The sequence below is a fragment of the Calypte anna genome, chromosome 3, assembly GCF_003957555.1.
Source record: "Calypte anna isolate BGI_N300 chromosome 3, bCalAnn1_v1.p, whole genome shotgun sequence".
NCBI classification, from domain to species: domain Eukaryota; kingdom Metazoa; phylum Chordata; class Aves; order Apodiformes; family Trochilidae; genus Calypte; species Calypte anna.
Window position 1 is genome coordinate 62,831,365 of NC_044246.1, and position 60,948 is coordinate 62,892,312.

Below are 60,948 nucleotides of genomic sequence, written 5' to 3' on the forward strand. Positions count from 1 at the left end.
TCCTCCAGTATTTTTTTTCCCGTTTCTGTATTTCTAGACAGTTGGCCTAGCTGGATATGAAGGGATAATTTTCATTCCAGCAATGCTTTGGATCTTGCATTAAACTGTGCCTGGTGGCTGATGCATCCTTAAGACACTGAGTTTGACAAATTTTATGGTGAGACACACACTGGAGTGATGCCATAATCTCCATTTTCATCCCCCAAAGCCACTCCATTTTTTTTGGTGACACAGAGGGGAAGCAATTACACAGAAACACTGTTGGAGAGTTTTTGGTCTAACATTAGGTAAGGAGGCTTAGCCAGTGAACATCCACCAAAGAGCACCTAGCATCCTACTTTCTTGGTTAGAGGTGCTTCAGACCACAGCCATGTCACATCAGCATTTCCAACAGCAAAACACCCAGACAGACAGCAAGAGGAGCATCAACAGAGCTTGATCTCATGATATAAACCCAGAGATGCATATGGATTGAGAGAGGAAAGTGGAACAAGGGGCTGGGCTCAACCAGCCTCACAGGGACACCAGCAGAACTCAGACTGGTACCAGTGGCAGCGGGAGTTGGGCAGAGGGCACCTCACCACAGGGCAGCCCACCTCACCCTCCAGCATGGGGAGCTTGGTCCACCTGACCTCTTTTACAGGTGTGCAGGGAAACAGGGTAGCAATGAGCTGCGAGCACTCTCCTCCCAAGCATGTGTGCTCCAGATGTGCCATCAGTGAAAGCCAGCCAATAAGGAATATTATTTATAATAACAATAATAACAATATTAATAACATAAGAACATCTGGTAGTGGTTTTTTTCCATCTACCATTTGGCTGGAGGCAGAGCATCCGGGTGACATGACAATCAGTATTTCTGTTTCCAATTTAGCCCCAGCTCAGCTGCTGCAGTGACTCGGAGACAGGCACTTCCAGGGAGGCATCCACAGCTCCTGAGCTGGGCTGGCCCAGCCAGCAGCCCTCCTGCCACCTCACATGGCAGGAGCACTTACTGAGTCTGGGTTTCCTTTATCAGCTGTTTCAATAGAGACTGCAAGGCTCCTTTTTCCATCCCACCCTACGAGGAAGTTACCCAACTACAATGGCAGGCAGCTTCAGACAGAAAACAACAGCCAACTGGTTCGAAATCAAAGCAGAAGTGGCTCTATGATACATTTCACACTGCTGAAAGTATATTTGACTAAATACATACTTAAACCATTTCAGTTTTGGTTTAATTCTAAGGCTTTCAAATGTGTCCAGTAAATAGATGGTTTCCACCTGCCAAGTTTTCAGTTTTGACATGCAACAAACATCTAGCCTAAAAAATTAATACTGTGATTAAGAAACAGTCCTTTTCTTTCCATTTCTTTCCTCATTATCCTGTCAGAAATCTAAAAGCAAAATATGGAAGCTGCAGCTTCTAAAATGTATATAGACAATTGTAGCAGAAATCATTTTACCCAGCCTTCCCATCATAAATTCTCCCATTAGAGAAGCTGATTTCTTCAGGATCTAATACACAGAGGATGTATTCCTCAGTCATGCAACAGACTTTCACTTCAAAGCAGATACTGCATTGCACACAGGCTCTCATCTGCTATAAATTTATGCAGGCTGATGACAAACTTAAAATGTGCACTATTAAAACTCCATGTTCAAGAATATGTTTGTTCAAGTATTCAAACATTCTCCCTCAAGTCATTAAAGCCTGAATTTTATGTAGAGCAAATGAAGAGGCCCCCTTACACCTTTGGAGTAAGGGGGGCAGGCTTGTATCCTGGTCTGGTCATTGGAGTCAGCCAGCTCTACAAGTACCCTCAAGGAAAAACTAGTCCCCATCATTCATTATATTATCAAATTTGCATATGAAACAACAAAATTTGCTAGCAAACAAAAATATTTAGGCCTTTGACTCAGAACTTGTCCTTGTATTAAAACTGGTGGCTTTAGAGGTCATCTTAACTAAATCAATTCCAACTAATGCACTTTACACACCACTCTGACTAACAGGTTTGATTAAATCTAATTATGCCACTAGACTGACTAGTTTATGCAGCTCAATTTACAGGGAAATGCAAGACTGCTCCCATCACCTTCGGCTCTAGTGCAGCTATTCTTAAAATACATAAGGTGAAAAATTCAGTTGTGTAGCACTACCTGTAACTGGCAAAATCCATGAATTTGGGTTAATTCTACCTCCAGTCTTACTTTATTCCCCACATAGGCTCCCTGTTGTCACAAATATTATTAGCATATGAAACCTGCTGACTGCTAAGGTTTTGTGAATTCCTATAATTAAGGAATTTCCATACCCTTAAATCTGACATTTCTGAAGCAGATGCTCAGCTAATGTATTTTACAACACGCCCCTGATTGTTTCAATGTTAACTCAAAGTAGTTGAAAGCCTGGATCTCTGAAGATCTCTGGATCTCTGCGGGCCTGGATGGGAGTCTGGCCTGGATCTCTGGCTCACAATGCCACCCAAGTGGGGACCCCATGCCCACCTTTCTCCAGGATGCTGAGGCTGGCTCTGGGTGCAGTGACTATGGGACAGCACACAAACAGACTAGAAAATTGGCAGCTGAGCTGCCAGAGAGAAGGGGAAGAATCAGCGTGGAAATGAGCAGACCCGGGAAAAAGAAACTGGGAAGGAACAAAGAGAAAGCTGTAATCAGAAACAATCTGAAGCAATGCCCTTAAATATGTTATGCATAACAATGTCCTTGATGGCAGTCCAGGACTCTCAGCTTGGGCCAGGGAACTGTCAGTGAGAGAGGACTAAGTTGTTACATAGGTTCCTAATATTAATAGTGACGGTGCTCAGTAAATCTTACCTTGTGTGCTGTAAACAAGTTTTTATTCCTGTGGTTCAGGAAAAATCCTTCCAAATCCAGAATTTATCTCTCTCCCAGTCATACAGAACAGAAGGCCCGCTTTGCAGGCACAAACAGAACACTGCAACACTGAGCACCACACAGCTTGCATACATTTTTAAGCACAAATAGGTCTGATTCATTGTCCTCCTACAAGATGTTGAGCTCCTCAGTTCAATTTCTCCTTCCCTTCCCACATTATACCTCTCCAAGACAGTCTTTCCTCCATTCTTCAGGGCATTTCCTCACACACAAGCTTTACTGCTTTATGTGAACTAAAGCAGTATCTGTGACAGTCACCTGGAAGGGTGAGAAGTGCATTCCCATTTCTGACTGAAGGTTTGGTGCAGTGGGAGAGTGTGATCCAGATCCTCATGGTCTCCCAAGAGGTCTTGAAGCCTGGTGAGATAGACTTGCCTCTGCTGGTACTTCCTTGGAACATAACTAAATCCTCAAGCCCAAAGATGACAGCTTCTATGGTCCCTTACCACAAATCTATCTAATAATTTTCTTTTAAGTTGGGTTCAACAGCCCTTGCTCTCCCTGGCAATAGAAAAGGATTCAAACTGGGTATCCCACAGACTGAACACCCTAAGGCATAGGTGCTCTGACCCTCACTCCAGTGTTTCAATAGATTATTATGAGGAAATCCTGCATACTGAAAGAGTTTTCCAGTAAGATTTTGGGTTGGTTTTTTTTTTTCAAATGCAGGCATATAAGGCTGATGAAAGGTCCCCAGAGCAACGTGTGTTCTGGTGTCAATATCAGAAATCTACAGAGAGTATCAGTGTTACCCTTTCATATTTCTGCAGGCATGTCACCTGAATAAAAACCTTGATTTAGTGCTGAGCACCATAATATTATGGGCATGTTGTTGTTTAGGCCCGGCCAGTACCAACCAGGCCTCTGCTCACTCACCCCCAACCCACAGTGTGGAGCAGGGAGGAGAAAATCACCTGAAGATTCATTAATCCAAGGACAGGGACAGGGAGGTTTTCACTTCCCAGTTATGGTAATGGGCAAAACCAGACAGACTCAACTTGAGAAGAAAAAAAGTAATCAGGAGAAAGAGAAAACATGACCAGATCTTAATACCACCACCCAATCCCTCCCTTGTCCCCAGTCCCAGATTACTTCCCTGCTGCCTCCCCCTCAGGCCACAGGTGAGGGGCACAGGGGGTTTAGGGTCAGTTCCCCACATGGTGTTTCTGTGGCTCCTCACATTCTTCCTCAGCTCCAACGTGAGTTCCCTCTCCTGGGAGAGTCCTTCAGGAACCCCTGGGACATGAGTCCCTCCCAGAGGTGCAGTCCCTCAGGCACAGACTGCTCCCTCCTGAGCTGCACACAGAGTCACTGCTGCTGTGGGAGCAGTCACCTCCTCTGTCTGGCACAGGGTCCTACACGGCTGCAGATCCACATCTGCCCCACCGTGCTCCTTCAGGGACCCCCCCATCATGCAGGGTTGCAGGGGGACAGCTGCCATCTCACCACGGGCTGTGAGAAAATCTCTGCTCAGACACCTGCGTTCCCTCCTTCCTCATCCATCTTGGTGTCTCTGCTCTGGCATTGCTCTCACCTCCTCCTCTCCTCTGCCCCGCAGGTTTTGAGATTTTTTTTTTTGGTGGTTTGTTTGTTTTTGTTATTATTGCCTAGGATTTTTCGTCAGGTTTTTATTGGTTGGTGTGTTGGTTGGTTGGTTGGGGGTTTTTTGTTGTTTTTTCAGGATTTGTTTTGTTTTGTTTTTCAGGGAGTTTTGCTTCACAGTTGTTTTTGCAGCCACATGGATTCCTCTGTCCTCTCGAAGAGGATGCTGCTAGCAGCAAAGCCAGGTCAGTGCTGCTTTTAGCAAGCTGCGGGCTCATGCTAGGGGCAAGGAAGAGAAAATTCTTCTTGGATTCATAAAGAGAGAACCTTGGAGCAGTCAGTAGGCAGAAATTATGTCGTACTGATTGCTGTCAGCAGGCAACACAGCACAGGCCCTTCCAACCTCTTTATAAGAACTAACAAACGTCTAAGGCTGGAGAAGAGGAGAAACTGTCCAGCTCAGGGATTCAGGATGGACAGTCAATCTCTGCAGTGGGTAAATGAGCTGGTCCAGCTCCTACCACAAAATAGCAGAAGCTGGAGGGCTAAGTCCACTTAACTTTAACCAACTTTTGCTAATGTGGCACCTAAACCACATATTTTGGGGGATCAAGAAACAAGCATGCTACTGGCTGATGAACAAAATGAGCAGCAAAGTGACTGCATATGGGTAATAAAAATAATAGCCGTTGGGAAACATCAGGAATCATTTAAACGATGCAAGTGAAAGGACATACATCTGAGTATATTTTTCATAGGCAAACACATGAAAAGTGGTCCTCCAGCGAAGCTGGGCAACAGCCAGGGACTTAGATGTTGCAATGTTTTAATTTGCAGATTTCCTGTTGCCTAGCAGACTCCTCAGCCAGGAATTAGACAGTCAAGATACGATTCCCAGGGAGAATTAGGTGCCTTAGAATAGTATTCCTAGAAACCAGAATACTGAGCATGAAGTTATTTACACTGGCCTGGAAGAACACAGAAGAACAGCAGAGGACTGCAGTCAGAGACAGCAAAAATTGCTCTCTTTACTCAGTCTTGAATCCCCTACTGAAGGTAGGCTTTCATATCAAACCAACCTTTAGCAGCAAAAAGACACTTTGTTCTTTTCTTCGCTTCCCACTGCAGTCAAGATCTTGGGTAGCTAGGTGACTCTCCACAAAAGAGGGAAACCTGCTTCAAACCTCCAAGCTGCCTGATCTGCATCAAGGATTTGGTCCTGATGGCTGTAGACCACCTGTGAGCACCACCAGCAAATTGGGTTCACCTGCACCCTCTGCCTCACCCAGCAAAAATATTAAGTGCAACAGCTTCAACAGGAGAAACTAGGACAGGCTCACATTAAACGCCAGGCAAAGCAGTAAGCTGAATGCTGACAGGGGATGTCAGAGTTTGGCACTGACATTTTTATTCCAAATTAGCTAGAGAGCTCAAGCATGCAAAAATATGCAACTTCCCAAGTCAGCCTTCTTTATACTGAGTAAATTCATCCTGAAAAGCTTAATATATGGCTCTTTGCAAAAGCACAAGCCACTTGGAGAGTAACAATGAAGTCAATGAAGTCTGACCTACAGCTGTGATGTGGGGGGGAAGATGAGCTCCATTTGAGAGTTCCTGCAAGGACTTGAAGGTAAGTGGGGCTCTGAAAAGACCAGCTGCATCAAGACTGAAGCTGCAGTGAGCAAGACAACAGAAGCTTAGCTGGATAGCATGGCCTTTCAACTGCCCCTAGAAATCATAATTCAAGTACCCTGAGAAATCTGCCCATCATATACTAACACAACAATCCCATAGCTCCTGTAATGGGAAGATGCAGATGGAGACTGTAAAAGCTTAATGTGGAAGAGTTTCATGGCCAGCTCTTTGTCAGCATTTTCTCACCCCTACATTAGGCATGGAAAACTGATGGACAGACTCTTGTTCTCTTCCCTTGTGCCTGCTACCTTGGAAAAGCCAGTTCTGCTCTCCCTGAGGAAGTGGAGCACAGCTGTGTGGTGCTCTGACATTGGATGCGGTATCTGCTGAACCCTGCCAGCAAACGACCTCCTCCTCAGGCTTCCTTATTAAGTGTACAAGGGTAATATTGTGAAATCAGCTGAGAGCTACATTGAAAAAAACAGAGATCCCAAAGAATATTTGTGCTTTTTATCCAACCAGCACTAAAATGCTTCTTAGTGAGCAGGATCTATTTAAGTAATATTATAATACGGACAGCTGCAAATTGTTTGCAGGCAAATTCTCCACTGATTTCAGTCATTGTCAGATTTAGAATAATTATTAGAAGATCTAGCCTTAGGAAATAATTTCAAATTTTGTCTGAATTAGATATGTTTCAGATATGCATAATGGAGTTTTTGAAATTCAAGATAAATGTGCACTAAGACATTTTCAAAATTACGTTGACAATAGAGCACCACTCCCAGTTTTAAATTCACAGGATTTCTGTCTCTGTGGCTGCCAATGAAACTCTTTCTGTAGACAAGTAATTTTCCAGTAGTGTCTTATCTAGCTCCTTAAGACAGGCTTCCCTACTGGACAAGCCACTCCAGTTTAAAACCACTGCAAAGCAAACTGCAAACCTCTTTGCCCAGGACTGTAAACATACAAGCAAAAATGCTCCCAATAAATGAGAGAGCCTTTGAGATAATGACAACTCATGCCAGTAGCCATCTTGTTTTCTGCCACAAGGGTATTCTAGACTAAAAGAATTGAGAAAAGCAGAACTCAAACAGTGCTGGTGATGTAGATGTTTCATTTGACCAGTAATGAAGTACACTTCAGAAGAAACCATACTGAATCTGATCTGAGGGAAGAGAGTAAAAAAACCAGATAATTTTTCTGACCATATGAGACCATCTCCCACCTCTCAACAACATCCCAGACTACTCTTCTGTTGTGGTTAGGGTTACATAGAGTATTACTGGTGGCAAAACTTTGTCAAATAAACAGGATCTCTGCAGCAATTGGCTGGACAAAACAATAGCAAATAGACAATGAAAGCAATAATCCTGGACTGCCAGAGATGGCCACTGGATGATCTAATTGACCTTATGTATTTGAACCTTGTCATCTGTCATTGTCTACAGGCTGCAGAATGAAAAACGTGGAAGATGAAAGCAGGTTTAACAATAAAAAAAGAAAACACAAATGCAAATGCAGAACACAATACGATTGCTCAAGATGCAAATTATAACCAGATTTGGCAACAGATTATGAAATGATTACTATACTCAGAGTGCCAGACTCCAAATAGTAGGTTACTGTAATGCCTCCTTTTTAACCCCATTCAGTTACTTTGCCAGCAGTAAGCTTCCTTCAAGGGAGTTTATCTCCTCATGTTCAGGATGTAGCTAGGAATGCATGTTTAAAGTCCCAGTTACATTTCTAGATCTATGGCACATTAGAGGCAACAACCTGGACTTTATGTTACAACTGAGACACACTAAGTAGCTCATCTCACCCAAGACAGACGAATTCTGGATAAAACCTGTATCTGTGGAAGACAGAGTATCTGAAACATCACCTCCTAATACAGCTCTATAATCTCTGATTTCCTAGATTAGAAGATATGCCAACTGCACTTCTGCAATTAGTTAGGGGGAAAAAAAAACAACAACAACAACAACAACAACAACAACAAAAAGCCTTTGATTTCTACTTGGTGCACATCCTGCAGCCAGCCCCATTAGGCTAGCCACAGCATAAGGACAACAACATGCTAAGCAATTCTTCATACTCTTCTTAAAGATGAAAGGCTTCTTCATCCTTTCCCCATGCTCAGGCTTATCATCCCACCAAATAAAATACTGGAAAAGACACTGACCTTCCTCTCTAGAACTGCTCTCCTTCCTTCCTCTGGGAAACACTGGATTTGATTCCAAGCATTGGGATTGAAGGAGCAATCTCATTGCATTTCCACTTTGTCCAGCTGAAGCTCAAAAGCAGATGTTCCACAAGAAAAAAAAGGAAAGTATCTATGAGGGGCCATATCTCCACTCTTCCTCCTCTCTGCTACTCAGCTCAAGGTCCATAAAACACCAGGGTTTCTACATCAGGAGGTAGCTGGTAAAATGACTACACCTGGCTTCAAGCATACTCCCAGCTTCCAAGGGGGCTTGTTGGGAAGTGTCACTGCCTGCTGAAGGTAACTGGGGGAGCCACTCCCTCAGCAATCAGTTTTTATGGGTTGGCAGGACCTACAGGCAGATGTAAAGATTTTTCTTATCATCCCTTATAATTAAATCAATTACAAGATTAAGCTAAGATTTTGGAAAGTGATTAGCTCAATTGGCAAAAATTTTCTTACTAAAGACCCTCTTATCTGAGGGACGTGGATACAGAAAGGCTCATAGAGTTTTATAAGGCTATATCATTCTTCAATTAAGAAAGGTTGGTAAATAGTACCCTTATTCAAAATAGTCAAAGACATTACAAATGCCTCTGCTTTCTGCCATATGACTTTGACATCTAGGGTGAGAAGGGAGAAATATAACCTTAGAACAGACAGATCAACCTCTCCCAAAATCTTAGCTGCAATAAGAATGGAGCTGGAAGTGTATGTGTACCTTTATTTTGCAGCTTTACAAATTATACTCCTGCAAATAGAACAAATAATACATTTAGGTTCATTCTATTCCTTAGACTCTTTAACAAGAGCAATTTCTGTCCTCAGTCTCTAAAAAGAGGTTCCCAATCTCAGCATTACCCCAACAAACCTAATAAACAGTTACGGGTCTCCAATGAATGATTTCTTTGCAAATCAGATTGACACAGAACAATTTCTTTGGCCAAGAAAACCAAAAATTCAGCCAAAAAAAAGGACAAAAAATCCCCCACCTTTCCCCTCAATTTTCAGGCAAACACACAACTGTAATAATATTTGAGGATATTTTATCATCAAAATCAACTACTTCACTCTTAAACAACTTATGCTATTTAGCCAACCATCCAACTAAACTGCTGGTCTGTCCAAACAATTAGTCATATTTTAAACCAATTATAACAAGCAAGATTGTGGTTTCCATAATAAATAAAGTGATCCTTCTCAGTAGAAACCATACTTTGCATCTGTTTCTCCAATATATATGTTATTATATGTATATTGATGTAGTTAGTATTCAGATGACAACTGATGGAGAGCAGACAAGAAATCGAAGCTGGCATACATCCTACTTCATCCTGAGTTTCTCCTTCTGGGACAGGAGTCAGGAAAATGAAAGGTCTCAGTAAACTTCATTCTGTCATAAGTAATGAGTAGGAAAGAGGAAGGTGAACCCACAAAGAAACCAGAACAAGATGAGACCTTGGGATTTCAAATTCTCTTCCAATTCATACAAACAGAGACTATTTCCTTTGAGTTTCAATCCCAACCCCACCTTATTGCTTTGTTGCACATTTTAAGAAGAGGTCCCAACCATTTACTTGCTGAATAACCACAATATGTCAATGGAATTATCACCAGAACAACTAAGGTCAGCTGTGCCTAGCCCAAGAGATCAACTGCTTTATCCACCTGCAAAGGGGTGAGTAGTTTTACTGGCATCAAGCAGGCACTTTTGGAGCCAAGCACATGGCACATATTGATCTTTTCAAGCCCTGCACCTTGGGACAACAATGTCCTGCTTCAACAGAAAAGGTATAAGCAGCACAGATCAAAGCAGCTCAAGACCCCAGTGCTGGCTTCCCACCAGAGTGTGTAGAAGGGATATGTTTCTTACCCTGTAACACCCCAGCACAGATCCCTTTCTCCTCTTCTCCACCCATCTAGGCAGGTGCTCAGGGGGGATTCATCACCCATTCCAGGCTGCTGGTGTATCACCTCAAAGCTGGCTGCAGCAGGACCTGCTTTCTCACAAGAACCAGCTGAAACAAAGACTTGGGACCTTCACAAATGCAGCCTCCAGGGGTTTTTTTCTGGTTTGTGATTTTTTTGTTGTTAGGGGTTTTTTTTGTTTGTTTTTGTTGGGTTTTTTATTTTGGTTTGTTTTTTGGGGGGGGGGGGGGGGAGTGGGCTGGCAGGTTTTGTTGTGGGTTTTTTTGGGGCAGACATTTTTGTAAGAGGCAGCACCTGAACTAACTGAAATTTAAGTAATGATGTGGTGAAGGGAGAGGGGAGGAGAGAGGAGAAGGAAAGGATTGGAAAAGCTTAGTCATCAGTAATTCTTTACCTATAATAATTTCTAAATCTAGCTAAGCACCTAAGCATGTGCAAAACTGCACAGACTATGGCCTTCCTCTGGATCACTTCCGAGACATGAATTAGAGCAATCCAAATTTAAAACTATGCATATACAATTGTAATTAATGAGATAACAGATTTCATGAGAACCCATAATTTCTAGCTCAATGTAAGAACAATAATTTTGAAGGGGTCAGTTGCCCTTTCTTATCCAAAGGACTTGTGCCAATGTAAAATAACTAAGTGGGAGGAGAATAAAAGCATGTCACTGGAAACTGGACAATTTAAGTCTCTGGAGATATACATCTGGTTTTATAGTTCATTCTTTGATATTTTTCTTTAAAAGTCTGAAAAAGTACATGCAACTGAATACCAATTAAACTGTTACAGTGTCTGCAGGGCTTTTTTTTCCATTACAGGTTCAATAACCTAGATGAGACATTTTAGTTACTTCTACAGAGTCCAGATTTACAAAAACACACACACCACCACCCTTCACACACAAGTCTCTGAATGCTGAAAACCCTGGTTTATAAAATCACATACTGAGGTCATTTCTGAGGAAACTCAGAAGCATAAGTGCAGTTATGCATCTGACAGATCAGCCAGAAGAAAGGGATAATTTTGAAGAAAGGCACCCCTTTTGTCCCACTCAGAACAGTTATATTTTTGACAGTGAACCAAAGTGAAGTACATTCAGCCATCGTAGCTAAAAATGCATCCTACAGTTACAGCAGAGGTTATTGCAAAGTTAAACTCTTGTGCTCTGAGTCATAAATAAAGCAGCCTAAATAGAGGGACTGGGTGCTTAATGTTTGCCATTCAACAGATATTCTTTACTCCCTTTTTTCAGAACTTCAGTATTAACACAACAGATTAGTTGGACACTTTAAAAACTGCCCTATCCAAATTTCCACGTGCTCCAAATGTGCAAAGGCAACTGGTACCAAAACAGTCTTTGGGTACCAAGCTTACAGACTGACAACACCTTAAGCCAAGAAGCAGTTACATTTCCAGCTCTCTGCCCAGACTATAAAAAGGATGTCGTATTTCATGGTAAAAAGAGTACCATGGAAGATATTTGCCTGTACTTTTTAAATTAAAGTCTAATTGGCAGCTTTAGGGGAATGGACCATTAGGTGATTTTCCATCTCTAGAGTCTATTATTCCGATTTCACTTGGGAATAGCAGCCCAGTACCCATCTGTGGCAGTAAAGGTAGAAAGGTAGAGTTGAGGACAGCCATAAAAACACAGGCTGCTGGAACAGCCAGCACGATCAGTTGTCCATATCTGGTAGCCAGTAATCTGATATAGTCTAGCCTCTTACCTTTAAGACTGAAAATATCCATCATCAAAGAGTGGGAATTCATTTCTAGAAGAACAAACAGAAAACTTTGAAAATAATCTTCTAGGCATGTGCTGGAAGTAACTTACTAGCCTGTCCCCTCTCTTTGTGCTGATGTGTTGCATCCTGTGAAGAAGGCTAAGACAGACTCTCTGAAATGTTGTGATGTTTTTCTCTTCACCTTGTCACAGCTCTGCTGAGTGATGGAGGAGGATCTGAATGGTCTATTCTCTCTGGAGTGAGAGAATAGTGTCAACACGGCTCTAGATTTCAGATCCGGCAAAACGTGCCTGAAGGTGACATGGAAGAACAGTAAGTTTTAAATGACATCTCCATTCTCATGTGACTCCTGTGAAGGTCTGCCATTAATAAGATAGAGGTCTCTTAAAAAATAAATGTTATTCTTGTGTCTCTCATACTGACTATCTCAGCACAACACTCAGTTAAATAAAGCAGGCACTTGTTTCAGATGTGGTGTGATAAGCACCAGTTACCTATCAGTTTTAATGAAATTCTATGAGTCTGTTTTAGTCCCAGCATCATCAATGCTCACAGACCAGCAATGCTCTGTAGATGTATCAGTCTTTCTTGACATTAGCAATCACAAACATTCATTTTTTTCTTTGGAAACTCTAACACAGTTCAGTCTATCGTGGGAAAAATCTTTCAGACAAGCTTTGAAGATAACCAATAAAGGATTAATTCTTAGTTTCCTAGGTCTCAATATGTTCGCTGTAGTTTGGTATAAAATAAGAGAACCTTCCTTAAAAATGAAAAGACAGAGGGAATGAAATCAATTGTGCAGACTGCAACCTTTGAAGTTTCACTTGACAATCATATTAACTGTTCAGAAAAAAAAATTAAAAGTTGTTGACAAATCTGCTTTCATTGTTGCTCAATTTAAATAACCTGTATTTTATTCAAGAGAATCATAGAATCATAGAATTGGCTGGGTTGGAAGGGACCTCAGAGATCATCAAGTCCAACCCTTGATCCACTACCGCTGCAGTTACCAGACCATGGCACTGAGTGCCACATCCAGTCTCTTTTTAAATATCTCCAGGGATGGAGAATCCACTACTTCCCTGGGCAGCCCATTCCAATGCCTGATCACCCTCTCCGTAAAGAAATTCTTTCTAATATCTAACCTAAACCTCCCCCGGCACAACTTGAGACCATGCCCTCTTGTCTTGCTGAGAGTTGCCTGGGAAAAGAGACCAACCTCCCCCTGGCTCCAACCTCCTTTCAGGGAGTTGTAGAGAGCGATGAGGTCTCCCCTGAGCCTCCTCTTCTCCAGACTGAACAGCCCCAGCTCCCTCAGCCTCTCCTCATAGGATCTGTGATTGAGTCGCTTCACCGGTCTAGTTGCCCTCCTTTGGACCCGCTCCAGGACCTCAATCTCCTTCCTGAACTGAGGGGCCCAGAACCATACACAGTACTCGAGGTGTGGCCTCACCAGTGCTGAGTACAGGGGCAGATTCACTTCCCTGGACCTGCTGGCGACGCTGTTCCTGATACAGGCCAGGATGCCATTGGCCTTCTTGGCTACCTGGGCACACTGCTGGCTCATGTTCAGCTTCCTGTCAATCCAAGGTCCCTCTCTGTCTGGCTGCTCTCAGCCATTCTGCCCAGCCTGTAGCGCTGCATGGGGTTGTTGTGGCCAAAGTGCAGGACCCAGCACTTGGCCTTGTTGAACCTCATCCCGTTGGAATCGGCCCAGCTCTCTAGTCTGTCCAGGTCCCTCTGCAGAGCCCTCCTGCCTTCAAGTTGGTCCACACTTCCTCCCAGCTTGGTGTCATCTGCGAATTTGCTGATGATGGACTCAATCCCTTCGTCTAAGTTGTCGATAAAGATATTAAACAGAACTGGGCCCAACACTGATCCCTGGGGGACACCACTAGTGACGGGCCACCAACTGGATGCAGCCCCGTTCAGCACCACTCTCTGGGCCCGGCCCTCCAGCCAGTTCCTAACCCAGCACAGGGTGCTCCTGTCCAAGCTGTGGGCTGACAGCTTTTTCAGGAGGATGCTGTGGGAGACGGTGTCAAAGGCTTTGCTGAAGTCCAGGAAGACCACATTCACAGCCTTCCCCTCATCCACCAGGTGGGTCACCTGATCATAAAAGGAGATCAGGTTGGTCAGGCATGACCTGCCCTTCCTAAACCCGTGCTGGCTGGGTCTGATCCCTTGCCCATCCTGCAGGTGCTGTGTGTGATTACACTGAGGATGATTTGTTCCATAACCCTGCCAGGCACTGACATCAGGCTGACAGGCTTGTAGTTTCCTGGGTCCTCTTTCTGGCCCTTTTTGTGGATTGGCGTGATATTCGCCAACTTCCAGTCATCTGGGATGTCCCCAGTGAGCCAGGACTGTTGGTAGATGATAGAGAGAGGCTTGGCGAGCTCTTCTGCCAGCTCCCTCATCACCCTTGGGTGGATCCCATCTGGTCCCATAGACTTGTGGGGATCCAAGCAGTTCAATAGATCACTGATGTTTCTTTTTGGATTACAGGGGGGCTGTTTAGATTCTTGTCACCTTCTATAAGCTCCAGAAGCCAGTTGTCCTCAGGATAACCTGTCTTACTGTTGAAAACTGAGGCAAAGAAGGTGTTAAATACCTCAGCCTTTTCTTCATCTTTGACAGCTATATTCCTGCCCATGTCCAGTAAAGAATGGATGTTTTCCTTGCCCCTCCTTTTGCCACTGATGTATCTGTAGAAGGACTTTTTGTTATCCTTCACAGAGGTGGTGAGATTCAGTTCAAGTTGTGCCTTTGTCTCTCTGATTTTCTTTCTACACAGCCTAACTATATTCCTAAATTCCTCCTGAGTAGTTAGCCCTTTTTTCCATAATTGGTAGGCCCTCTTCTTAACCCTAATTTCTTTCAAAGTCTCCCTGTTCAGCCAGACCAGTTGTCTTCTCCACCAGCTTGCCTTTTGGCACACTGGGACAGCCGGCTCCTGTGCTTTCAAAACTTCCTCCTTGAAGTACGTCCATCCCTCCTGGACCCCTTTTTTTTCAAGGGCTGTTTCCCAGGGTATACTCTGGACTAGTCTTCTGAAAAGGCCAAAATCTGCCCTCCGGAAGTCCAATGTAAAGGTTTTATTGATGACCCTCCTTGTATCCCTGAGTATTGAAAACTTTATTATTTCATGATCGCTGAGTCCCAGACGTCCACCGACCACTACATCTCTCACCAGCCCCTCTCTGTTTGTGAAAAGAAGGTCAAGCGGGGCTCCATCCCTGGTAGGCTCATTTACCAGCTGGAGCAGGAAATTATCTTCTATACACTCTAGGAATCTCCTAGACTGCCTCCTCTCTGCTGTGTGGAGTTCCCAGCAGACATCCGGCAGGTTAAAGTCACCCACAAGAACAAGGGACGACGATTTTGAAACATCTGCCAACTGCTTGTAGAATAATTCATCACCCTAATCCTTCAGATTGGATGGTCTGTAACATACTCCCACCAGGATACCAGCCTTGTTGGCCTTCCCCCTGATTCTGATCCACAGGCACTCAACCTTATCATTACTGACTTCAGCTTCTACAGAGTCAAGAGACACTCTAACATACAGGGCTACCCCTCCACCTCTCCTACCCTGCCTGTCCCTTCTGAAGAGCCTGTAGCCCCTCATGGCAGCACTCCAGTCATGGGAGTCATCCCACCACGTTTCCATGATAGTGACTACATCATAGCTTTCCTGCTGCACGATGGCTTCCAGCTCCTCCTGTTTGTTGCCCATGCTGCGTGCATTGGTATACATGCACTTCAGCTGGGCTGCTGATTTGGCTCTTAACTTGGGCTATCCACCCTTGGGCTCCTTTCTGGAGAGCCTGGTTTCAACCCCTTCCCCCTTCAAACCTAGTTTAAAGCCCTCCTTATCAGTATTATTGTGGACACTTACTTTGTAGCTCACCATTAATTTCCCCACTATTTTAAATTGCCTCTCTTTCGTGTATTTTCAGTACACTCTTATGGTTCATTATCTCTTTCCAGTTAGAAAGCAAATGAATGTAAATGGTGCTCACAAGCATTAAAATATTTAATGCTACAACAGAACTCTACAAATTTACTAGCTTCACAGATGGATCCAGATTTAGTTTTACAGATCCAGAAAGTTTTTCTTCCCCAACCTCCTAGCACAGGCTAAAAAAAAAAAAATCCCAGTGGGCATCTGGCATTGTGAGTTGATTGTAACCACCTCCAGAAGAATAGATAGTGGAGTGGTTTGGACTTGGGGACTTGGGAGACATTAATTTTCCTACGCCACTATTACATCATGTGTGACCATGGGTAAGTCACTTTTCTGAGATGGGAACTATATCTACTTCAAATGGAGCTTGTGAAGACAAATGCATTTAAGAATACAGGAACTCAAATCACAGAACTGCAGAATCCCATAATGGTTTGGGTTGGAAGGGACCTTAAAGATCATCTGCCACTAGACCAGATTGCTCCAAGCCCCATCCAACCTGGCCTTGAACACTTCAAGAGAGTGAGTCATATCTTCCCAGAACAACCTGTGCCAGTGTCTCACCACCCTCAGAATAAAAAATTTCTTCCTGATATGTAACCTAAATCCACCCACTATCAGTTTGAAAAAAATTCCCTTCCACCTTGTCACTACCTGCCCTTATAAAAAGTCCCTCCACAGATTTCTTGTAGGCCCCCTTGAGATACTGGAAGGCCACTATAAGGCCTCTCTGGCTTCTCCAGGGTAAACAACCCCAACTCCTTCTCCTTTAGCATGTCCTCATAGGAGAGTGGTTCCATCCCTCTGTTCATCTCTGTGGCCCTCCACTCAAGCAGGTCCGTGTCTTTCAGAGTTGATTCTGGGGTCATCAGATGATATTTATATGTATATGTGTGTATATATATTTACATATATATATAAATATATAAAATAATTACGCAAGCTCTGTGGCTGGAAGCTTTGCAAGATAAGGAGTCGAAGGTTGCCATATATAATTTGTAGAAATAATGGCCACAAAACTATATAAAAGGAGCTTTCAACCTGCATTCCTGAAGGCAGATGTTCCACATGGGATGGTGTTCTCAGCCTCAGAAAGAAATGCCTACTTGCATTTCACACACAGAAACCCCTTCTGGCAGGATATTAAATCTGGAGTATCCACTGTAACCACAGCTGCTGCTCTGTCATATACCACTTCATCATCTTGGCATAGCTACGAAATACAGGGAACAAATACCCTCACAAGTACACACACTGCATCTCATTCCAAACACCTCCTCAAACCCTTCTGTGATCTGCTGTTTGCTGGGTCTCAAGTCTTGTTGACTTAACCTGCTGCACAACACCACTGCTCCCCTTTACCATTCAGGGGGGGATTAACTAGTCACTGATTTCCCACAGTGAGTTTATGTCCTGATACTCCAATCTTACCCACACAGAAAAGGGCTGTCTCCCAAATAGGACAAAGACCAAATCAGAAACACATTATGCTCCATAAGTGCCAGTTTCACACGACTGGAAATTATTATGAATCAAACCAAATCTCTCTCTCTGGGAGAGAGAATTTTAAGGGAAAGAGAAGTAATATTTCAGAGGTATTAAAAACAAAGCACTCAACACCTAAAGATCTACAGTCACACACAAAAAAGGAAGTTTTAGCTGTTGTGTCACAGACTTTGTCTGGGCTTTTCTACACCCTAAAAGCCTCCAGAACCTGAAGAGAGAACCTGCAAGTGCTTCTGGGCTGCAAATAATTTTGTGCCCAGCTGAGGTGTTAAATCCCATGGCTCCAATACTGATCTTCATGGTTTTTCTGAGGTAACTTTGGCACACTACATCCCTGGATGACAACAAGAAAAGAAACTATCAGCAGCCACAACATAGCTCTTAATTTAAAAGAAAATAACAACACAGCATAAGTAACAAGTGAGTAAATAACTCCCTCAAAGGTAACCCATCCTTCTCACTTTATCTTGTCTTTTCTCAAAGACTTGGTCAATCTGTTTAGAAAGGCAGGCAATGGTTTTTCTTCAGCTTTCCACAGTTTTTTTTTTATTCAGCAAAGCCCATTGTGACACAAAAGAGCATCAGCTGATTTCCTTCTGCCAGGAGGATCCTGGGTGATTCAGTGAGGAGCTGCCTTCCCCGCAGTCAGTCTGAGGTCAAGGAATGATGTGACAGTGACCACAGTTTCACAAACACAACGAGCAAATCCAACAGCTCACCTCCAATGAAAGCAAATTCACTCCCTTCCAGAGATCTTTTTGAGCAACTATTTTTCTGCTGGCTTAGCAAGTTGAACTGACACAAAAAAGACTCCAGTATGATCCAGTCAGTGTAAGAGAAGGCAACTTCGATGAGTACAGCGTGAGAAAAGCCAGGAGGAGGGGACAGGGATAAGGCACCAAACCCCTCTCCTTTCAGCAGCACTGCACTGTCACATTAGCTTCCCTACTTGTGAAACCACAGCCTGAGGACTTGCTGTGGAGCAATAATTCATCTACAGAACCTTTCATGAAATGCAATCTGGTACTCTACTCCCAAGCAGGATTTGTATCTCACCCATCAGGTCCCCAAAGCATCATACATATTAAGTAACGATCTAGTGAAAGGGGAAGTAAAATTAGCCGTACAAATATTTAGATAATCTATGAAAAAATAAGTGGGCAGCAACTCATTGAAATCATAAGCCAGAAAACTGATAAGGCAGCCAAAAGAACGGAGGGATATAAATTCTGTGACCACCAAAAGACACTAAGAAAGGAGATATTTTGATGCTCTGGAAGGGGAATTGGACTAGATGATCTTTCAAGGTCCCTTCCAACCCCTAACTTCCTGTGATTCGGTGTTTGCTCTCCTGTGTGTTTCTCAAATTCTTGTTTTTTGCTGTATGTAAAAAAATTACATTTTTCATTTTTGGATGGAAATGAAGAGACAGGAAGGACTATTTCATAAATATTCTTATTCAACATTATAGAAGCCACAGCTGACATGCATATATGAAATACAGGTGAATTAGCTGGCCTCACTGTAAATGTGAGTTTCAGTAAAACAAGATATTACCAACCAGATAATTCTTAAATGAGGAAGTCTGAGTCATCCATATCCAAGAGCTCTAGAAGAACAGACTGACAAGTGCTCTGGGTTTACTCCTCTCCACTGACTACAAGGAGGCTACCATGGCTGCTTTGGCTTTTTCAGGGAGTTCATTTCAATCCATTATTGCTGTAAGGATCACACAGGCCTTACTGTCAACAAAGAACTTCCTATATTGTCTTCTACTTAAACTGTCCTCTTCAAATGGCACGCATTATTACCACTGAATACAGTGGATATTGCTTATGCAAAAAGTAGTGTTTCTTGTGGCTTAAGTTATCAGCTTTTACATACTGACATTCCAAGATAAGACAAGTTGATGGAAAAGCAAAGAAACACATTAATATATTTTTTTAATCTCAAAAGCATGATTCAAGGCCTGCTTATTGTTGAAAACTGGAAAATGCTTAATCAATATATATTTTAAAAGAATTATGTCCAAATTTAAGCTTTGTTTTTGCACTAATACTATAAGCAGTTGAATGGTGACACAAGTTTTCAAGGGCACAATCAGGAGGAAATAACTTTATATAGACCCTGTAAGGAGAACACATTATCCTGAACAACACTTCCTGCTCATAAAAGGATAAGCAGAGAAAATCCACATGCTGTTATAGAATTCAAAATGCATTTGCAAAGGTGTCAGTCAGGAAAGATGATTTTGCTCACACACTGTGTTCATTTGGTATGGAAACATACAAGCTGATGGCTGAAAATACAACTAGGTGCTGCCTCTCCTGAGTGAAAGGCTGGAGTTCATCTGAGACATTTCGCTTTCCCCTTTCTGCCTCCTTGAGTCTATGTTCACCCTACCCCAAGGGACCCTGAGAAGGAAAGAAGACTTCAGACACTGCATTTCACCTGTTCCTTCCATCCAGCTGGGAGGGAAGTCAGGGGAGCCTGCCAAGCATCTGCTCACACCTGCTGAGCAGCCAAAGGCGAAAACCAGCAGCTAATGGTGACAAGGAGCACACCCGCTAAAAAAAAGCCCTCAGCCACGTGGAAATGAGTGGAAGGGGTAAGTGTCCCACAAGATATCAGAGGGACTGCCTGACATCCAGTGCCAGCCTGGAAACAGGAGATGCTGCTGTCTACAGCACCTCCCATACTGCCTTAGCCACCTCCTTCGCAATCTTCAGACTTACCAGGCATTTTAAGTGGTCGACCTAGGAAAGTTGCTGTTGCTGTTGGTAACAATTAACAGAATGTTACATAAATATAACCAGTAGTATTCCTTCTCCAGACAGGAGGTGCTCCAGGTGGGGCAACAAGGCACTCAGAGCACCTGCATCCCCACCAACAAGCACTGGCATCTGATTCACAGGCCCACAAGTAGTTTTTGGATGCCCTCATGAGCTACAAACTCTCACCTGGAATGGCTCCATCTGTGGAGGGGGCACCCTTGGGCAAGGTCATGGGAAGAGGCTGTAGTTCAGATCAGTGCTTTTTCTCCATCTCAGTGTGGTCACAAAGAACTGAGCACAAGGAACAAGCTCTTACTAAGCTTACAAGTTTCCAGAAGATTCTCCTGGCAAGAGGGAGGAGGGGAAGGAACATGGGCCAATTTAAAGAAATGAATTTAATTGTTTGTGGCAGTAGGAGAGCTTGCAGCTGCCGTCTCCAAGAGGCCTGGACAGTAAGAAAACACAGCATTAATGCTGCTAGAATTAAGCAAGTGAGGTGAGGACCCAGAAGGCAGGACTTTGGGACACTCAGTGGCTTCACATCCCTGAGGTGACTGAGAGTGCTGCACCCCCACCTTTGCCATTTTTTGCCATTTTAAACAGTCACTTCCCAGCATGGGCAGCTCACCCTGGAATGCACACTGGCTAACACGTGGTGTGGCTGGTGGGAGACACCAGCTCCCCACACACTCACCCTGCAATCAAACCCTTGCCCTGCAAAAGCCAAGATGCTGCTCCCCTCCTGCAAAGGGGAGCCCCAGAGAGCTCCTCAGGCATATGGGAGCTTCTGGTCACCAGCTCCATGCCCATGCCCATGCCCCAGCCCAGAGAGGGGAAGGACAGGGAAAGCACTAACAACCGTGTCATTACAAAATCATGCTTGCTTATTTTTTTTTTTCTTTTTGCCTCAGAAGATAAGAACAGTTGGAGAAGTATATGCTGTGGGGCCTCAGCAAATCGACTGCCAGGATTTGCTGTTTAAGGCTTTCATCCATCCAGTTTTAATCCAAATTAGTAGGAGCTTCAGAAAGGGATTCTGGCAGAGTGACAGCTGGAAAGATTTCCATCATTAATTCTGCCAAGCATATAAAAATACAATTAAAAAAGAGAAAAGGGGGTGAGATATAACAGTTCTTGGCACAAACATGTTTTGGTTTGCTTTTAGAGTAAAAACAAAAAAACTAAAGAAAATCTATATTTAATTACAAAATATTCCCCATCTTGGCCTTCTTTGACATCTTTACATAAGGCTACAAAAGCTATTCCATGGTTATTAGAAAATTAATTTCTCTCTGAAGTAGAAATTTTTCTTGCTTTATAAATAGTCAAGGCAGCTGGGGGTGAAAGGGAAGGTCCCACTTCCCTGGCCTCAGTGGCACAGGGCCTGTGCAGTTTTTTTGGCAGGTCATTCCCTGTAGCAAGCAGCAGCAGTTTATTGAGTTCAGGCAGCTTGTCGAGTCACACCAGGGAATAACAAAACAGGGAGCCAGAACAGCCACTCGTGGGTCTTGGGTGCTTGTGCATGTTCACCCAACTTGCACAAGCACATTAATGCAATAGTGTTCACACACACCTGCAACTGCAGGACTGGCAGAGGCATCACACTACAGAAGAAGCTGCTTGCCAGTAACCACTGCTGAAGAGCAACCCATGAGTGCACACACGTGTGTGACAGACCCAGTTGCAAGCCAGGGAGACTGAACCACAACATTTTACAAATTCCAACCTTGACGAGTATCTCATATCTAGTATCTTAATGAACTAGTCCTTTGTCTCCTGTAATGTAATAATTTTTTTCAGGGGGTGTTAAGGAATGAGGTTCAAAGCACAGGCATAGAAGTACTTTCTGACACATATACATTTTAAAGAGACAGTGGAAACTTCCCAAACCTTTCCTAAATTGCTAGGGGTTTGTTTAATAGCAAGACAAAAGGTTCTTTCCCAAACAGGAGCGTGCATTCAATGCTGCTGCTTACGATTCTGGTTATCCTTGGCTCTGCCAGCACTGATACTGCAAAAAACACATTGCACCTGCCTAGCACTTCTTATCTCTGGATCTCACTGCTTTATGCAAACAGCCTCGAAACAAAGCTGTAGGGCAGAACAATGTATAAAGGCCTGAACTGCAGCCAGAGAAGCATCAGTGCACCCACAGCACACATTCACACAAAGAACAGTACTGCAGCTCGTTGGAGATTTCCTGGGTATAAGGACCTATCCCTCCATTTGCATAGATCCAACTAATCCCAGGATTTTGTCCACACACACAAAAAGTTTTTTTCATTTCTAGCCAAAAATGACAGTATTTTTGAACCTTACCTTCTACTTATTAAGAACTTTCATAGCTAAATTTATTCTGTACTTAAATTATCAGCTTGTGTTTCTCCTAGTGCTGATAAAGGATCAGGAATTAGTCTTGCTCCAAAATACAATCATTGGTGTAATTCCCAGTCTTTAGTGGAAATCTCTTATCAGTCTTTAGTAAAGCAAAATCACTCTGGGCTGTAGAGCTGTGACACTGAACCTTCATCCTTGGTCATTACTTGGAGACACCCACCTTTAGGGACAGGCTCTTACAGAAGGAAATATTCTGCTTAATGGATATATATTTTGCCAATGGTATCCCCTTATGGAGATGAGATTCTTTAGTTATGTAGTTAATTACAATTAACTACTTATCCCATCACATACAGTAATACGACCTGTTGTTTTGCACTTTATTAGTGCAAAATATATTCGAAGGAATCAATGAAGAACAAGTTTTAAATTTAAAATTAGAATTTTATACCACAAGTGGCATTTTAATCAGAAAAAAATCTAAAATTAATTTGTAACGATAAGTTATTTTTGAGAGAATTAAAACAGTGATAATACTATGATGTTTTCACATCTTTATAAGATAAGATGCTTTTATTTTAACTATTTTTAGGTACAGCAACAGAAATTTTGGCTTAGAACATGAGATGATCATTGGCAATCCTCTTTTTTCTACATAGTGTTTTCCAACACCTGAAAACTGAATATAAAAAAAATCTGGGGGGAGTTTTAAATGAAGCAAAATGTACTCAAAATACTCCTTGTCAAACCTGATGTGCAAACCTGAGGCCAAAGCCTCCTGTACCTAGGTCCTCTGTGGGCTGTCAGCAATCTGTATTGTATCTCCTGGGCACCTCAATGACTGCAGTTACCTAAGATGACAATAATGGCAGTAAAGAGAGTAAGATCTCCATTCTTTTAATGAATTTTGCCTTTCAGCTGCCCACCTCATTTTAAAAAACCTTCAAGAACTAAAAAAGATCTTATTTGGCAAACTTACCCTCAAGTCCAATACCTTTATTACATCCAAATTGTCCTCTCTCTAGGGGCCTGCTAGCTAACAGAAAGATGACATCTCCTTTGAGTTGCGTCCTGCCCATCCATAGGCTCAGGAGAGCTGTCACTGATTGGAGGCACTGTACAAAATAACAGAAACCATAATAGAAAACCCTAATGAAAACAGTTATGGGGATACATACGTACATGGAAATTTTCACAGTCCAGTAAAAAAACATAAGAGAAATATACTTGAAAGGGTAGAATAGAGGCAGGTAAGGGGTATTTCAAAATTTTAAGTTTTGTGATCACCAAAACCAGAGACGTAAGAGAACAAGGTTAAAAAAAAACACATTTTCTTTTCAAATATCATTTTTTTTTCAAATATCATTCAATAAAAGAAAGGCAGAGAAGTACACCAGCCACTTCTTTCTTCTGGGTGCCCACAGCTTTTTTTTTTTCTAGAAGGGAACAGGTTTCCAGACTGATAAGACAGCCTTGTTTGACTCTGGACCTCAGCTTAAACTGCAGACAGAGTGTCACAGTTTTAACCAGAAACCAGGTGACAAGTGCTCTCTGTTATTCCCCCTACTATGATGTTCTTCTTTGGTGATGAATCAAGCAGCAGGAGCAACAACAAACAGACAGACCCCTCCCCAAGGGGCTAGGGCCAGGCTTCCTGAGGAGTCATATTCTGTGAAGGGGTGGAAAGAAGAGTTAGTAAAGAGAAACATGGTGGAGGTGAGCCAGCAGGGAACAACTTGGCCTTCTGGAGACTTCATCAGCTCCCTGTCAGCTAAGCTGACAGATGCTTGTTGTCCAAGAGGGAAACCTAGAACCACTGCTCCAGTCTTGCCCTCTTTCATAGGATATTTTTGTCTCTGGAAAATCTGTGCCCAGAGGACAGTGCAAAGTCACGGGGTCACCATCTCTGTGACATCCTTTGCTGGCTGGTGGCCCTGAGGCTGTGCAGTTGTCCTGGGGACAGTGGTAACAACTGCTAAGAAGAAATCTTAAAAAACAGCGAGAGAAGTGAAGATTCAGAATAATTAAAGTATTTCCTCCATATAATATCTCTACAGTTAATAATTATCAAAACAGCCTGAGAGCAGGCCCACACTTTATCTTAGCAGTGTTCTTCACTGTTTCTCAACAGGTGAGCCTTGACTGAGAACTCACTAAAAATATGACTGCCTTCTACCAACTGCTATGTGCATGGATTCCTATGACCCTCTTCCAAGTCTCAGCTCTGAGCTGAAGCACCAGTCTGATGGAAAGAGACACAAGATAATTGAGGAGTTCCGCCACAGTCTTCCAGCCCCATTGCACAGGTAGAGAGGAAGGGAGGATCCACCAGACTCCGAGTGCTGCTGTTGAAGTGCTCTTACCTAGTGAGCAGACATTGCTGCAGTGCATGGTAACAGCACAAAGTCCAGCAACAGGTACCGTGGAAACAAAACCCCTACTCTGCTAGAGGAGATTCAGTTAGAATTTGTCCCAATTGTCATTAACACTGGTTTCTTAGGTCGGTTTAAAGGGAAGACTGTCCTCTCCTTGAGCTGACACATCTGCTTGACTCATCAGTGGGATAATGAGAAACTACCAAGACTGAATTTTTCTGAGTTGGTCTCATAGCTTGAGCAGGAGTGGAAAGTTTGGGTGAGACCTTTATGTTCATTCTAAAAATGCTCTTTGTATGCTTTTATTTGGATCTTGTTTTCGAGAGAAGATCAAGTAGCAGCAGAACCACCATTCATTGTTGTAGAAGCCACAAAAAACATGTTAGTTTTTGTCTCCAGGTCTTGTTTCCATGTGGGCTCTTTGATGTTTAATGAGAGTTGAATTCAGACTACGACCTTTTCCCTGGAAGAGATCAACTAGATCTTCTTCTTCAATGATTCTGCCTGTTTCAATGAAATCTGTAGCTCCACGTTACCTGTAAGACCTTGCCAAACCTTCTCTCAAACTTGTTCAAACAGGCCACTAATTAAAAGCGGTATTACAGAGGCAGCAGGTACGGCACACAATTAATGCAGAGAAAAACTTATTCCTGATATTTTTCTGCTTCCTCTTCCCATAGATACATGGGAGGCTTGGCAGCTGGGGGCACCACCACCAGGCAAAAGGGCCCTGTGAAAAGAGGGCTCCTTCCCTTTGCTGCCTCAACAGATCACTCCCTACAGCAAGACACAGCCTCTTGCCCACACGACCTCGCAGCCGATTTCAGCTCCTCCCTCCATCCAGTTTGCTGCAGAGCGACACAGCCCTCCAAAAATAATGTTTGTTTTTCAAAATTGGAAAATGGCACAAACCACCCCAAAGGAGAGAATGACAACGGCATGAGTTCAGCGCGGGCTCGCGAACTGGACCCCTCCCTGCCAGGGACAGGAAACTGGAACCTCACAGAAAGAGACTGAATGGAACCAGATCGAAGGAAAGCGCCAGAAACCGCGGCCGCCGATGGCCAAATCCTGAGGAAAGGATAACTCAGTGGCCTGTCAGCCCGTTGCTAGAGCCAGTGTGAGACTGTGTCGTGGCTCTGCAGCTATAAATGCCTCTGCTTTGCAAGTCTGCAGGTACAGCAGGCTGCAGCATGCACATTAAGCAAGGAGAAACTAAAGTGACCAGAAATATTTCCAATTGATGCCTTTAAAGTTGGGGAACGGCAGAGCTTGAACATCTGATTTCAATTCTGAATTAATTTGGAGTAGTGGATGTTGATGAAGTACCCCAAATATACTTACAGTTTTGTTGCAAAATGGTATTCTTCAGTAATGATAGTGCTGTTATATATGAACTGCTAAACAGAGGCCACAACACCACTGCTGAATGGACTAAAAGTTGGACGAGACAGAGGAGAAATAAAGTAAATCATTCTCTTTGAAAAGACAGAGCCAGGTTTGCCACTACCTTACATCTTGTATAACCATTTAGATCATGTCTATGTAGGGTAACTTTTATGAAAATGAAGTTATACATGCATAATAAATCCATCAAGAAAAATTCCTTACCTATGAAGAACAGAAAGTAATTGTAATTTGTAAAGTAATAAAAGCTGAGTGCCAAATTCAATGCTAGAATTGAAGTCAGAAGTTACATGAAGACAGGTTTTCAGAAGCAGTAATTTTTTTGATGTAATATTTGAAAGTGATCGATTCAAATTCTGCTTTTGAAAAATTTTCTGAGCTTTGATCTTGGCTCCAAGTTTAGTCCAGAACAACTATTATATGGCTGATATAAAAAGTCTCAAAACAAAGTGATTTATAATGGAAACACAGAAAATAAATCACTATTTCAGAACTTCCTAACACACCACAGATTAGATCCAGAAGGTCAGACTAAGCTGTCATTAAGTACATGAGCTCTCCCTGCAGCAGCTGAGCACTGTGATGCACAGAAGTGCAAATTCAGCAAATGAACTCTATTAGATACACACAATGACTTGTGCCTGTCACTGGTTTTCTGGAGAGGTGCTTAAAGATTATCTACAATCTCCAAAGACTGTAACATGACCACAGTAACTCGCAGCGAGTTGAGCAGCAAGGCTTTCTCTGGCTGGAGCAAGTAGATCCAGTCACTAACGCCCTGCTGAAGAATATCTGACCACCAAAATGAGAAGAGCCATTAACATCCTGAATTAATGGGCTTAGTGGTTTTCAAATGAGGTATTTTCATGATGGACATGGTGTGGATTCAGCAAAGTTTGCCCTTTAACAAATACAGCTTCAATTTCAAAGATTTGACGAGGCTTAATACCATTAGGGAATCATTACTGATTTTATGCTGTTGTTGTTACTGCTTTAACTATCAGTTTCTGAACCAAAAATTGCAGACAGTTGGCTTGACCAAGAGTCAAGGTTTAGGAATGCAAAAGCAAATCCAAGGTACAGATGAGCTTCAGATGTGGACAGGCTTCACAGGGTTTAATAGGCTCTCCAGAGTTTGTCAGGTCACAGAGGCTTTTTTTTCTCGGGGTGTATATGTGCGCGTGCACGTTTGTTTCTTTTTGGGTTTTTTGTTTGTTTTAAACTCTGCTTGGCTTCAGCCAGAGCAAACAGAATTCACACAAGCAGTTATTGCAGGCAACAATTTAAAAAACACTCCCAACGTTTTCTGTTTTATTGTATACCATTTACAAAAAAGCAAAAAAAAACAAACAAAAAAACCCCCAACAAACTAAAATGATCTTCTTAATAAGCAATCCTTGATCACCACCACGTGTTTCTGTAACATCCAGATGTTTACAGTTTAAGAAGCCAAATAATACTACTACTTTTTTGTAAATGTTAATGGTGAAAGAACAATAATAATGGTTTCAGTCAATCATAATTAGTACTTGAAAGTACAAATATAAATTAAATAAGACACAAAAAACTTGTACAATAAAATTCACTATAAACAAAGCTAATTAAAAAGAACTGCTCTCAACCTGTGTTGTGGGTTTCATCTTGTTTTAAAATTAAAACCAGTATTTATTTTTCTGAAGCATCCAAATTAATGTTCATATCCAGATGTCCTTACAAAGAAACACGACCCTCATTCTTTCCTCATTTTTTAATCTGTTTATATTATATTTTACTTCTGATTGTCCTTTTCTTCCTTGGCAATACGCTTCGTCACACCACTGAAATACTTCTCACGGAATGAATTGTGTCCCCTGTATGGCAAATATTGCCCATCCGATAAATAGGAATCCTGATCTTGATCCTGCGTGGTATAAAAATGCAAGCATTAGGTTTTATGGTAGCATATTCAGCAGGTATTGTCCCTGGTTTTCCTCTAGACTTTTCCAGGCAGTTATAAGCAAGGCTTAAAAGTTGGTGGGGTTTTTTTTTTGGTTTGTTTTTCTTTGGGATTTGAGGTTTTTTGATTTTGACATGGTTTTTTTTTTTTTGGTTGGTTGGTTTGGGCTCTGGGTTTTTCTTTTGTTTTTTTGTTTTTACAAATCAATGGCAAACGTTTAAGTCATTAGATTGATTAAAAGAATTAAAGAAAAGGAAAACACAACAGAATGCTGAGGTTTCCATTAGAATTAACAAAATCATATATACATCCTACTGCAAAGAATTAACATTTGACAGAAATGAAAATCCATATGCAATGGAGTCTCATTTGATATTGATCAAACACAAACTTTATGTTGGTTTTGGCTGGGTTTTTTATGTACTAATTCAAATTTTCATTATTAAAGTCTGTCTAGCAAAATTATTCAAGTTGTCAGTACTAAACATTTGAAGTTTTAACAGTGCTGTATCACTGCAAATAACATCACCAGAATTCAACCCTCGCATGAATACATGAGAGCACAGATTCTATGCCACATGGATTATACAAAGGAAAACACAAACATTAGTTTCTGAAAAAAATATCTTCTGAATAATTCGTTCACTCAAAGGTTTATGGAAGTAGGGAATAAACAGAAGAGGAACAAAAATAACTAAGCTGAATTGCTACAGACACTGAAGCACTCTCAGAACATTTTTTTCCTTGTGCAGTATTCACCTACATCTGAAAGTTAAAGTTCATACAGTAGATCCCTATGCATAATATATAGCTTACATCGGCCAGGAACATAGTCTAGAAAATTGGTCCATTATTTATACACAAAGGTTTTGTTCATTGTGTACTGTAGCTGCAGATACTTATAAATTAATGTTATCAATACTCTAAGATAATCAAGACATCAAACTTTCATCTAAGTGCTAAAGAAAATTGATCACAACTTTAAAAACTTTTGACACTTATGGCTGAGGTGAGTTTTTTATGCTAATAGCAACATGGAACTGAGATAAACAACCTCACGCAGAACAAATGAACTCTGCTAAGAAGAAAAAAAAACAAACACAAGAGAACTAAACCACTACTCTTAAAATGTTTTCTTCTAAGTGCATCCTCATCACTGAAATTTTTTTCAGCAATGCAGGAACACAGATTGGTTCATTACTAAAGTTTCAGTTCAGGGTTGTACGGTCATATTTGAAAATGAGGTTCCTCTTGAATGCTTTAACATAAATAATAGGAACATAGAAGTAGATTTAACTCAGTATTTTTTATACATTATGAAAGTACTACAGTGCAAGGATGAACTGAACTGTAGTGGACAATCTTCCTCTTCAGCTACTTTGTAGCTGAAATTCAACACCTCTTCTTCCTTTGGATATCCTAATATCCGTTCTGAAGGACTGAAACAAAAGGTTTTTCAACACAGCAAGATGTTTGTGTGCATGTACAAGTGCCCTCTTCTGGGCACAATGAGAAGTGAAGCACTCACCTGCTATCATAGCAAACAACAGCAGCATGCCACTGGCCTAGATTAAGTTATTATTACTAAGTGTCATGTGGTTATCTAAAAAGTAAAGCGTGCAAACCACCACCAGCAAATTAGTTATATTTAATTAGTGCAAGGTTGGAAAATAGCAGGACAAAAATGGCTCAATAAACTCATTGCAGACACTGTACTATCTATTACTGCATTTTGGTCACCCGTGAGGCTGCCACTTCTAAGATACTTGCTGGCTGAAAATCAACACTCTTTTCACTTGTCTGTGGGGCAAAAAAATTATTACTGGCAGTCAAGAAACAAGGAAGATTTAAGACTTCTCACACTTTTCTCACAGCCAGTTTCTACCAACTTCCCCAGGTCTCTTATCTGATGAAAAGAGCACTTATTCTTCCCCTGGATTTGCAGGTCAGTTCCCCTTTCTTGGTGCTTGAGGACATGGTTTACTGGTGAGTCATCAGGAATAGGGTAATAGGGTTAGGATGAGGCTGGACTCCGTGATCTTTAAGGTCTTTTCCAGCCTGAGCAATTCTATGATTCCTTGACCTAAACATATATTACATTTGTATACCTTTGGGAGGTATTTTAATGATAATTTTACATAATCTGTTTGTTTTGAGAAACAGATGAGATACTTGACCCTGAAAGAGAATGATATATGGGTTAACAGCATTTTAACATAAAAATTAATCCCCACAACCTCCAAGAGGTCACACATCTGTACACCATTCATCCTGATTTCTTAATTAACAAAATGCTGATTCAGGGTGAAGGGAGGAAGGAAGAAAGGAACTGCCTCCCTCTACCCCCAAGCTGGTTAGGGTAAAGAGAGCATATATGTTAGAAAACAAACACAGCTGTAGAAGAGGCATCTGAATTCATGAAATGGAAACAGGTTTGGTGCATCACTCCACAGCAGAATCCACCTTGTAAATCCAGGCCTCAGCAAAAGTGGTGCAAATCACTGCTCACTTGACGAGCAGTCTAGCAGTCTGGCACAGATTTCTTGGAAGAGCTTATAAATGAAGCTCCTGGCACACATCACATTAATTCCAGCTTAAAAGCTTCCATTACCTACCTCTTTGCTGTACAGACACAACTGTCCCATAAAGATAACGACTTTAAGGAAAGATAATTGGGAGCTGCTTCTTAAAAAAGGGAAAAGAAAGTAAGAAACCCTAATCTACCTGGCAATGCCACTCACTGGTGACATTTAATAGTCATAGCTGTTTTACAGGCAAGGTGAGAACTGATGACAGAATCACAGAAAGTTACAGGATGAAAGGGACCTCAGAAGATCATTGAGTCCAACCCCCCTGCCAGAGCAAGGTCACCTACAGAACAGGAACACATCCAGGAGGGTTCTGAACATCTCCAGAGGAGGAGACTCCATGACCTCACTGGGCAGCCTGTTTAACTTGCAGTCTTGAATTTGCTCAAGAGTGCTGTAAGCTGTAAAAGGAATTCTTGGATTCTGGAGACCAGTGATTTCCAAGCAAGTTCTAACTTAGTGTATTTTATATCTAGGAAGGGAGCTGAATGGGTACAATCTGAACACTAGGGATAGGCTGCATTTAACTCTACAAAGGTAGGAAGTTGTCAAAACTCATCTTCATAGAACAGTTTGTTGAGACTATTTGCACTAGAATGTGCCTGGACATCAGGCACCAGCTTGTCTGAGTAAGGCAGCCTGTCAAACATCCTCAGTTAAACACTGTCTTGAGTAGCATAAATTGGTAGAATATGCACTCTCAATATCCAGCAGGAATGTTTTGCAGGAGGAGAAAATCAATAAAGGATGGTGTCAGTGTCAACTCTCCCTCAAGTGAATCAGCTGTCCAAGGCAGTTAATATGGATTTTTTTTCCCTTTCTCTTGCTTTTTTTTAAAAAGAAAAAGTTTAAATTCAGGGAATAGAGTTGAACCACACTATCTTAAGGAAGATGGTCTCTTTGCTCCTCTGAAAGAGGAATAAGGAGTACTGCTTGTGATACACAGCCACATCTAGGGGAGTGTGACTCTTTGCACTTATTTCCTTTGAAACAAATGTCTATTTTTTTTTAAGGCATGAAGTCTGTAATTAGTTATTCAACACAAAACAGTATGACTTCCCCTAAATAATTTCCAAGACTGATCACCAATGATCAACCTACGTGGCATTAAGTCAGCTCTTTCCCCAGTCTGCCAGTACTACCAAGAAGACAAAGACTTCTTTTAAAAGAAGTCGTAACTGAAGGTGTTCGTTAATCCCTGATCATTCTTTATGATTATCTTTGGTTCTTACTTTGAATAATTTAAATTATTCTCAAAATGGGAGACTAATTGTAAATGACAGTTATCACATAAACCTTTTCCTCTGAAATGTTTTATAATTACTTCTGTGACAACTTAAAACCAAAAAAGCTTTTGTCCAAGTGCATGCTACCGAATTGCCTTTAGCTAATTCAAGCTTTTAATTTACTTGCTGTAAAAAGACAACACTAAAAAAAGGTGTTACAGATCTCCAACAAATAATGAAAGAGGTGGAAGAAAGAGAAGTTTTTCTTTAAATCTTGGCAAAAATTAAGTAATATTCTAAAGGGGTTTTATCAATCTAGCATGTCTCAGTTCAGCCTCAGGGTAATTACCCACATTCAGGTTTTGTTTAAAAAAAAAAAATCTTTCTAAGCTTATCACAACTTCCTACCACTCAACATCTGGTGCTGGACAGTAGCTATAGAAACCACTTGTACTAATGTTACACAGCTATAAACAACACCGAGCAATTTCCAAACCAGGGACAACAGGCTCATATCCGGGAACAGACAGTGCTAAATTCAGTAGGAAAAATGCTACACCAGTAATGACTGCAGAGTGACTATGATGTGGAAATGCTGGACCCATTCAGCATGGTGGATTTGTATGCCCAATGCTCCAGAGTCTTTCCGTGGGCAGTCACACACTCAGTTTGTCCTTCAGTGAAGTTGTCTCTTTCATCATGCTGTGCAATTTCTAGGGGTCTCTCTTAGCCCTTGTGAGTTACAGATCTCTCCTCCAATATTTTTTTTTTTTAAGTACCACTGATTGGAAACTTCAGAACTTGGTAGCATTTACCAGTCAAATAGATAGCATATATTTCTGTAAGACAGCCCAGCAGAAGAACAAAACAAGTAACTTGGCAACAACTGAAATAATTCACTGTGGTCTCCAAACTGCACCACTAATTTCATGTTCAGTATCTGATTGTATTAATCTTCAGTTAAGAGTTGGGAGTGTTAATTGTTAAATTGAATTTGCTGTGAAATCTGTAAATAGTTATTGGTGTAAAATGCTAGGGAAAACAAAGAACTGCATAACAACAATGACATGATTTGTAAAACTTCTTAGCCTCTTGTGAGTACTACACTAAGCTGAATTAAAAGGCATTTTAAATGTTTAAATGAGTGCCTTTTACAAACTTGTTTAGTAAACCAAGCAGGAAATATCTGGAAACATAAATGCTTTTATATTCATAAAAATTCATCCACTCATTTGGGAAAAACAGCCACAGCTTCAACTACTGAATTTTATTATAATATCTGGTGAGTCAGAAGTACCCAATTCAAAGGTTGTCCAAGATACTAAAACAGGAAAAAAACATATTCCAGGGACACTGGGGTGGTGAAATCTTAGACACCAAACAATAAGACCCTATCTAAGCAGGCACTAAGGAGTCAACATGTTGGTTTTTTTGTTGGACCAGTTCTGCATCATCAGAAACAGTGCTTTGGTTTTGGTATCTTTAAATAATCTAAAAGACATCTGGAGTGATGAGTGTAAACACCTGCATAGTTTTACCTAAGCAGTAAGGCTGCCAACTAAACTCAGGTGCTCAGAGCTAAGCATTTCCAGACGTGAACCTGTCAAAGTATGTACTACAGAACAGGTGATGCACAAAACAAGAGTAACAAACTCTTAAAGTCTGTTCAAAAAAGGGTTGATACATTTTTTAAAATTAGAACATGTTATATGAAAGCAGGGGGAGTTAAGAGATGTGTGCATGCCTGCAGGGCTATGTTCCTACTGGCATCATGGAGACATGGTGGGGTGAGTCCTGTGACTGGAGTGTTGGAATGGAAAGGTAAAGGCTCTTTAGGAAGGACAGGCAGGGGAGATGAGGAGGGGGAGTTGCCCTCTGTCAGTGACCAGCTGGAGCGCATGGTCACTCCCTGGGGATAGATGAGGACTCCAAAGGCACAAGCAGGGCACAGGCAATCCAGGAGGTTCCTGGAATGTGTTGGTGATAACTTCCTTCTCCAAGTGATAGAGGAGAGGTGCTATGCTGGACCTTGTTCTCACCAACATGGAGGGGGTGGTGTGGAATGTGAAGTTCGAGGGCAGCTTTGGATGCAGTGAATATGAAAGGGTGGACTTCCAAGATCCTGAGGGCAGTGAGAAGGGCACACAGCAAGCTCACTACACTGGACTTCAGGTGAGCAGACCTTGGCCTCTTCAGGTACCTTTTTGGTAGGGTACCATGGAAAGCCCTGGATGGAACAGGAGCCCCAAAAAACTGGTTAATATTCAAGGATCACCAACTCCAAACTCTGGAGTGCAACAAAGAGGCAAAAGCACCAGGAGGCCTTCATGAATGAACAAGAAGCTCCTGGACAAAAATCTCACACAAAAAGGAAGCCTATAGAGGGTGAAAGCACAGACAGGTAGCCTGGGAGGAATACAGAGAAAATGTCCAAGCAGTCAGGAATAAGGCTAGGAAAGCTAAACCCTAATAGAATTACATCCACCTAGGGACACCAAAGGCAGCAAAACCCCCTCCTATAGGTATGTTGCTGATAAAATGAAGACTAAGAAAACCACAGACCCTCTCTGGAAGGACATGGAAGACCTGATTAACTAGGGTATGGAGCAGGCTGAGGTACTCAGCAACTTTTTGCCTCAGTCTTCACCAGTAACTTCTCAAGCCCCACCACCCAAGTCACAGAAGGCAATGTCAGGGACTTTAGAATGAAGAGCTGCCCACTGTAGGTAAAGATCAGGTTTGACACAGTTGAAAGAATCTTAAGGTATACATGTCCATGGGACCTGATGAGATGCATCTGCAGGTCCTGAGGGAACTGGCAGATGAAGCTGCAGAATCACTATCCATCCTAACTGAGAAGTCTGCCATCCTGCCATGGCAGTCTGGTGAAGTTCACACTGACTGGAAATGACGAAGCATAACCCTTGTTTTAAAAAGCTAAAGGAGTGCTCAAGGCCAGGTTGGACAGGACTCAGAGCAACGTGGTCTGATGGCAGGTGTCCCTGCCCATGGCAGAAGGGTTGGAACAAGATGCCAACCAAAAGCCATGCACAATTCTATGATCCTACAGCACTGGCAGTAATAAAATTCCTGTAGAAAGCCTCAATGAACAACCCAAGACAAACACATCAAAAGCTTTCATAATTTACTTTCTTCAGTTCACTACTGGTGAAGTTGACAGCTATGGCTCTGAACTCCACATCAACTTTTTTTTAAAAAATTCAGGTGTTGCACCAGAGTCTCAATCATCATTATCATTATGAAAGCAGTACTGAAACCCTGCTGTGTTATTAGTGCAGGCACCATGCAGACAGAGCAGTGTGACTGTATCTCCTGTCATTTAAAATAGCTCTTCCAGCTGACATGGAATGTACTAAAAACTTGTTCACCATGCTTTGCATGTGTTTTCAATGGGAATTTGCTTCAACTTCTTTTAGCATATCTTTTAACAGTATTAGGTGAGAGAAACAGCAAGAACAGAAAGAACTCTTAAAAAGGGACTTCCCTGGTCTCAGTGTCTCAGAAGAGACACTTAGTGTGTTCCGAAACAAAAATCAAAAAAAAAACCAGACAGTGTGCTTCACTGTACTTATGTTCCAGCTACATATTTCCAAAAGATAAAGGAGTACAACTCTAAAAATGAAGTAACAGAACTGAATACATTAAAACTGTACTATCACACTTGTAAAGACATTTAATATTTACTCAGGCACCAAATTACCCTTCGGAATCAATGGGAATTTAGGTATCTAGGCATTTTTGCAGATGAGCTTCAACGAGTTCAGTTTTCCAATAAAACAAAATGCAACTTTCACAAGTAACTAAGTTCAAAGATCTTTGACACTGTTACGCAGCTTGCTCAGGAAGAAAAGTTTATCAAAAACTGAGAAGAAAAAAGAAAAGACAAAAACCAGAATCTACACTAAATCACAACAGTTTTGTTTGCTGATTTGGTTTTTTTTTTTTAAAGTGTAGTAATATTACAAAAGTTCTAACTTGCATCATAAAAAACTTGTGTGATAGAAATAAGGGTCAAATGCTCAGTTGAAGAAACTTCTCATGAATGAAATACCTACTATTTAGAACAATATAATTAAGAATTAAAGCTTACCTTGAATTCTTTCACCTTTTCCATGGTTATCAGGCGCCTTGATGTGTGGCTGGAAAGCATCTGCTCACAGTTGCTAATAAGTTTCAGGCAAGGGTGGCGGGGAATGATCTCTTCTGTATATCTGGAAGAAATAAACATTCACAGAGCTGTAAGCTCATGAACTGGAACGCTTCAATCAGAAACAAAATTTGCACAGATTCTTCACAAAGTGGCTTACACTAGAAAGCTGCTATACATTTTAATTTGATTAAAGCAAATTAGGTACATGTGCTTCAGAATTCTTACATAATATGCTCCAGTCATGTTGTGACATAAAATCACAGAATCATAGATTATATTAATGCTTCATAGTAAAGAGACACACACATTTTCTACATGGATTTACATGATGTTAATGCATGCACACAGCTCTGCCTGTATGATTTCAAGTGCAAAATATCTCAGCCAATCAGAACCAATAACTTCTCTGATTTGAAGGTATGATTTTAAATATGTATTTTGCAGTCAACATATATGAAGCTGCAGGAACAAGACACTTAACTCTGGCTCTCTAAAAGGAGACCATTACACTTGTAAGTGTATTACACCAGCTAACAGTGGCATTCCTGGATTTGGTGTTACAAATTTATCACATTGGAATTACTTTTTCTAAATGGAAGAAAAAAAATATTATCTTTTCACATCAGGTGGCAACAACATCTGCTTGCAATTTAATCCTGTCTACAGAAGTAAGGAGTTACAGTGTTTTAAATGTCCCCATCTCATAAACATACTATTTTCTGTAGAAAAAAGTTTCTCTAGATTGCTTTCAATCTTTCTGTTTCTACAAATGCTGAAAGAGGAATTTAAGGATTTAAGAGCTCTGCATGGGACTAGAGGAGCAAGAAATAGTGAGCTAGCTAATGAGACAAATACAAGATCAGACATTCTTCCTGTATACTGAAATATAAATCAGCCATTTAGTTTTTGCAACAGGCTTTCCTGGAGCAGTTACTACAACATAATACAGCAAATGGTATATGGTATTGTCAGTGACCATAATTTCATAAAAATACTTGCTCTCATGATTCTCTAGTGGCTGGTGATTGATACAAGTCAGACATTAAAAAGCAGAACTAAGCAGCTTTCACACCTTACACTTGAACTTAAACCTCTGTATTTTTCCTGAAAAGAAGTGCACACACTTTACAAAGCATATGCATTGTTCTGCAAGAAAGAGAAGTCAAATCCAACCCAACTCAAAATAGGATCAATCTAGTAATTTCTTAAATATAATAGAGAGCTGTTGAACAAGTAAGATTATAACAAATACAGGCTTGTAAACAAACAAACAAAAAACCCCAAACCACACAGTACTGGCTCTCTGACATGTTTCAAAGGCATGTTCCAAAGTCTGGCATTTCCAAAGGCATCAGACAGCCAATACAACATTTCAGTCACTTAGTATGTGAAACTAAGTCACAGTTTCTGCTAGCTGACATCAGAATATGCTTTTGACAAAGGAGAATCCAATTAATTCTAATTTTTTAAATCCTATTGCACAACTTTTGATCCATCTAGTGCCACCAAACTGCCTCTCACTTTTAAAGGTAGATGCTCTACCAAAACATTTTAGAAGTTTCTCTTCATAACCACATAAAAGCCTGACTGCAAAGGAATTAAAAGAATTCAGCCTTAACAATGATTTCAACATCAGATTGAAAGAGTAAACTTTGGAGTGAGATGCTATCTTGCAGAGGGACAGATCATTATCTCTGTTAAAAAGCCTTGTCTGTTAGCATTAATGCATATGTTTCTACATTCTTTCAGGTAAAATAATTTCAGAACTTAATCAAACATGAAATATAATAATGGTTTCAACGGATATCCTATTTTAATGGTTTTGTTTTTAATTCAAGGAAATTCACAAGAATCCCAGAGAACACATGAACCTGGTGGCAGGTGTTTCCAAGGGATATTTTATAACACAACATATTAGTATACAGTATCTTCCTCACATACTTGCTTTAATGTTTGTCCCCGTGTTCATCATTACAGCTGAAAATAAAGTGGCTATACTAATATGCCGTGCTAATATAGTGACTTCAGTATTTCAACCTTCATTTTATAAAATCAATTCACAGTAGTATGTACAAATTTACTTTTTTAAGAGGCAGCCCAAGTTTGAAAACTGACATCCCCAAAATAGCAACAAAAGTAGAACCTGAATGTGCAGTTCATAATTATCTAATATTGCTCTACTGTGGAAACATTTCTTTAGCAATGTTTAATGAGCTTATTAAAAGCTATAGTATTTTGAGAAACAGATTAAACTCAGTAATTTCAGAGTTTATTAATATGGAAATCTGGGAATTCACAACCACAAAAAGCCTGTCAAGGGTTAGGCATGTACAGACAGACATTTTGAAAAATTAGCTGTAATACGACTAATGGTATTAATTGTTCTGCTTGTGAATAGTGTTACAAGAAAAAAGTCTCACATACCAATTCTATCATTCAAAAAAAATAATGCAAACTACTAAGCTCACTCTTCTGTTAAAATAGCTCCTTTTGATTTCCAAATTATCAAAATAGCATGGGGTAATTAAATGTAGGACTGTCAAAAGCATTTCCATGGTGAAACCAGGAACAACCACCACTTTATATATCAGTATAGTTTAATTGTACATAGAAACATACAACATTGTAGAAGCACACACCTAGACCTGGAAGATATTTAGAACCACCTACTCCTCACCAGCTCCCCACTTTACAATGAAACAATCTTGAAAAAAATCAGAACCTAAAAAAAAACCTTCATCAAAACCTTCTCATGGAGATGCTGAAGTCAGGTATGTAAACATGTCTTGCCTTTTAAACTCAGTTATAACCCTAGGCTGCATCGCATCCTACAGCATCCTACAGCATCCTAACGTCTCTGCAGGACTCTGCAGTTCTTAACAGGGCTGCTCTCCTACACATCCCTGCCTCTCACTGCCATCTTTTGCTCACTTGATTTGGATTTCTCACAAGAAAGCTAAATCAGTGGCACCAAACCCAAAAGACCCAAGAACATTCTCTCACAGGATCTTGTAATTACCTCTATCAACTACTCTAGTAGAAACACATATTAATAAGACCCTTGCTACGCCTACATTAGGGAGCCATCTACACCTTGAAAGATGTAGATGTATTTTCTAAGTTTAAACCTCAACCCACTGGACATGCATTTGTAAAGACACAAGAAAGCATTTTGCTTTTTGGTAGCAATCAGGAATTATCTCCATCCAAAAACCTTAGTTCAAAATCTTCTTTCTGTCATGTGGAGAGATAAAATATGAAGTCTGAGCATTACTCTTTAGTGCTACTACTATGGAAGGTCCAGCTGTGCTATGCCCCAAAGAAAGCACAATGAGAACACATCATCTGTTTGACACACTACATACCAGAAATCAGGAATACATACTCAGGCCTGTATATCGGTAGCCAGTACACTAATCTTCCTCCCATCACCAGATATTCTGCAGCAAACTTCAGCAAGTCAAAAAAGATGTCACTTAGATGATAACTGGATGAAACGAAGATGTGATTTTCCGTGCTAAACAAAAAATTTACAGGTGTAAATGTAAAAGCACAGATAAAACCCACAGTTTTAATTAAAAAAAAAAAAAAAAAAACAAACAAACAACCCCAAACTACCGAACAAACCAAACCAAAACCAACCAAATATGACTTCCCAAATTTTCTACTGGTCACTTAGACTATCATCTTTAGTACTTCTGGAAGTCAACAATCACTAGTATGTTGGGGATAGTTATTTTATGCAGTATTTTTGTTAATGGCAATTTAGATTATAAAGGCAGAAGACAGGGTAGGCCAGGCAGTTAAGAAGCCATGTTATCTCTGCAGATAAAGCAGCAGTGAAAATCCAAGAGATAAAGGTAAAACAGAGAGATTAAGGTAAAACATTTTAGGCTGATTGTGCAGCTTGCATGGACTGAAGGGAACTTTCTGAGGACACAAAACACAAGGTGGCTCACAGAGATGAGAAATCAGATTTGAAATCTAAGCACGTGCAAAAGATAAGCACAGAGAACAAAACCAAGGATTTCAGGAAGTGATATACTAGTTTTGTAAACAGAACGGGCTTTTTTTTAATTATTCTTTTTATTTTCAACTGCTGATAGCCAACTGAGAAACATTAAAAGATTCTAAAACTGTGACTGGGTTTCCATTAGGATATTTATATTCAACATCAGACAGGCAGCTTACCTACCTTCTTTCAGCTGACTTTACTGTGTCCTTTTGTGACCCCATTCTGCGAGTAGCTTCTCTGATACCATATGGTGCTATACAAAGCAAATGCATAATGCAGATGAGACCCTCACCTTTTGTCCAAATAACATACAATTATATTATACTTACACAACTGCACAAATGGTCGCTTATTAAAGCCAAATACAGATATATGGCTATATAGTTATTAAAGAAAAGGAAAATAATTACAAGGTACAAGTTGATAAGAGCAATTTTTTCAATATCTATTAAAAGTTTCTTGCTCCAAAAACTGTTGCAAAGACAGCATTTCAGATGCTAAGAGGCTTCTAGCAGGCAAGACGTTTGCTATGCTACAATGGACAATGTTTTTCTGTTTTGTTCATTGAAAGATATTCCTCATATTTCCAACAGATGACAAATAATCACATCCTCTTTTGTCTTGACAGACACAGGCATCTCTCCTATAGCAGTTCACTAATTTATTTCATGTTCATCATATTTGGTTTTGTGAGACTTGTTTCAGCATCACGGAAGCACCATGATCACCATTTTGTAAAAGCAGAACTTGGGACACAATTTGCAAACTCAATGCTAAGTCATATTAATATCCCACACTGTCTTATCACCAAACAGACCCAACTAAAATCAGTAGGCAATCCAGCAAAAAAAAAAAAAAAAAAAAAAAAAGTCCCACTCCCTATTCCTTATTAGTGTGAACATGACACTGTAAGAACTAGCACTAGAGAGCAGAAATAGCTGTATCAAGGTTTTTTGTTTTTTCCCTTAGCCTTTACTCCAGCTCATGCATGACAAATGGTGATAAGTACATGGGGGGCTGTTTTTTTTTAAAAAGAGGATCCTTTCAAACCGCTACTGCTTAAGTATACCAGAAATGCATCAGAATTTCTCTTTGGAACCACTCCAACAGACACTTAATGTAAGATTCCACAAGTCCCTGAGAGCTGCACGGCAGACTCCAGTGTGTTGCATATTGCACCAATCCTAACAGCAGCATGACCCATTCTGGTAAGAAATCTCTGTTCATCAATAAAGCTATGCCTTTCTTGATTGAGAGTTATTCAAAGGATGACTTTCAGCCATACCAATTTTTACTGGGGGACATAGCAAGACGAACCTCTTTTAGGGCACGGCACTTCAAGGTCCAACCAGGTGTTCCAGCAGAGACTCACAAATAGTGCTCTGAGCCCATAGCCCTCAGGGTTGACCAGTCTGGATCAGTGCTATTGCTCCAAAAGTGACTGACCTCTCTGCTGGCTTGCTCACGATGAGCTGAGCCTGTGAGTTTGAGCCTCACCTTTTATTGGCCCCCTAATCCTGCTCATACACAGTGGGGGCCCACCCTAATCAGGCACAGGTGGGCTTAACACAAGCTCATGCCCACTACCTGGTAATTAGTGGCACATGGTTGCCTCATATCACTACAGGGGACATAATATTCTCTCCATGGAAGTATTACCACCAGCTTTTCTACACAATTTAAGCTATCATTGCAATAAATGCAGAAATGACAAATGCAGAAATGACAAATGCAGAAATGACAAATGCAGAAATGACAAATGCAGAAATGACAAATGCAGATCCAGTTTTCACAGCACTACTCTCAATGGTCATCTTTCTTAGTATGGAAACTGTAGATCTGCGCACCCAGCAAGACATTAAATCGACGTACATAGGCACAGCCATAGGTAATAACCTCTTGGTCATTGTGATGGGGCAATAAAAAGCATTAACTTACGATCTGTAATGATTGCATCAAAGAGCATCCCTTTTCGCCATATTGGTCTTGAAGAATCAGAAACGAGCGCATCAAGGTAATATTGCTCCAAACCATACTGTCTCAGATTAGCTCTGATATTTTCATCCGGCCCTCTCCATTTCTGGTTCTTTCTGCTTGCCTTGCCTGGGGGGAGGGGACCACAAATTGGGAAGAAACATACTCAAAAACAACAAACCATTTTATAGGACAAGTTTTCATATATTCTTATAATTTATTTTAAGGACATACAATTGTCACGTGCAAACCTGTATGACCTGCCTTATTCTACTCACTGTTACAGCTACTTGCAATAAACTTCACAAGTAGCATGGAATAATGAAAATGCAGGAGAAAGGTTCTGCTGCAGATATAATTTGCAATGCAGTTTTTCAAAGACATACAAATGGCATCAGACTTCTTGGGTTAGGTTACAAGATGCTTCCTACTTCACAGGCTAAGAAAGCACACAGCTATTTTAATTATTACATAGAACTTCGTTTTGCTTTTCATTATTTCTTTCATTAAATACTTCCCACTTAAAATATAAGAAAACAGTTTAGCCGTGACACATGTAACTTGTGTAAGATTAACATTGCTTTGAAATCTGCTAAGTATCATCTGCTACCATCAGTATTCCTAAATTCCCACGAATAAGATTTCAGTGGCTTAAAAATACATAACATACCTAACCCATGGATTGTGTTGTAATCTATATCTGTACCACACACGTATGCTCCAAAGTGTGCTGAGGAGATTAGAAGGCCACCTATAGAGGGTAGAAAAAGGGGAAAAATATAAACTGATGTCATAAATGCTAACTGTTTTAGGATATTCACTCAGGAACTTCATGAGGTTACACCAGTAGCACACTACACCCAAAGCTACACCCCTCCCGCCCCCAAAATAATGACACTAATAATAAAAAAAAAATTAGTCAGAATCACTATGCAAATATAATCAAAGATAACAACACTAAATCCATTGTCTGCTATGCCTGATGTTTCTTATCTTTCTATGCCCTATGTCACTCATTATCTCTGGAGACTCTTCTTAGGTGTTTGTTTATGGTTTTCTGTATTTCAAGGCAATAAGATCCCTTAACGATTACATGAACCCAAAATAGCAAACAATTTAAAAAAATCACCAACAAATGTCAATTCTACTGTGTTCTCAAAGTCAGCCTCCCTAACTGTGTCTGTAATCAAACTTGTTTTGGCCATTTCCTGAGAAAAAAGCAATGGTCAAGAATCTCATAAATTTAAATGTCTCCAATGTAAACAACAATATTAAAAATATTTCTGTATTTGCTTTGCAGCGTGAAAACTATATACAGATGCATTTTTTTCCTCTGAGTATGATGCCTATTTTGTCAGTACATCTACTAGCATACTCATCCCACAACAAAAACTATTTTTTTTTAATCACCACTACTGTGATCTGCTTTCCTAATTAAAACAACAACCACCTACCAAAAATCATGTGTTATTTCCCCTTGAAACCAGACAACATTTGAACAGCCCACAGACAAGATCAAATGACATTATCTCTTTAACATCTTCCAAATGAAAGAAGAGGACAGACAGGAGACTGCTGTGTTGAGCAGCTAATAAGGAGCTCCATAGCTAACTGGTTTAAAACAGCACAGTGGCTGAGAACAAGGCTGGGAACCCCACACTACTGATGTTAATTGCTTATGGATACAAAAAAGTCCTGCTAAAATAAAGGGGGTGAAGAGCTGACCAGCACAGGGAACAATGTGCGAGGTGGCCGTGCAGGTGACAACAGCTCTCCCATTCACCACTGGTGTGGAGAGGAGCATCTCAGGTGGCTGCACTGACCCACGCCACCCACTTGGCACCTACAAATCCCTCACACGCACACTGCGTGCACGGGGGAAAGATCCCATTTCAGGGAACTGGAAACCTGCTACATCATATGCTAATGAACTCTACCAAAACTGAAGGAGAGGGAAAAAAAAAAAAAAAAAAAATCCTCCGCTTTTTCTTGTAAAATGGATCAGGGAAAAGCAAGGCTACTCACCCCAGAGGAGTCACCCATTTCCCTTCTCGGCTGCAATCTCTCAGAACAGATGGGCAGTACCTCGAGAGTGTCAAGACAAGTTTAGCTAGCCCTGACCTCAAGTATGGCATACCACCCAGTCCTATAAAAAAATTAAGAAGAAAGTACTGTGCCCATCTAAGAATGTTTTTAATCATAGGAAAAAAAAAGTTATGAAAACATGAACTTAAAGCTTTTAATAAATCTCAGCTGGTACTAGCTCATTCGTGTTCACAAAGGTACATGAATACTTAAATAATATGGTCAGCCCTTTGACCTACACTGTCAAACAGATGTATACAAATGGTTAATCAGAGAATCATTGCATCCCCTGATGACTATATGCAAAATGAAGGTAGCACAGAACTTCATGCCTTTCTACAGTACATTGCTTCCCCTATCTCTTCCACACAGGTGAGCATCTGGTCATACCACTACCCTCCAAGATGTCAAGGAAAAAATTTGTAATTATGCAGTACCAGACATTGGCAAAGGGAAACTAGGGGCAAACATCTTCCAAAGATACAAACAATAAGCTTACTGAGATAACCACAACAGACTGTCTAGGAGGAAGTACAAAGTATTCAGGTTGCTTCCAGAAATCTCTAAGCTTCCTTCTGCCCAGTACTGAGGAAGGAATAACTAACTAAACAGTTCATGGAAGTTACGTTTTACAACTGAAAAACAATCCTGACCATTCCAGTTTTGCTGTACATAAAAGGAGAATCAAGTCTCCTAGAGCAGCTAGGTCAAAAGCACTTCTCATTCAGAGGACAAATTACAGTCATCCACTCTTAAACTAATGTGACAGACCTGTGATTTGGGTCATCCAGCAAAAACATGTTATTTCTAACAAGCAAGCACCAGTTTGCTTGATTCTAATTTGTTACTATTTACCTTTTCAACATAAAAACCAGGATGAAGCCACACCAGGTATTAAAGTTGCACCAATAAACAAATCTGAACTGCAGTTTTTTCAAAGTACTCCTCAAATGCTTAGAAAACGTTCTTTCCAAACCCATCAGCTCAAACCCATTGCATCACTCAACTCTGAGCTACCTCCCAAAATTCCAGTGGCAGGGAGTCTTGAAAACCCTCTAAAGGACATGGAGAGACTACTGAAATTCCTGGTGTTTACTCACCAGAAGTAGGTGCAAAAGTCACTGTTTAGCTGTTTGGTCGTAAGTACACTTTACTGAAAAATGGTGAGCAGAATATTGTGTCCCTTGTACATTTAATCTTATGCCTGTGTATTACAGCCTTCTAGTACAACAGAACCACCAAAATTGCAATTCAAATCATTAGGCAATTTGGTGAAAACTTCATGTAAGCTACACTTTTGGTATGAAACATGACTTAACAATTATCTTGAATTTCTACAGCTTCACCACTTCCATATGATTTTTCTTCCTGTAACTTTACTTTTCCTCTTCAATTTTCACTCCGAAGAGAATGAGTGCTCTCAGAGAATTTTTTATGATTTAAGTTAAGTAGATTTTTGTACAAAGACACAAAACCATAGACACTGAAATGAAACAAACTGCTTAGAGATGAAGTAGCAGAATTTCCTCAACCTCTCTACTATCCATCTGCAAGCAACAGAAGGACAAGGAGGAAATTCTGTAAGGCATTATTATGCACACAAAAAATCTGGTCATATATGAAAAAAAATGATACCAAAATGTACTGTTCACTGAAGCCTTGTGTTTTTATATCCCTGGTTTTCTGTGGTACAGAGAAGTCACATGCCAATAAGAATTTGTCCTATCAGTGACTGTGAGATCACTCTCCTTTATCTCTTTCCAGATTCTCTGCAGTGATTTCTGCAGTGAATTCTGTTCATCCTGCCATTAAGGTAAGCATTTATAATTGTGTCTCACGTGCTCTTGTTGAACAAAGTTCAGAAAAAGCAGACAAAAATACCTGACACAAACTGTGTTCTATTTCACCCACAAAACAGCTACAAACCCTGAGGTAAAAAGTACTTCAGTGCCCCAGACCCTAATGCGTGGACTAAAAGCTCCCCCTCCTGGCTTAACTCAGAAAGTTTCGGCTGGAAGCAAACAGACCGTGTGAACAGTATTACCCTGAAGACAAGACATGATGAGACAAGGAACAAGTCAAGGAACTGATCACCACTGAATGCTATGCTCTAACTATTGCTGGCTTGTTGTATCCTCTCCGAAGTGCCCTCAACACGACTCTAAATCGCCTCTTCAAAAAAAATGCTGTTTCTTGTAACATTGTGAATGTGCCTGCAGGGAGCTATGGGGCCAAATTTCAGTTCTTAGTTACTTTGCATCTTCAGCAGTGCATGACATGCAGGAGCTGGTGTTTAAGCCATGTTACATAAAATAGTCCATTGAAGACAGACTTGCCAGAGGTTTCAATCTTGTGAAGTTACATCCCCCATATCCCTCCCAGGTTAACAAAACATTCATTTTTATATTCACTATTTTGCTTTTGGTAACATTTCGACCTCAATCAAGCCCCAGAAGCCACCATGCCAGGTTAAAGTGTGTTACAAGAGTAACACAATCTCCCAGGGTTTCCCACCAGTAGAAAAATAAAATACCTGTTCCAACAAACGGATCATACACAACATCATTGGGTTTTACTCTCCCATGGTTTGCCATAATGAAAGAAAGGCAAGCATCCATGCTAGTATTTCCAATAAAGTGTCTCTTCTTTACACTGTAGGACTCAATAAGTTCTCTTTGGCCATCTGCAATCTGTTGAAACATTTGAAATCACTGCCAGGTCTTAAGTACAAGATACAAGCAGACAAGCTAGCACTTGCTTAAGTGATACCAACCAACAAACAGACAACTCTTAATTTCATAATATATCACTTTGCTTGCTGCCATCTAAAAATAAGACAGACTTCTTTCCAAGCAAGAGATATTTTGGTTCAACACCTACATATAAATTCTTCAAGACAGAGGTCAAAAATATACAAACAATTAGAGAGAAAATTCTTCTGAAGAAATAACAGAGCAACTTTGCTATTGTTCTAGGTATCAGAAAAGCAATTCCTGGCAATTCAGAGTTAAAAGAACTTCAAAATTACAAGGAATGGTGATGTATGGTAACACATGCGTGCACAGACACACACACACGCTTAAGGTCACACAGAATTTCCATCTTCACTGGATTTTCTGTCATGCTCAAAATCTAAATTTAGGATAGCGTTGACAGACCAGAAGTTATTGGAAAAACAAAGACCAAATGTTAACAATTTTACATCAGACTTCCAAAATATGCTGAGGAGAACCAAAGGAGTCTGGAAGAAAACACATCCAAAAGCTCTTCCAACACTATCCCCCAGCTCTGGTCAACATCATTCTTCCTGGGTAAACAAAATACGAGTATATTTTTTTCAGGTTATTTTTGTTCAGGTTGGTTCACTGGTTTTTAAACACTTCAGAAATCCAGCAGAGATGGGACACCAGCTGCAATGTTTTGCAGAACTGCCACAGCCCAGCATGCTTTCACATTATTCAGAGACATAAGGAATATTCACAGGTGCTAACAGATCACCAGGATCTCTAACCTCCCTGTGCACAACCCCTGACCAGAGCTGTACAAGCTCAGCAGTGGTTCTCTCTCCTTCCAGCTGGCCCTGAGCCAGGACATTGCATACACATACTCACATCAGTAGCTGGTGCAATTCGGGAAGATACCCTTTGGGGAGCTAGTTTTTCCTCACAATAAATAAAAGACCAGAACAGATTTTCTCTGGGTATCCTAACAATGCATCAGGTTTGGAGTGTATACACTCAAGAGGCAAGAACTGTTGCAGCAAAGACCTTGGATGATAAACTTCAGACAATTTTTAAACACAGGTCCTACTGGACAGCACTGACTGCACTGTCAGTGTTCCCCTGGTCAGGGATCCACCTGTGGGCTGGAACCACTGACGTACAAATTAGGCCTGAGCTTTTCAGATCAGTCTGCACCTTTCTGTGGAGCTGCCCATCAGGACCACTTGAAGCATTTAGAGAATGCTCCAGTGGGGCAGATGCAATTCTGCTGGTGCTTGGACCACAACAGTAGAAAAGACCACCATAGCTCTGCAGTCTCACTGTTGTGTTGAGATCCCCCACTGGAGGACAAGGCAGGTGTGTTCCCAGACACAGCATCAATTTTTCCACCTCTAAATTGCTCAATTAATCTGCTTTTTCCTAGTCCCAATAAGGACTTCTAAGTCTTTCATCAGTGCATTATGCAGTGACAGATTCATCCATAATTACATTCTCTGTGCACATTAAAACTCAAGACAATTTTTTACATTTAAACTGAAAAACACTTTCCTGAAAATACAAGCTTGTAAGAACTGAAGGAAGCACACTCACGCACCCATCTACCAAAATATAGATGAAAGGGCTCTTCTGGGACATTATTAGGATCCATTCCATAATCTTCCAAAATCCAGAAGATGTGTTCTGGATTCTTTAAATTTACTTTTCCTCTGAATGGCAGAAATTCAAGAGCCTATACAATAAAGAAAAGCAAAGTCAAAAACAGGAGGGTCAAATTTTTGAAATATGCACCCCCCAAAATAAAAAGGAAAATACAAACAAACAAAAAAACAAACTACAAATCATTGCTAGAAGTACATTCTGAATTTTCTCTGCGTTTTTGAAATGCCTTTCTTGTGAATAAAAATAGGTCAAATTATAAAGGATTAGAAATCAGGAACCACCACATTTTTTATTAACTGAGCAAAATCCAACTCCAGAGGAATTAACTGTGCATATTAATTATGCAATTTTCAAGTTATAAAAGCACTGATGCCGAACAACAGGATTTAAAATGTCAGTGATGTACAGCCACACCTATTTACATACTTAGCATTACTTCACACACATAAAACCTGAATAAGCAGGAAAGGGTAGCAGCTATCAATACAGACTATTTCAGTCTCTGATAATGAAGTAAATAGCATAAACAGCTGCTAAAATAGAATGTGGAAGAGCAAAATTTAACAGCAATTTAGAAAAACTTCCTGAATAAAATACTGATACAGATAGAAGGAGAGCACAAGTGCAAACAAGAGCATACAGACAGACCAGGAAGACAGCACACAATCCACAGCTTGCAACTAAAGTCACTGGACTGGCTTGTTCCACATTCTGCAACGATAAATTTCTAATATGCAGATAAAGCAACAGATTTTCTAAAAATGAAGCACCAAACTCTAGCCCTTTGATTCTTACAGTTTATTAACTTTGATTCTTACAGATTATTAACCTTCAGGCTGAAATTAGTAGGAATTTTGGCTTTGTATATGCCTTTCATGGTCTCTTTAGAAAAAAAATACAAAGTCATTAATTCTAAGGAAAATATGAACTCAGACACAAAGATCTCATTTAGAGCTGATGGTGCAAAAGCTGATAAATGCTTTAAGATCTTCAGGAAACCTGAACTTTAATACACTCTTGACAACACCAATAGCATTGAGTAAGAATAATATGAATAGATAAAAATACATCTCAGAGTTTTCTTGAACATCTACTTACATCAATCTTTTTTATTTTCTGTGCTTGGGTCAGTGTTTTATTAAATGTATGAATATGTATTTTGTAAGTAGAGTCTGGCTGTAGATATGGAACCTGCAAAAAAGGCAAAGGCACTTTTCTTAGTATAGCTGCAGTGCGATTAAAAAACCATATTAACCAGATTCTGTAGTTGCATACCATCTTGTCCATTGGATAGCTCTTCAAAGACGCATAGAGCTTCTCTGCAGACATTCCATGACCCCACAGTTCAAATACAGATCTGAAATTAAAAAGTTTTGCATAGTGTAGTCATAAAGGGGGCAAAAATGCCTTGCAGACATTTCATAGAATCACAGAATGTTGGGGGTTGGAAGGGACCTCTAGAGATCATCTAGTCCAACTCACTTATTCCTTCTTGGACAATGCATTTAGGCTTTATGAAGTGTGTTAATTAGCCTTATTAATTAAGCACATGCTTAAGTTTTGTTCTTAACAGAAGGCACATATTTTTAAACCTAAATTAGTATTTCAATGAAGTTTTTTGTATGGTAACATATAATAAAAGGCACATTTCAGTCTTGGTACCCTTGGATATCACCAGACCTTTTTCTGGTGCAAAATGACACCAGGGAATGAGACCAAATTTATTTGTACTCATCAATTTGATGGGGTAAGAAAAGGCTGAAAAAGGTCAAGAACAGACTTTCACAAATTATGAAACTGTAACATCCTACATATAGTTACATCATCAGAGCTTCTATACCATTTTAAGATGAGGTTATGATGTCTGATGTTTTCAGATGTTTAAATCTATGCTGTCCTATGCCTTTTCTGTTGTTGTTTTGTTTCCATAGTGCTGGCTTTAAGAAAAGCATTGCTTTAGAAGATGAGATAATAGACAGAACTGTAATGGAGGCACAACACCACACCACAGACCTTTCCCCCCCCATTCAAATATCCCAAGGAAGTGGACTTTCTGCATCAAAGAAAATAGTCTTTTTGGTACAGGAATTCTAGTGTCACTGCACATATTGTTAGAAACTCTTACGTACACCTGCCACACATCATAAATACAGCCTTTAAGGACTGGTAGTGTCATCTGATATCTTTTCAGAGATGACTTCTGGAAGAAAATCTTCAAGGTGTTTACAGGTTTAGCTCACTCGATCAAAAATAAAGAGAGAAGAACTACACTTCACTAAGTGACAATAGCAGATAACAAGACCCCGTGGCAAGGCATTTTGTTAAAAGTATTCTTTTCCTTCTTTATATTTCTAGCCTGCATTTACCTTGTAAAAAAATACATTTTTCACAGTGTCTATTTTTTTCCTAAAGTATCTACGTACTGTGAGAATTTAAACTATATTTCTACATGGAGCAATGGGAATACTGACAGCATGACAACATGTTAAGATTTTATTTAGATATATTTATGTTTCAGAGCTTGTATTTAATAATATTTCTTATTATTAAATAAGTAAGCATGGCATATGTGAACATTTGCAAGCTGCTTAGTCACGTTTTACTTCCTTAGTTGCCACAGCTGCTTTTTGAAGGGCAGTAAATATTTTCCCAAATTGAAGCATACTATTATAAGGCGAAGTTTGTAAAAAAGGGGTTTCTTTATGCAAGAGTATACAGCCCAAGCCATTGTAAGTAAAATGACCACCTGACACAGGTAGCACTCAACAGGGACCATGCAGAGGTGCCCAAACTAACCCTGAACTGCAAATGGTCAGAGAACCAAACCACTGCTATACTGCTTCTCATCCTGAACCACACCTCCAAGGTATCTCTCAAGCCTCCTTATAGAGATACATCTAAAAAGGACCAAAGGCCACTGGAACAACCACTTTGCCATATTCTTGTGCTCTTGAGTTTTCTACAACTGCTACAAAGCAATCACCAGCTTTGCCTTCCAAATTTGATTTTCAGTTTTTATGCATCATGGTTTTTAACTTTTAATTCCATACATGTTTTCAGACAAGCCACTAAGTAGGCATTATTCAAAGCAACTAAAACAGCAGTGACCCTACAAGACAAATATTGGGTCTGGAGCAAATAACACAGTTTCATGACCCTGCATTGATCATATGCTGAGTAAAGAGGTCCAGCATACTCAATAATCAGTCCTAGAGGCTCCAGTAAACCCTCCTCAATTCTAGAGGTAACCAGAGACTGTTTCAACACTTCATACAAAAACACTATTTGCCATAACAGCAGAAAAATTTTCCACCACCTGCATTATAATTTACAAGATTTTTCACCTCTTACTTTGCACATACTGTCCGTTTCATTAATCCCCTTGCCATGTCTTCTGAAGGAATATTGAGAATCCAAAATGGAGACTGAAATAAAGCAAAGGTAAGTGATACAAATACCTGGCTGAAAAATGTCACGTGAATTATCAAAAGATAATATCTGGTTCTATAAAAACAGAACCTGCATGCTGGAGATTAAAAAAAGCGTAAGTCTGTTAACTGTACAGAGAACACATAATTTGAGGAAAAACTGTGTACTCTGCTTAAATGTCTGAGAAATTTTATTAGGTATTTCCTTCTTCCACCAGCTTTGACTTAGCAAAATATCAGTATTTGCTTATGATTCTCTGAAGATTATGATCCTCTGAAGACTCAAAACTCCTCATTACATACAAGTAACATTCCCTGATTAAATACTGAGAGCAGAATCATAGAGCTCCTGAGCTTCACCCTTCAATGCACTGATTGTCTCACTGATTTAGAGGCAAACACAAAATTCAAACTGATGCTCAACGCTGGACAGACTGCCAGCAGATGGCACTGTCTTTTCACACTGTTAAATGAAAATACCCTGAGGTGCATTTTCTGCATCTTTTACTCAGTTCTGAGTCTTTAATGAAATTGCTCAGTTTATGAAGACTCCGTGTATTCTTAAGAAACTTCAGAATACGATCAGCTACCCATATTTAATAAAAATATTATAAAGAACATAATTCCATAAAATGTACTCAAATAAAGTATTTGCTCCTTACTTACATTTACATGGATTTCCTGCTCACGATCAGCTACCCATATTTAATAAAAATATTATAAAGAACATAATTCCATAAAATGTACTCAAATAAAGTATTTGCTCCTTACTTACATTTACATGGATTTCCTGCTCACCACTGAACTGTCCACCACAAAGTGAAAGCAAAGAAGTTATTTCCTAAAATGAAAATACACAGGTCAGGATTTAGCAGCATTAACTAATATTTTTTCGTTTGTTTGTTGCAGATTTTTGTAAAGCGATAATTTAAGAGATAAAACAGTAGATCATAAATTCCATCACAGACTGTCACCTCCAAGGGGATTATAAAAAAAATCTTACAGAAAGCAACAGAAGAATGACATTTACTACTGACTTACTATTCAGCTTGTAAACAAAAGAACTTGATCAGAGTTCAGCTGTAAAAGAACAAGCTCCAAATATTTAATGAAATGTTGTACGGTAAGATAAAGCTCGGCAAATTTCAGTAATCAAATCCCACTGCTTTGCACTTTTCTATTCTTCTTTCACTGAAATCTGTACTGTTCAATCCTGTGCTCTTGCAGTGATAATACTCTTAAAATATTATTCTACCTCTTCTTGAGATATTTTTCTGACTAATTCACATAAGCACAATGCCTCATGAGTAACACTGTAACCCTGGGCCAGGCCCAGCACACAGCATCAGTCCCTTGTCTGTTACAACTTTGGTCCACTGGTACCTCAACAGTTTTATCAGCAGGTATCCTTCCCAGAGTAAACTAAATCAGAGGCTGCAAAACGAACACAGAAAACAGCAAATCTCAAAAAAAACAAAACAAACAAACAAACAAAAAAACAAAAAACAAAACAAAACAAAAACCTAAACAAGGCAGCAAGTAACAAAAAACCCCAGACACTTCCTGAAAAGGCTTTTGAATTGAAATGGGAGTTAAGCCTTGGGGATGCTTCTCATCCAGCCCTTTTGAAATGGTGTCATTCCCTAGAAATGACACACTGCAGCCTCTTAACATTACTGGCAAAAGAACACAGAAGCATATTTATATTAGTTCAGATCTGAGTGGGTAAATAAAAAGATTATCACAAAGCATCCCAAAGAATGGAGGAAAAATAAATCCCTAGATAACACTAGCACACAGCTTTAGTGGGATATTACCCCGTTCATTCCCATCTTTCTATGTGCATGGAAAGGACATAAGAAACACTGGAAAAAAAACAGCAAACTCTTCTGAGAAGAAGAGCAGAAGCTTATGCATAACTATTTCCCAGGATGTTCCTGGAATAACAAGAGCACCTGAGGTTTTACACTTGAATCAGCAGCATCTCCACTGAGATTATCTACATATAGTAACACTATCTACAGGAAAATTACAAGAATGAGAAGCAGAAAGAGGGCCTGTGAGGAAAGGCTTGAAGGGAAACACAGTCGTGATGTCTATACATGCTAAAAGCTGCTGTGACAAAGGAAGGTAATTATCTGGTTTTGACATTTACTGTGGAGGAGACTTGAGTACTGGGTTTAGATCACAGCAGCACTCTGGATGAGAGGTTGGGAAGATCCTTCAAAGAGTAAGAACAGTGAAGCACTTGAACAATCTGCCTGAAAATACTGAAAGGAAAACGTCTGACATGCATCTATCTGTCCATCAGAGATACCCTGTGCTGGAAAACAGGATGTGTGAATGCCACCCCTCAGTACCTGACCTAACAGGAGAGAGATCCCTGACTATGAAACAGTGAATCTTACCAACTACAAACTATGAAACACAGAGCTTTATTCTATAGACACTTAATAACAAACATGGGCTTCAACAAACACCACCAGAAGATAAGCAGTCCTCTAGTATCCTATATGCAGGTGTGACACAGATGGAGATTAGGCAGCTGATCTGGATGAAAACTCTGTCGTTGCTTGTTTTGTTAAATTTTCAGACAAATCAAGTCCCTAAAACAGCTCATCACAAAGCCAAACATGGCTGAGCAGCCACCAGAGCACAAGAAAAGGGAAATAGAACTGATTTCTTCAGCAGCTCTATTAACGAAGTGCAACCACAACATTGCTGAAAAAAAAAAACCTATTTTACATATATATATATACCTTGCCTAAAGAAAAACTGGGTTGACCTGAAATAAATTTATGTGCCAATCCCACGAAGCAGACAATAAAAAGCAATGCACAGAAGAAAGCCTCAACGAAAACAAGGAAAATAAAGTACACAAAGTACACAATACCAATTTATTTTAATATTTATGTGTAATGGTGACCTACCAAATCTAACAAAATCACTCATCATTTCAGCAGTATTTTAAACAACAGCAAATTCTGCCACGAGTTAGAATTAACATGCCAGTGACAGGCAGAGGACAGCTGTGGAGGCAGAACTGGCTGGATCCCACACCTGACCTGCTGCCATCCAAAAGCAGAAGTGAATCAGCTCTCTCCAATCCCACACCGGCCAGGGTGTCACGAAACCTTCTGGCCACGTCGAAATAAACACTCAGCACGAAAAGCCACAAGCAGTTCTCTTTCTGTGCCACTACTGCAACACAGAGGAGGGAAGCTGATGAGCAGACACCAGTGGAGGTCCTCTGCTTGATCCTGACATGCATGCAGTCCCTGGGACTTCAGACAAGCCCCATCCTCACTGCTTCCAAGGTCTTCCTTCAGAAAATAAAGATCTCTGCACCCTTCTGCCTCATGCAGACACCTGGGTCAAGGGAGGATCTCGCCTGTTCCCTGGGTAGCACCCACCATTCAGGTACCCACCCCACACTGTCGGAAGCACCCACAGAGTGGTTTAAACAATTATAAAGTCACCATAACAGTACCTTAAGGTTCTGCGTCTTTAAGGAAACATTTTCATAAGCCCATTCTTTAACCCTCCCAGTTTCCATTTTCTTTTCTGGAGCCCCAGGTACTTTGCTAGCAACACCTGGCTTCAAAGGCTCTTGAGAGTGCCAGGTCCTGCCCTAGGGCCACCGCGAAGAGGTTCTGCTTCGTGGAGCCGCAGGGCAGGCGGAGGACACCACTCCCGCTGCTCGCCTGAGGGCAAGGGGCAGCCCTTCGCCATGGGCTCGCCCCACACAGGGCGCGGAGAGCGGACAGGGAAGCGCGCCGCAGTAGCCGCTGGCTCTCCCCGAGCCCCGCAGCAGGCGAGGCCCTGCCAGAGCCAGGCTGCTTCCCGAGGCTGCAACCGAGGGCAGCCCGAAGCCCCGCCATCAGCGAAGTCAACCCCGCCACATCCCCATCCCCGGCCCCGCGGGTCCCTCACCGGCAGGCGGAACTCGAGGTGCTCCTGCGCCAGCAGCAGCAGGTACGGCCGCAGCGCCATGTCCTGCCATACCCCGCCTCCCTCAGCCGCATGCGCCGCCGGGCGGGCCCAGCAACCAGGCGGGAGCTGGAGCAGCGGGAGGAGTCGGCCCGACCCGGTAGGGTGGCCGCGGTACCGCCCCGACCGCTGGCGCCGGTGGGGGTGGTTTGGATCTCGGGTGTTGATCCTCGTAACTTTGGGTACGAGGGTGGGCAGCAGCTCCGCTGGCTGACGGGACACGGATCAGCGGCTTCCAGCGGGGTGAATTATTCAGTGTTGATTTAATCTTCTCCCGCTTTTCTTTTTTTTATTTTTCTTTTTTTTTTTTAATTTTTTTTCTTGTTTGTTTCTTTTTTGGTTTATATTTTGTGGATGCTTTATAGTGCACGCCATGTGCATTACACAGCAGTAACTGCATATAATATATAAGTAAGTAAATACGTAAATATAAATATATATATAAATCGGTGTGTCCTGGTGGATACATGCCCAGCAGTGCTGTACTGGTAGGGGTACACGACTGGGACGTTGAGGCGGGGGCACTGGGCTGGTTTGAGCCGTACCTTGGTGCAGCCTCTCCTTCCCCCTCCACACCGATAACTTTCCCTCACCAGCTTCGGCGGAGCAGATCGGTAATTAACATTAACAATTAACAGACACCAAAGGAGTCGTGTTTGGTTTCCCATAGGAAGGAAGGAGGTCAGCGCCGGCAGGACGAGTGTAGGAGCAGACAGAGGTAGGAAAGATGTTCCTAGGAAAGGGGCAGAGATGTGACTATCCTCCAGGGTGGGAGGGGAGGGAGACAGGAGGGTTTTTGTTGTTTTTTTTTTATTGCAGCTTATATTTTATTTTACTTTAATATCTCGACTTGATACCTATAATCCAGTACTCGCTGATCTCCCTGTTCTGTTGAGCTGAAAGGTTCATCCAGATTTCGCTATGCCTTTTATTAAGATGAGGGTAGCTCAGCACTGAACTCATGTTCTGTATTTTCTGTGCTGATTTTTTTGACACCTTCACTACATAAGATTTTGCACATGACCTCTGTGCCGAATTCTTTATGTATCCCCATAAACTCATCCTGCAGCTTCTCCAATTATTTCTTCCTCCAGTACTCAAAACTGATGCTTGCTATGAAGATTTAGCTCTTGTTGTCAGAACAATCTAAATGTGAACTAGCATCCAAACAGGAACCTGAAAGAGAAGGAAGAGAGGTAGGTGTGGATCGGCCTTGTTCATGCCAGCAGTTCAGTGCTGAGACCCAGTAATAAGCACATTCCTGAACTGCTGACAAATCCTATGAGTCTGATATTGCTTACAAATTATCAGTTGCTGGAAGAATTTTAATGGAATACGACTGCTTTTATTTTCTCCAATCTGTTCCATTATCTGGGATAACTAGCTTCCATTTTAGAAACTTCTTAGGAAGGGTTATTAAGCTTAATCTCTGTGAGAGTGGCTTTCTTTTACTTTATGTGTGTTCCTTTATTTGCAGAGCGTTGCTGTCTGTTCTCAGAAGGTGGATACTAAGTTTTACAGTGGTACTGTTTTCAACAGAAGAATTTAACTAAAGCCCTCTTCTTTCCTACTTTTGACTTGAGGATCCATGCAAAATTGCTGGCAGTCTCTATGTGCTGCATTACACAGTTTGGAATGGTATGTATATTAACAAGAGCATCGATACATGAAAATAAAGTGCTTTTCAGATGCTGTGTCTGTAAACTGAAACATGCATTTCTGTACTACCACTGAAGACAATCAAGCAGTCAAGTGTGGATCTGGGGTGTCATCTCACATCAACAGCATTAAATACCTATTTGAGAGAGGGAAAACAAGGACAACTATCCTTTTTTAGCCTTCAGGGGAATTTTAAGTACACAGAATGTAATTACTCAAATTGAAATTTATCCAAGAAGCTAGAATTAACCACCCCTTCTCTCACAAAAAATATAACAACAGGATCATATGACTATCATGAGTTTCAATTTAAAAGTGCAAGACTGTGAATGAAAAGCCATTATTTAATGTGTGCTGCTCTTTATCTTTCTCAGTTCTCTTTCAGAGCCATTGTGTTGCCATCTTTGCTTACCCTGTGCACTCTTCCAGGCTCAAATGCAACACAGTTTTTTTTTGACTGTGGCTTGAAGGTTCTGCTGGGGCATTCAGGGAGCTTTGCTACTGCTCATGGGGTTCACATGCAGCAGTAGCAACATCTGTGTATGGGCAAATACTTGTGAAACCTTACCTGAAAAACAACCAAGCTTTTAAAATATGGAAATGCCTTATCTATATTTCAGTTATTAATTAGTTTAGAATTTGCATTCCTGTCCATTACATCATAGGAAAGCCAGCATTAATCCTCTTTTTTTAATCTCCAGAGGTATGTAAGAAAGGTGTCGGCTCTCCTCATTTGTATATGGAACCTCGAGATTGTGTATGTCAACAGGTGAAAGGTTCAATCCAGCAAAGACAGGATTATAACACAGTTGGATCTTTATATGTATACAAAAGTCTGCCTCTGAGTCATCAAAACAATTACATACTGCATGCATAGTCCATCATCTAAGTACACACAATTTCTTTTAGGCAGCAGGCTGCCTGCATACCTAGAGGGGCTGGGCAATTTCACTTCTGAAGTGCAAGCTCCTTTGCCTGCAGCCTGTCTGGAGGTTTTAGTAGGCAGACATGGCTGTGCAGCACAGCCTTTTAAGGGAGAACTATCTCATCTGGTTTCATCTTGTTTGCTAAATAGGGCACTGCAGACGGTGCCACACTCACTAACTGGATTTCTGCTTCTCCTTTCAGTGCCTGATGAAGAAAACCCTTGTGCTTCCACTGCACATCAGTGTTTTGGGACCAGGTAATTCTGTGCATAATAACTACCACAGTGTGTGTGCAATTCACAGCATGGCTTTGTCCACCTTTAATCACTGCGCAGGCAGGAGCAAGGCTGCCCACCCCTGTCTGTGGGTTGGCAGCTGCCTCTTGAGGAATGGCTTGCTCTATGTCCTGTCAGTAAGCCTATGCTGAGCAGGTCAGCCAGCACCTCATCAGAGTGTCTGAGAACTCTGCGCGGCTGCTGGCTGTTGAGAATAAAGTTCTTTAAAAGGCATCATTGCATGAAGAGTAAGTACTGCACCGGGGTGTACATGCGGTAACTGTGGGGTGGTGATGTGCGGTGTAGCCTTCCTTGTAAGCATAACTTACAGCCCTATGTATGTTACAAATCGATTTTTGAATTATCTGAATCAGTTTTAATTTCCTCATTGCTGTAGAATTATGAGTAGTCTTCAAACAGTCTTCACATACTTAGTTACTTTTTCCCTTGCCTTTCGCTAGTGAAAAACTCTTCCAAAAATTATCAGGCTGATTTGTTGTTTTTCCTTCACAGCTGACAGTGCACCCAGGAACAACAGTTACGACCAGTCACTGAGTTGCTTCTTGCATGAGTGCCATAAAACGCTTTCCAGAAATGGAAGAAGATAAGAAGCAGAGTGCTAAAGCTACCGGTGTGGTGGGTGACTTGAGGAAAAGTTGGCAGACCTGGGCAGAGGATCACATCGAGTATCAGAAAAAGAACCCGTTCAGCAATGACAACAGGCTTGCATCTAAGCCCCTGCATACTCACAGAGGAGATCCTACCTATGGCAGGCCCCTGGAAGGGTCTCGGACAGAGCAGAGAGGGAAAGATGCTCACTCACACGTGGAAAAGGAAGTAGAAGAGCTGTGCTCGATCATTAAAAGCACTGGACAGGTGGGAAAGGATGGACACGTGAGCGTCACTTTTGGGCAGCTATTTGAAACATACGTGACTATTTCTAATAAAGTGGTGGGAATCTTGTTAAGAGCCAGAAAACATGGTCTGGTTCATTTTGAAGGTGAAATGCTTTGGCAAGGAAAAGATGATGGCGTGATCATCACTTTACTACAGTAAGGCTTTTCCATCTGATGAGTTCTGTTGCAAAGTTAATTTGGAAAAATCTATCTGGATACTATCTTGAAAGAGAAATTACAGAATTTCAATTCAGTATTTACTGGGACATGAGCAGGAGAGAAAACAGGTGAGAAAGATGAAAAAATATTTTTGGAAAAATGGTAGAGGCTTGGACAAAAATCACAAATAATCAACTAATCCATCACGCTGCCACTGGATTTTCTTTCATTATTATCATCCACTAACAAGTACACCTCAGCTCTTCAAATTACTCCACTGGCTTACTGCTTTACATTACTTCAAGTATAAACTAACTGGTTTGCTACCATACAACGTTGATTCTTGCAGGTTGTCAACTACTCGCTGTGTGGGATTTGGATTTGTAAATCATGGAACTGAAAACTTTTATGGGAATTCATATACGTCTTCAGAAAATGAGCCTGGCATACAGCAAAAGGTTAGGTTAATTTCACATGGTAAAACTGAATAAATTGATATTATTTTTGTGAAGTATGTAGAAATTCCCAAATTGCAAATTTTCATTCAATATGTATTTCCATCAAAATAAGCCTTTGGACTGAGCAAATAAAAATATAGATTTAATTATCCCTCTGCTCCTTTTCTTATGAAAAGGCAATGAAAATGGGAAAAAGGGAAGAAAGTAATGTGCTGAATTGAGTGTATCTGTGGGACAAGGGAGACAGATGCAGGTAGAGCATGGACAGGGAAACAAAAGGTGGGTTTTAATCACCACATAGTTTTACCATGTTGGAAACTGCTGCATCAGGCAGTGCTGCTGTGTGTTCTCTTTAGTTTTCACAGTCCTTCTTCCTAAACCAATATATTTTTTTGTAGCTTAAAACAAGATTTATAATTTGTGATCTTAATACATTTCAAA

The 60,948-nt window shown here is 40.8% G+C and overlaps 1 protein-coding gene and 1 long non-coding RNA gene across 4 annotated transcripts; one reads left to right on the top strand and one right to left on the bottom strand.

The window, feature by feature from the left end:
- Positions 1–27,635: 27,635 nt before the first annotated feature.
- On the bottom strand, positions 27,636–56,196 carry TRMT11 (tRNA methyltransferase 11 homolog). Of its 3 annotated transcripts, none has more exons than XR_003987345.1 (13): positions 56,078–56,196; positions 52,920–52,985; positions 52,068–52,141; positions 49,992–50,073; positions 49,815–49,907; positions 48,652–48,786; positions 46,868–47,024; positions 42,920–43,000; positions 42,214–42,378; positions 40,456–40,528; positions 39,626–39,777; positions 36,201–36,321; positions 27,636–28,239 (listed from the first exon to the last, which is right to left on the bottom strand). XR_003987345.1 is itself a non-coding variant. In XM_030447298.1 (13 exons), the coding sequence occupies exons 1-13, from the start codon at positions 56,135–56,137 to the stop codon at positions 28,108–28,110; spliced, it is 1,371 nt and encodes a 456-aa protein (XP_030303158.1). In that variant the 5' UTR covers positions 56,138–56,196; the 3' UTR covers positions 27,967–28,107. The 3 variants fall into 3 exon arrangements, 2 of the variants coding, with proteins under 2 accessions (XP_030303159.1, XP_030303158.1); XM_030447298.1 differs by having other exon boundaries at positions 27,967–28,239; positions 39,646–39,777; XM_030447299.1 differs by lacking the exons at positions 52,920–52,985; positions 56,078–56,196 and having other exon boundaries at positions 39,646–39,777; positions 52,061–52,141.
- Positions 56,197–57,621: 1,425 nt separating this feature from the next.
- Positions 57,622–60,658, top strand: LOC115598155. Its single transcript, XR_003987430.1, has 3 exons — positions 57,622–57,772; positions 58,922–58,976; positions 59,508–60,658. It is a non-coding gene; the product is annotated as an uncharacterized LOC115598155 (long non-coding RNA).
- Positions 60,659–60,948: the final 290 nt, after the last annotated feature.

Excerpts from the sequence above, each read along its gene's own strand:
- TRMT11 (XM_030447298.1), bottom strand. The coding sequence starts at position 56,137 with ATGGCGCTGCGGCCGTACCTGCTGCTGCTGGCGCAGGAGCACCTCGAG. Across the intron at positions 40,529-42,213 it reads TGATGCAATCATTACAGATC|CACCATATGGTATCAGAGAA; the intron begins GTAAGTTAATGC and ends TGCTTTGTATAG. Across the intron at positions 39,778-40,455 it reads GTAAAGTCAGCTGAAAGAAG|CACGGAAAATCACATCTTCG; the intron begins GTAGGTAAGCTG and ends TTTTTTGTTTAG.